Source organism: Jaculus jaculus, chromosome 11, assembly GCF_020740685.1.
Source record: "Jaculus jaculus isolate mJacJac1 chromosome 11, mJacJac1.mat.Y.cur, whole genome shotgun sequence".
Classification (NCBI taxonomy): Eukaryota; Metazoa; Chordata; class Mammalia; order Rodentia; family Dipodidae; genus Jaculus; species Jaculus jaculus.
In genome coordinates this window covers 1430303-1502077 of record NC_059112.1, presented here as the reverse complement: position 1 = coordinate 1502077, position 71775 = coordinate 1430303, and the positions used below count along the sequence as shown (strand labels likewise).

At 41.1% G+C, this 71775-nt stretch overlaps 3 protein-coding genes across 7 annotated transcripts; 2 read left to right on the top strand and 1 right to left on the bottom strand.

The window, feature by feature from the left end:
- Positions 1 to 26172: 26172 nt before the first annotated feature.
- On the bottom strand, positions 26173 to 44227 carry Rchy1 (ring finger and CHY zinc finger domain containing 1). 2 transcript variants are annotated; one of them, XM_004664873.2, is made up of 9 exons: positions 44131 to 44227; positions 36170 to 36289; positions 35654 to 35769; positions 32098 to 32176; positions 30459 to 30503; positions 30288 to 30346; positions 30115 to 30141; positions 28881 to 29001; positions 26173 to 26806 (listed from the first exon to the last, which is right to left on the bottom strand). In XM_004664873.2, exons 1-9 carry the CDS (start codon positions 44218 to 44220, stop codon positions 26678 to 26680), a joined length of 786 nt encoding a protein of 261 aa, XP_004664930.1. In that variant the 5' UTR covers positions 44221 to 44227; the 3' UTR covers positions 26173 to 26677. The 2 variants fall into 2 exon arrangements, with proteins under 2 accessions (XP_004664930.1, XP_044986244.1); XM_045130309.1 differs by lacking the exons at positions 35654 to 35769; positions 44131 to 44227.
- Positions 44228 to 44532: 305 nt separating this feature from the next.
- Positions 44533 to 55248, top strand: Thap6 (THAP domain containing 6). 4 transcript variants are annotated; one of them, XR_006632739.1, is made up of 6 exons: positions 44533 to 44615; positions 45027 to 45129; positions 47448 to 47655; positions 51594 to 51716; positions 52653 to 53299; positions 53674 to 55248. XR_006632739.1 is itself a non-coding variant. In XM_045130412.1 (5 exons), exons 2-5 carry the CDS (start codon positions 45050 to 45052, stop codon positions 52890 to 52892), a joined length of 651 nt encoding a protein of 216 aa, XP_044986347.1. In that variant the 5' UTR covers positions 44533 to 44615; positions 45027 to 45049; the 3' UTR covers positions 52893 to 55248. The 4 variants fall into 4 exon arrangements, 3 of the variants coding, with proteins under 3 accessions (XP_044986347.1, XP_044986349.1, XP_044986348.1); XM_045130412.1 differs by having other exon boundaries at positions 52653 to 55248; XM_045130414.1 differs by lacking the exon at positions 51594 to 51716 and having other exon boundaries at positions 52653 to 55248.
- A 13254-nt stretch (positions 55249 to 68502) lies between these two features.
- On the top strand, positions 68503 to 71114 carry Odaph (odontogenesis associated phosphoprotein). Its single transcript, XM_004664806.1, has 3 exons — positions 68503 to 68572; positions 70759 to 70917; positions 71047 to 71114. The coding sequence occupies exons 1-3, from the start codon at positions 68503 to 68505 to the stop codon at positions 71112 to 71114; spliced, it is 297 nt and encodes a 98-aa protein (XP_004664863.1).
- The last annotated feature ends 661 nt before the right edge of the window (positions 71115 to 71775 follow it).

Genomic DNA, 71775 nt, shown 5'->3' with positions numbered 1-71775 from the left:
ACATAGATCAGCACTTAAGGTGCTTGTCTGCAAAACCTAGCAGCCCGAGTTCGATTCCCCAGTGCCCACATAAAGCCAGATGCACAAAGTGGCACATGCATCTGAAGCTCGTTTGCAGTGGCTGGAGGCCCTGGCATGCCTATTCTCTTTCTCTTGTCTAGTTCTCTCTGCTTGCAAATGAATAAATAAAAATATTTTTTGAAAAATGAAAATAAAAGGGCTGGAAATGTAGCTTAGTGAAAGTGTGTTGGTCTGTATTCAGTCCCCAAGACATACATTGGCCAAGTCCAAGACAGCTTTTTCCCTGAATAACTAAATCTAGATTATCCTTAAGTAAATATATATATATATATATATATATATATATATATATATATATATATAAAATATTGTGTTATTAGGTTAAAGATTGGCATGATTACAGGGTTGTAAATGAATTTTAATAACTATTTTGAGAGGCAATAATAGTAGAGCCAAGTATTTACATATAAGAGGAAGAAAATTAGAAGCAGTGATATCTACTGCAGTCATTTTCTTTAAGTTTTATATATTTTCAAATGTGTGTATATACACACACATACACACACACACACACCAGGGTCTCTTGTGCTGCAAACAAATGCCCATCTAGCTTTGAGTGGGTAACTAGGAAATTGAACCTGAGTCATTAGACTTTATAAGTAAGCACCTTTAACCACTGAGCAATATTCCCAAGTCCATATTTTAATTTACATAAACAAATTTATTAGTTGTTTCAGACGAGAATTTTACCAAAATCCTGCATCTCAAATTCTACTGCCAAGAATCTTTGAATGGAAACCAGCAACTGCAGCTAGCCAAGGGTTCGCTCTACAGGACCATTTCCTACTACATGCTTGAAGCCTGATAAGCAGCCAGCCCAGAGAGAGAAGCCGGGTTGCTAGACTAGGCAGCCTCGGGGAATGGGAAAGACTGACCACCTTTGCTGTGAGCAGGTTTCAGAGACCCGGTCCAGTCCTATCTGAAGTAGAAAAAAGCCTAGTACCATCCAACATCTTTTCCCTTTTGGCTTAAGTCTGGGTGGATGGTTTGTAACTAACAATTCCTAGCTATAACACATCCCTCCAATAAGACAGACTTGCGATTCATCCCCAAATGCCACTGAAATACACATCTGCTGTATACTTTCAGAGTCCCCATCCCCTAGCACATGTCACCCCCAACTCAGTCACTCTCCTCAGTAATGTTTTCTGTCATCTCTATTGCCAACATGACTCAGTAACACTGGGATGAGCTTACAGGAAGAGATCAAATGTGAAAATGAGGTTTTTTTTATTTAAGGTGGGAATTAGGAGTAAGAAAGCCTCATTTTTAAGACTCAATGCCTAATTTGCATCTCCAAGGGCGGATCCTCGTACACATTTAAGGAAACCAACCATTCAATCCGACCTTAACTTGAGAACTAATTTACATCCTATGGGTAAGAGAACCCCTGGTCCAAGTCACCAAGTGGCCACCCACTCAGTACCCTTCCTAGCTTGAAAGTGTTCTGCTTTACTTCCTAAAATAAAACCGTGATCAGTTTGACTACTGCTGTGTTTGCACCCACTAATTCTTTGTGGGTTGCAAGACAATGAACTCAATAGCCTGTAGCTTGGGGAGTTTTAGTAACCAGTACTTTAACACTAAGCTAAACCCATCCAGAGCTGAGAAAGGTCCTGTTGCTCTCAAAAACCTGCAAGGAGAGCATCTTCCCAGGTACACAGTTTGTGAAAAGCCCTTGAAACTCACTATGTATTTTATTCTCACCACATCATAAATCATACTAGTCACATTTCCAGTGCATAGCTATGGCATCTGGCGGGAAGCTACTGAGTTGGCCAATCTAGCCGTGGAGTTTGGATCTGTTGTGTCATACTATATACATGACTCAATTTCTCTTTGCCTCATATCATTGTCTTAAGTATTCCATGGCATATTACCTGCAAATCCTTCAACATAGTACCTAGAACCTAGAAATCCCTCAGTAAATATCAGGCACTGCTTGTATCACAAAACACAAGAGGTGAACAGAAGAAAGTCAGGGAGTGGGTGGTACTCAATGAAGCATACCTAGATTAAAGCAACAGAGGAATAAAAATCGTACTGTGGCTATTAGAATGTCTATGTTTTGTAGCATTTAAGAGCAAGTGTTTTTGCTCTTGAACTGGCTAATGGATCTGCTCTGTGAAACGGAACCTATAGGTAGAACTGGGAAACAAGTCAGAACCATATCCAAAAAACAAGTCCACTCTCCAATATCAAGCTCCCACCAATCTTGGGCTACAAGAGGACCTACACCTATTAAATCATCTCTAAATAATAACTGTTATCCCTTATTCACTCTCCATTGGAGAATCTGCTTCTCTTTTTCAAATAGACACAACTTGAGGAGAGAATCAGCCCATCGCACCTCACCAGGGCCCCAGCTGAAACCATAGAGTAATTGGGGAAATGAGAAAGAGTGCTGCTTTCTTGGTGAACCTGATACCAGCATAAGGATGAAGGAGATAGACACAGAGAACACTCAACACCTAACAAACCAGAGATCCAGAGACACAGAGGTTCCCAAGACCTCATCAAGTAGACCTAAACACTGCTCAAAGAAATTCGCGGAAGAGAAGGCAGAAAGATTGTTAGAGCCACAAGTTGGAACATTATGCAAAGAGATATTACCTCTTTCTCATGACTGATGGTTACCCCCACAATGCACAGTCCACATTCCCTAATGAGGAGGGTCCCTTCAGAGTGGGGAGGACAGGGAGGAGGCTAACGATGGTACCAACATGGCTGTTTACATGCCGAATATGTACATAACTAATAAAGAAAAAAATAAACAATCTTGAATTGAATAAAAATTGAAATGCAAAGCAGAAAGAAATATACTGAGGCACAGCCACCACCAAAGACTGACAGAGACTTTATTTACCCCATAGTGAATACCAATAACCCTCCTGAGGAGAGCCTTCAGGGAAAGTGGGACCAGGGGATATGACTACAACCTTTGTAAAAATAAATAAATAAATAAATAAATAAATTTTTAAAAATAAAAGAACTGGAGAGATGGCTTAGTGGTTTAGGTGCTTGTGGCAAAGCCAAAGGACCCAGGTTCAATTCCCCAGTACCCACATGTGGTGGTTTGATTCCCCCCATAAACTTAGGTGTTCTGAATGCTAGGTTCCCAGCTGATGGAGATTTGGGAATTAACACCTCCTGGAGGGGGCAGGCTTATGTGTGCTATCACCAGTTTCCCCTTGCCAGTGTTTGGCACTCTCCTGTTGCTCTGGTCCACCTTATATTGGCCAGGGGGTGATGTCCCCTCTCTGCTCATGCCATTGTTTTCCTCTGCCATTGTGGAGCTTCCCCTCGAGCCTGGAAGCCAAAATAAATCTCTTTTTCCCAGAAGCTGCTCTTGGTTGGGTGATTTCTACCAGCAATGTGAACCAGACGGCAACATTACATAAAGCCAGATGACAAGGTGGTGCACACATCTGGAGTTTGTTTGAAGAGGCTAGAGGCCCTGGTGCACTGGTTAAGAGCTAGTTTGGGACTTACATCTGAGATCTACTACTTACTAACTTTATAAAATTGGGAACTGTACTTAACCATTTGCTACCTCAGTACCTTCATTGGCAAAGTAGAAATCATAGTGCTGTTTATCACATGTAATTGGGATGAGGATCAAATGAATTTGTAAATTTAAAGCACTTAGGACAGGGAGCAACAGTAAGGATGAATGATAGCTATCATTATCTTTGTCATCAACATTATTACAATTGTCATTGTTCCCCTACCATTCAGATAGTTAATGGCACTATAATCACTGGGTCTTGGCTTCTCAGCCTTCACCAAATACATGCTGACTTTTAATTGACCCCAAATCAAATAATCTATTGTGCATATAACCATGAATTTCTTTATTCAATATATAAAGTCATTCAAAAGCAAAATCATGGGCTGAAGAGATGGCTTAGCAGTTAAGCACTTGCCTATGAAGCCTAAGGATCCCAATTCAAGGCTCAATTCCCCAGGACCCACGTTAGCCAGATGCACAAGAGTGCACACGTGTCTGGAGTTCGTTTGCAGTGGCTGGAAACCCTGACACACCCATATTCTCTCCCTCTCTCTCTCTCTCTCTCTCTCTCTCTCTCTCTTTCTCCCTCTGCCTCTTTCTCTGTCTGTCACTCTCAAATAAATAAAGAAAAAAAATTTTAAAACAGCAAAATCATAATTACAACAGACTAGTTGTAAACTGCAATTCACAAATGTCACAATCCAGTTCACAGTTTTAACTACTGAGAAGTAGTAGTAGGTTCCTGATGACTGCACATTTTAAAAAAAGGAACAATCAGAGGCCCTCCATCCTCTTCCATCCTTTTGCATTCTTCTTTACATCTCAAGGGCCATAAGTCTGGGAATTAAATGTCATGTACTCAATGGCCAACATAAGACTGAGTTTGGTTTAGTTTTATTTATTTATTTATTTATTTGGTTTTTCGAGGTAGGGTCTCACTCTGTTCCTGGCTGACATGAAATTCACTATGTAGTCTCAGGGTGGCCTTGAACTCACGGTGATCCTCCTACCTCTGCCTCCTGAGTGCTGGGATTAAAGGTGTGTGCCACCATGCCCAGCTGGTTTAGTTTTTAGAAGGCAGAAAGGGTTGAATGACTCTTCTTTCTCCGTGTATCTGACAGACACATGGGCTTCACAAATGGAGAGTACAAATAAGAGCTTCCATGTTTCTTGAAGTATATGCCTTTGATACCTAATCTCTGGTTATCAACTAAACAGAATTTAGAGTCACCATGAAAACTCAGGTCATGTCTGTGAGAGACTTTCTAGATTATATCAGTTGAGACAGAAAGACCCACCCTAACTGGCTGACACCATCTCATGGACTGTTTCTGGACTGCACAGAAGTTCCTGGTGTGAGGATGTAATGCCAGCCCTATCTCACTTTCTCAACCACAAAAGATATCAGAGGAGAGAGATAGGATGATCATTCACATTTCTGGGGCTAGAGGCCAATGCTGAAGCAATCTATAGGTTCAAAACAAGGTTGAGTTTAAAGCGCATCTATTTTCTCCTAGACTGAAATTAATATGGAGTAAGAGTGATTCCCAGTGGTGGTTTTGAAAACTATGTATCACAGGGGGAAAAAAATGTTTCCATCTAACTTAGCAAACTTTCCTTTAAAATTTCTCAAGTTCCCCACTCACTCAGAAAAACGTCCAGGGTTGGGGCCTTTCTCTAAAGAGCTGGGTTAGTTGGACATAGATACTGCAAAAGCCTCCTGTCTCACTGGACTCCTTTTGCTAATGAGACACAAAGCAGATGGAGAAAGCAGCTGAGATTAGAAGGGAGTGTTCTTTGAGGCTTTGGGCTCTGTGTTTCCACAGCAACATCATACCTGGATAGAAGCAGCCTTGTAGTGAAGCCTAGCATGTCTGTCTCCATAACAACAAGCTCATGACAAGTTGGCTGAGATTCCTCCCCATCTTCCTCACTGGCAGTGACCACAGTAACAATGCTGTACACCTTCACGTTCCAAATAGACAAATATCCACCTCTGAACTCTTTAGACAGATGTCTTAGGTCAAGTTCCTCAGTTCTGGACCCTGACATTACAGTTCGTGTGCAGGTGACTTATTCAGGAAGGGCTCCCAAGGGAAACCAGAGAGGAAGAAGCGGGACAAGAAAGGAGAGAGTGTCATCATCCCTCAGAAGGCTTCCACCTCGCCTAATGATGGAAATCATACATCAAAGTCTCCCCAATTCATCTGCCAAGGTCCATCCCAAGGCTTCAATTCCCACCTACGTTTAGTTTTTCCCCTTTTTGGAAAATTAGGCTTGAAGAACCAGAGAATTTTACAGAAAGGTTACAGATTCTGATTTAGAAAGCACGGTAGAACAGTGGTACACAAAAACGGTGAAGTGGTATGCAAGCACAATCATATCCACCACGCTGGGGAAGACTGGAGAACTACACAGAAGCTTGTCAAAGAAAAGGGAAGTCGGCACTTTCTTCTTTCTACCACAGCTGAGACAGTTTTTGTGGGGTTTTTTTGTTTGTTGGTTTTTTTGGTTTTTGGTGTCTTGTTGTTGTTGTTTTTGGTTTTCGAGGTAGGATCTCACTCTAATCCAGGCTGACCTAGAACTCACTATGTAGTCTCCGGGTGGCCTCGAATTTATGGTGATCCACCTCACCTACCTTTGCCTCCCAAGTGCTAGGATTAAAGGTGTGCACCACCACACCTGGCTTTTTCTTTTTCTTTTTTTGTTCTTTTTCTTTTTCTCAGACAGTTTTTGTCAAACTGGGTATAAAATAGCAATATCAGCTGACAGCTAAATTGCCTTGGGGTAATTCCCAACCTGCAGTACGAGTTGGGGCATTTGGAGGCTTAGCTGAGTCTGATTTGGTTTATAACGATGTCATCCTCATCATGGGACTGGTACCCTAATAAGGAAAAGTAGACAGCAGAGTTCTGCACCCATCACATGAGGCAAAAAGAAGACAGCTGTCTGCAAACCAGGAACCACACTGTCTGGCACTTTGATCTTGGACTTCCAAGACTGCAGAACTGTGGGAAGTAAATGCTTTTCACATAAACCACTTCGTATTTTACTGTAGCAAACAAACCTGACAGACAGGCTTGTATGCTAAAATCCACACAAAGGAAGGATAAATGAAATGGAAGACATCAACACTAAAAAGATGTCAATTCTTCCCAAATAAAATATACAAGTTTAATATCAAAATCCTGGCAAGACCTTTTGTAGGTATGGATGAGATTGTTGTGAAATTTATATGGAAAGACAAAGGAACTGGAGCTGCTAAGACAAATTTTGACACAAATAAGAAAGTGGGATGAGCTCAAATTCCAGACTTACTATCTAGCTATGGTAACAAGACCATGGGGGCAGTGGTGGAGGAATAGATAGCAAGATCGATGAAAGAGAATAAAGAACAGAGCAAATGTGTGGGACACTTCTCACAATAGTGCATAGACAATTCAATGGAGGAAAGACAGTCTTTGTAACAAACAGAGCAATGAACCCTCATAACCAAAAAGTAAACATTAGCTAAGCCTCACCTTTATTTTTTCTCTTTTTGCATGTTATGTGTGTATAATGTGTGGTGTGGTATGTATGTGTGCAGGGTGTGTGGTGTTTGCCCATGTGTAGGCAGATGCACATGTGCCATATTTGTGCTTCTGGATGTCAGAAGAGCACATTGAGTATCCTTCTCTACTGCTCATCTGCATGTTTTCTTGAAACAGAGTATCTCACTGATCCTGGGGCTGCTGTTTTTGAGTAGACTGAAGGACCAGTGAGTCCCAGTGATTCTTTGGTCTCTGATCCTCGCAGGACAGAGGTCACAGGTGCACATGGCTGTGTGTGGATGTTTACATGGGTGCTGTGGAATGACTCTTGGGGTTAATCATGCCCTTTCAGGCTCTCATGTTTGCTTAGCAAGTGCTCTTACCTGCTGAACCATCTCTCCCTAGCCCTAGCATTTCTCAGTTTTTGCATGTGCATATCAGAAGTCAACATCAAACATCTTACTTAGTCCTTCTCCACCTTAGTGGTTAAATTTATTTGTTTGTACTTTTATGTGTACGTGTAGGAGCATGCCAGAGTCTCTTGCCACTGCAAATGAATGGCTGTTCAGTCTCATGTGGGCGGGGGGGGGGGGGAAATTGAGCCAGGCAGGTAGTCCTGTAAGCAAGCAACTGGAACTTCTGAGCTGTCTCCCCAGTTCCTCCTCTTACTTTTTTGACATTGTCTCACACTGAATCTACAGCTCATCATTCAGCTAGACCAGTTAGCCAGTGAGCCCCAGGATTCTCTTATCTCTACCTCTCTAGCATCAGAATTATAGGCACATGCGATCTTGCCTAACTTCTTTGTATAGTTGCTGGAAACCCACCCAAAGACAGCAAGCACTTTACTCACCAAGCCATCACCCCAGCCCCCATGAGTCTCAAGTTTCTACAAAAATAAGCCATGGACCTAAATGTAAGACACAAAACTGCCAATTTAAAAAAAAATAGGAGAAAATCCTTAAAAATATAAAACTAGGACTGGAGAGATGGCTTAGCAGTTAAGCGCTTGCCTGTGAAGCCTAAAGACCCCAGTTCAAGGCTCGATTCCCCAGGACCCACGTTAGCCAGATGCACAAAGGGGTGCACGTGTCTGGAGTTTGTTTGCAGTGGCTGGAGGCCCTGGCACACCATTCTCCCTCTCTCTCTCTCTGCCTTTCTCAAAGAGATAAATAAAAAATGAACAAAATATATTTTTACATATATAAAATATATTTTTTTATTTTCTAGTTATATATATATATAACTAGATAAAAAGTTTATACTTTCAACACCAAAAAATTATAAAAGGAAAAACATAGGCTGGAAAGATGGCTGTTTGATTAAAAGTGCTCACAAAGAATGATGGTCCAAATTCAATTCCCAGTACCCATGTGAAGCCAGATGCACAAAGTAGCACATGATTCTGAAATTCATTTGCAGTGACAGGAGGTCTTGGTGTGCCCATTCTCTCTCTCAATAAATAAATAGATAATATTTTTTTAACAAGAAAGCCCTGAAAAAGGAAAATGTAGATTGTATTTCATCAAAATTTAAACCTTTTGCTTTTGGATACACTTAGGAAAATAAAATGAAAGATAACAAATTGGGAGAAATATTTGCAAACCAACACATTTGACAAAGAACTAGACTAGAATCTAGGGTACATAAAGAACACCTAAAGCTAAAAAGAACAATCATAAACAAACAATCCAGTTACAAATGGACAAAAGCTATAAATAGACATTCAAACAAATAATGCATAATTTTATTATTTGCAAATAATAGTTGTAATAAATTATAATATCATTAGCCATTAGGAAGATACAAAGGTCTAATTACCTATGAGAATGGATAAAATTAAAAATGATGCAAACATGAAATGTTAATAATGAATTCTAAATAATAATAATTACATTTTTAATTTAGTTGATAAAAAGAAAAACAGAAAAAAGAAAGAAGAAAAGACAAGGGTTTTTGCTGAGCATGGTGGCACACGCCTTTAATCCCAGCACTCAAGAAGCAGAGGTAGGAGGATCGCCATGAGTTTGAAGCCAGCCTAAGACTACATAGTGAGTTCTAAGTCAGCCTGGGCTAGAGTGAGACCATACCTTGGGGAAAAAAAAAAAGAAGAAGAAGAAGAAGAAAAACAGTCCAACAATGGGCTGTTTAGAAGAACCATACTTGAAATAAAATCATACAGAAAGGCTGTATAAAGTTGTTACTAAGCTTTGCTAACTAACAATACTTCCGACATAAAATATGTGAGGTAGCTGGGCGTGATGGTACATGCCTTTAATCCCAGCACTCGGGAGGCAGAGGTAGGAGGATCACCATGAGTTCAAGGCCACCCTGAGACTACATAGTGAATTCCAGGTCAGCCTCAGCCTGAGCTAGAGTAAGACCCTATCTCAAAAAACAAACAAACAACAACAACAACAATATACATATATATATATTGTTGTTGTTTGTTTGTATTATATATATATTAAAATACTTCATATATGTAACCAATATATATATATGTACAACCAATTCTCTGATACTGTAGAGATAATAACTAAGGATTCTACGACTCCATTTTTTTGGCATGTGCGTGTGCGTGTGAGATGTGTATTCATGTGTGCATTCGTGTTCTGTGTGTGTAGGCACATGTGTGTAAACATACATGAAGGCCAGAGGTGAATACTGGGTGTCAATCACTCTCAAATTTATTTTCTTAATATTTTGTTTGTTTGTTTGTTTGTTTGTTTAAGAGAGAGAAGCAGATAGAGAGTGGGTGGGCATGCAAGGGCCTCTAGCCACTGCCAATGAACTCCAGTTGCATGAGCCACCTTGTAAATCTGGTTTTATGTGATTACTGGGAACTGAACCTGGGTCCTTTGGCTTTGTAGACAAGCACCTTAGCCACTAATCAATCTCTCCATCCTTCAAATTTATTTTTTGAGACCGGGTCTCTCACTGAATCTAGAGCTCACCAGTTTGACGTAACTAGCTAAACAAATAGCCATAGGGAACCATCTTGTTTCTCCCTGCCCAGTGCTGAGATCACAGACATACACCAGCACATCCGACATTTACACGGATGCTGGGGATCCAAGCTTTGTCCTCATACTTGAATGGCAATCACTTCACTAAATTATCTGGCATGACTATGAATCCAATGCTCAGCCCTTTTCTCATCACAATTAGACATGATCTTTTGTGTACAGCAAAGATAAGTAGGTGAAGATACAGATTAATGATAGATGCTATATCACACACAGCATACACACACAAAAACATGCTTATTCTGCAGAGCACTAAGGAAGCCTATACATAGATATATGTATAGATAGTCAGAAATTATAAATACCATATAGTATCATAATGATTACACACTGATGGTAGTCAGTGTAACGTAATGTCAGAAACTAAAAATCATGCTACTAAACATAGAGGCAAATGTTATAAAACCCATCCCAAACTGTAAGTTTGAGTCTTTCTTGGAGCTACCTTTTCCTTTTCATACATTTTACATTTTGCCTGTCAGCCTGGAAAATTAGAGGCACCTGTTAAGTCTGGGGAAAAAGAGACTTTGTGCAATAAGATGCAAATATCCCTACTCCTGCTTGAAGGAGTGAACAAATGCAGGATACTCTGTGGGACAAATAGGCCTGATTAATAAGCATTAATCTAACAAAATCTGTAAGACACCTACACTTGAGAGACTGTTGCTGCATGCCGTGGAAATAGCTCCTCATCTCCAAGACGCTGACCATGCTGACTGACTGTCTTTCTGTGTTGCTCTGGGGATATTTAAATTCATCTTAAAGATATAAATACTTGTTGGCTTTCTTTGTTACACCAGGAAAAGATCATTGACACTTCATATGACTAGCAAAATCAACTAAAATCACCTTAGATTGGAAATCTTGGCTTATGTAAAGAAATGAACAACACCTTGGTTAAGTGAATAATCATGAGAAAAATTAAAGGTTTCTTAGAAATGAATGGCAATGAAAGCACTAGGTATTAAAATGTGTGAGTTCACTAAAATAGTACTTATAGGGAATTTCTATCTTTGAATATATTAAAGGATGACTGAAAATAAACTAATTCTCTTCTTCTTCATTCTTTCATTCTCTTTCCCTCCATTGCTTCCTAAACAATTCAGCCCTAAATTTATTAGATGAACTTAGAAGGAAGGGGCTGGGAAGGTAAGTCATGGATAAACCGTTTGCCATTCCAACATGAGTATCTAAGTTCAGATCCCCAGACCCCCATGTGAAGCCAGATGTCCTAACACAAGTATCTATAATCCCAGTATGCCTAGGATCAACATCTGAGGTTCTCCATTGACCTCCACATGCATGTCATTAACTTTTTTTGAAATATTGACTTGACTTCATATAAGGAAACACCAGCTTTTCGTTGCCAGACACTACCCATCTCTCTCCCTCTTTCTCCCTGACAAGGCTTGAAGTCATCTATTCATGCATTTGTTCAGTAAGCATCTATTGATTTCCCACCAAATGAACAATGCAATCATCAAGGTTTGAGGATTCCACAAAATTGAAAATGAACTCACAAAAATGGAGAAAGGAAAGGAAGGTGTGCAACTGTATTGAGCATACATTAACATGCACACACATATCACACACACACACAAACACTAAAAGAAAAAAAGTTTAAAACTGAAGAAGGAATGGAAAGAGATGAGCTATGGTGATCCATAGCAAAGGTGGAGTCCAAAGAAAGCAAGAAGGCAGCCACACTCAGAAAGTCATTTTATTTCTCCAACTAGTTTCCCCTAAAGACATCAATTTCATTCTCCCATTCTTTGCACTGGAAAGAGTGTGCCAGGGCCAGGATCAGAACAATCCATCAGGATGTGCTCCAGAAGCAGACTGAAAAAAAGTAAGTCTGCAGATATAAGACCCACAAATGTACAGAGAGCAGCCTGCTTTCAATGTAGAGGTTCTTTCCAAGCACCAGAGCAGGAAACACTTCATGCAGTGACCAGGTAAGACATACCCTCTCTTCCATGTACAGAGGCCTGGCTACGAAAGTCAGCTGTAAAGGTGAGATGAGATTGAAGAGCCAACAGAGGGAATCTGCCTAGTTTAACAGATTCCCAGGGCATCTGCTAAATGATGCTGGGGCCCTGGACAGGTTGCTCAGGAAAGGATGCCTAGCAGCTCCAGCTCTGCCCCCATGTCTGAGAAGTACTTTCTTTGGGAAGGTGTCTCCCTGTAGGTAGGCAACAAGGTACTGATGTTTACAAAGCACAGGCAGGTTCCCAATTTAAAAGCAAGTGTGACAAAATGTAAATACTCTTCAAAAATAGTGAAGTGAGCCTGGTGACACACTCCTCTGATCCAACCACTTAGGAGGCATAAGCAGGAGGCTTAGGAATTCAAGGCCAGTCTCCATGTACATAGGAAGGTTGGGGCCAACCTGGGCTACATGAGACTCTATCTCAAAAAGTTAACAAATTAATGGGTAAAAATTAATAACAAATAAAACAAAAAAATCACTCTTCCCTCCTCCCACTTCCTCCATTCTTTCCTTCTTTCCCAATTGAGAAGTTCCAATGCTTTGTGTTGATGAACTCTCTAATTTGTACAGCATTGCCTCCATTGTATGAATGACTAAGCCAGCCAGGCATAAAGAGATTCACTGCCACTCAGGGTTACACAGGAAAACCAGGATTCAAAATGTAAAGATTGCCACCAAACAGCAGACTGTTAACCAGTACTATTCCATTTCGCATGGTTATAGCCTGCTGGTAACTTCCCTAGAGCCAGTCTTTAAGTAAAAGTATTAGAACATTTATTGTGGAAAATATCAGATATATAGAAAAATAGACAAAACAGTAGAACAGACCCATCTGTACACAAATCTCAGCTTCCACAATTACCATATCACCACAAATCTTGTTTCACCAAGAACCCTAGCCCTCAATAATGGAATGACACAAGTCCTAACATCATGCCATTCCCTCTGGAACTATAGAATAGCAGATATTCATGTCTGTGTGGTGTGTGTGTGCACACATGCAAGCATGCACACACATGCACAAGTGCTGTAGCACAGCTGTGGAGGTCAGAGAACAACTTTCAAGTCAGTCCTCTCCTTTCCACCTCATGAGAGGCAAGGTTTTTCAGAATCTTACACTATCATTATTCTATGCTGCACTTACTATACCTTCTGGGAAATTTTGTCTCTGCCTCCCATCTCTCCATCAGCATGCTGGAATTACAGAAGCCCACCAGAGCTTTCAACTCTTCTAGATGGGGTCTGGAGAGGGTCAGACCTGGGTACCCAGGCTTGAGTATCGACTGAGGCATCTCCCCAGCCACAGCAGAGATTTCTTTCTAGTATCAAACAGCTTTAATGAGCAATAACCAACATATCATAAAATAACCCACTTTAAATTCAATGTGGGTTATTTACATTTAGTCACATAGTTATCACACTCAATTTTAGAATATTTTTCTCACTTAAAAAGAAACTCCATAGTAATACCTACTCTCCTCACTCTCCATCTCTTCCCTACTGCCCCCTCACTATATCTTAGAACAACCAGTTCACTTTTGTTTCTAGGGTTTGCTTATTCTGAACACCACATATAAATGGAATCACATGATGTCATACAGCCTTTTATTACTGCCTTCTTTCATCCATTATATTTTCAAGATTTTTCCACATTATAGCGTGTATACATATTCCTTTTATGTCTGAGTAATATTCCATTTTAAAACTATACCTTATTCCAAAAGCCAGCCTGGGCTACATAATAAGTTCCAAGCCAGCCTAGACTACATAGCAAGACCCTATCTCAAAAATCCAAAATAAACATATAAATATTAATTTAATGTTACATTTTCTTCATACAACTTATCACTGCCTCTAAAATGATCTTATCAACTGATCTGCCTTTCCATACACACTGTGAAATATAATTCCATGAGAGGAGAAACCTGTGTGCTTGCTGACCACTGAGCTAGCTGGCTAGCTGCTAGAAGGGTTGGGCAGGAGCTTAATTAAACCACCTGGTGACTGACTAGGTCTCGAATCGTAGACTTCTCTTTTTTTTTTAAAAAAAAAAAAGTGTATTTCCTAAGAATAGAATGTGAAATACAGGCCCTGCACTGTGCATGTCACTCTTCTCCCTAATCATAAAGTATCAGAGAAACTCTGATTGCTCAGCCTCTACACATGGGAACTGTGTGCAAAACAGTTAGGTCCTGTTTACAAAGAGACTGTAACACTACAGAGATCTGTTTGCTCTATTACATGAAAATAAGCAAGATTTAAATATCACAAACTTGATTTTAAATGCTTAAGAAAACTGTGAGGAAAAAACTCAAATGCTCACAGGGTTGTCCTGGGTTGTCCAATTGAGAGACAGTTTTCTTTCTTCTTTCTACTTCTTCTACATATTCTCATTTTCCATAATGAACATGTGTAACTCTTAGTATAAATAACAAACATGTCATTATTTTTAGAAAGGATGGACATTACCCTGTAGGGGTGGAGAAAGCTTTACCCAAAAGCCATAGGCTACTGTTGATAAATCCCATTGCCAGAATTGGGCTACCCACCCTACCCTCAACAATGAGCTGTTAGTCAGAAAGGCTCATGAGGCCCCCAAAATAACACAAGCCATTGCCAGAGCACTTGGTTACCCACAAAAACAAGACAGTAAGACCTATGGCTGAAGACACCACAGGCTGTGGTTGTAGGACATGGAGAGCTCAAGCTGGAACTGAGATGGAAGCCACCACCTTGCTGGCTACCTGCCTAGTGCTGGAAAGCACTGTGCCAGCTTCTGGGGATAAAAGTTACCAACAATGTGAACAAGCTGCAGATCCTGCAAGCCACAAAATCAACTAGCCAGGCAAGATGTACCCACCCATGCAATGGTGGCACAAAAGTTATGGGGGTAATCAACTGCTCCATGATTGGATAAGAAGTCCATTCAGTGGAAAGGAATTCATAGTTGGTACTTAGAACCAATTCAGAAGCCTATGGCTTGGAAGGTCATAGACCACAAAGGGAAGATTCTACTGTTCTTTGGCTAAAAAGAGAGGTTATGTCTGACAAAAAGTCTTCTAAATGTCTGTGTGTGCTCCTCTGATCCATGCAGTTCTCACTCTTGGTTAGATACCTGCTTTTTACAGATGACAATAAGTACCAGGAAGATACAAGACTATCTATATGATGAGAAAATAAATTCAACTGCCCAGCACCATACAAGTCATCTCTGTCATACCCACCATGGCCCAGAAGACATTACAAAGGAAGCAGCAGATTATTGAATATAAGTGCTGTTTTCACTGCTAGCCTGCGAATCTTCTCCAGGGAGATGGCAATAGATGCTGAGGAGACTCAAATCCCATCAAAACAGGGATGGAGAGATGGCTTAGCAGTTAAAGTGCTTGTCTTCAAAGCCTAAGAACTCAGATTCAATTTCCCAGTACCCATATAAACCAGATGCACAAGATGGTGCATGTGTCTGGAGTTCATTTGCAATGGCTAGAGGCCCTGAGATACCCATTCTCTCTCTTTCTCTCTATCTTTCTTTCTCAAATAAATAAATAAATAAGTCATAATTATTCAAAATAAAACACAAGAGGCATTCTGGCAGTCCCTTCAAAAACAAAGCCTCATCAAAACAGAAAATTAAGCCAGGTATGGTGGCACACACCTTTAATCCCAGCACTTGGGAGGCAGAGGTAGGTGGATCGCCATGAGTTTGAGGCCACCCTGAGAGTACATAGTGAGATCCAGGTCAGCCTGGACTAGAGTAAGACCCTACCTTGAAAAAAAAAAAAAAAAAAAAAAAAAAAAAAAAAAAACAGAAAATTAGAGGCTACTGAGAGCATAACACTAAACATGAGATCTCTATCATGCCTTCCATAGCTCAGAGGATACTGTAGAAGAGGGGGCAGATAGAATGTAAGAGCCACAGGCTGGGAAGAAGTCCTCTGTGGCATTGTCCTCCTCACAGGGACTAGCTGGTATATTCATAACCCCACAGTGAATACTGGCAATGTGCCTCAGTTGAATGGAGGCATAGGAGAAGGGATATAAGAGTACAACCTGATGGAAACATGATCAGTTTGCAGTATGTTCGTATATTAAAGTTCTTGATAATTTTTTTTTTTTTTTTGAGACAGAGGGAGGGAGAGAGAGTGAGTGAGAATGGGCACGCCAGGATCTCTAGCCACTGCAAACGAACTCCATGTGCATGCACCACCATGTGCATCTGGCTTACATGGGACCTGGAGAATTGAACCTGGGTCCTTAGGCTTCGCAGCCATGTGCCTTAACCACTAAGCCATCTCTCCAGCCCACTCAATAATTGTTTTTAATCCTCCCCAAAAGGACTGTCCATGTTACCTGCCTGTGTCACACAGATCTTGTTGTAGTCATGCTGGAACACTCAAGCTGCCATATTTTGGATCCCCTTTGGAAGACACACTGGATTTTCTGACTCTGACTAGTTTATAATTATCAGCAACCCAAACAGTAATTCTTCTGCTTAAATGCATCACCTGTAGCACTGCTCAACTTGAGACTTCTCACAGAACCAAAATTCACATCCATTCAGCACCACTCTTCCTCCATCCTCCCTCATCCATTTCAAAATGTAAGAATATTTTCTCATTTTTTGTTTTCTGGGTTTTTTTTTTGCTTGTGTTTGTTTGTTTGTTGTTTGTTCTTGTTTTGAGTCAGTGTCTCACTGTGTAGCCTAGGCTGGCTTCAAACACAAACCTACTTCCCAAGTCTGGTATTACAGGTATGCACCACACCTGTCTCATTCACAAAAACACCTTTACACACCTGACTCAAGAACTACAAGAAAGTATGAGATACAGTGGGAATAGACATGCTTAATTAAAACTTAAAACTAGTAGCAGGGCATGGTGGTGCAGCACTTGGGAGGCAAGAGGTAGGAGGATCACTGTGAGTTCAATGCCACCCTGAGACTCATAGTGAATTCTAAGTCAGCCTGAGCTAGAATGAAACCCTACCTCAAAAAAGAAAAAACAAGGGGCTGGAGACATGGCTCAGAGGTTAAGCACTTGCCTGTAAAGCCTAAGGACTCCGTACGAGGCTCAATTCCCCAGGATCCACATTAACCAGATGCACAAGGGGGCACACGAATCTGGAGTTCGTTTACAGTGACTGGAGGCCTTGGCGCGCCCATTCTCTCTCTCTCTCTCCATCTGCCTCTTTCTCTCTCTGTCTGTTGCTCTCAACTAAATAAATAAAATTAAAAACAAACAACAACAAAAACTTTAAGACTATTCTATGAATGTGCATTCTTGATGTTGGTTTATGACACTATTATATAATGGACAATAAAGTCCTCATTGTCTCCTGGAGAGAGACTGAGAGAAAGAGGCAGAGAGAGAGAGAGAGAATTGGGCACACCAGGACCTCCAGCCACTGCAAATGAACTCCAGATACATACACCACCTGTGCATCTGACTTATATGGGTACTGGGGAATCAATCCTTGAACCGGAGTCCTTAGGCTTCATAGGCAAGTGCTTAACTGCTAAGCTATCTCTCCAGCCCCAAAGCTCTTCATTTTAAATACCAGCTACAAAGCACAATCATTCTGCATAGGTTTCTGCCACCAGAAGCATCCTGGCACCCTCTACTGTTAGGAAAGAAAGCTTAAGGCACTGTGGGTTCACTTTTTCCTACAGGTTTCTCCATCATCCTTGTACTATAAGTGCATATCCAGGTATAGAAGCACAACTGAGAGAGGAGAAAGGCAAGATACTACAGGTAAAAGTAAAACTGAAACCCAGTCAGTACATGAAGCCAAGTACTGATGGGTAATGAGAAGGAGCTGTGCAGAAAGAAACACAAGTTAGCAAGTGCCACAACACCAGAGTGCAGTCATTCTTGTCTAAGACTTCGCGTAAGTAAAACTAATCATGACAAGCAGCCCGTGCTGTGCAGAAAGAAACTCTTGAGTTAGCAAGTGCTACAACATCAAAGTATAGCCACTCTTGTCTAAGCCTTCGCATAAGTAAAACTAATCATGACAAGCAACCCATGCCACAGAGAAAGATTAAATATGCTGCCTGAGGTCACAGAGCAAACCTAGAACTGCCCCTAAAGCCTGTGTTTTCAGCCACTTGATCCACTGTCTAATGAATAGCTGTGACTACTGAATGGGTGGGGGGTACACAAGTCTCCTTAAATATAGTGAGATTTATTATTATTGCTCTTATCGAAAAGAAAAATCCCTTGCCATCCTAAGCAGGGAAATTAAGAAATAATTCAGTTCTCTTGTCCATGATCGAGCCAGTCTGAGGCTAAAAAACTCTTTTCCCTTCTAAATTAAAAGACATAGGCTGAAGAGATTGCTTAGTGGTTCAGCACTTGCGTGTGAAGCATAAGGACCCTGGTTCAAGGCTCAATTCCCCAGAACCCACATTAGCCAGGTGCACAAGGGGGCGCATGTGTCTGGAGTTCATTTGCAGTGGCTGGAAGCCCTGACGCACCCATTCTCTCCCTCTCTCTCTCTCTCTCTCTCTCTCTCTCTGCCTCCTTCTCTCTGTCTGTCGCTCTCAAATAAATAAATAAAAATAAACAATATAGAGATAGAGATAGAGATAGAGATAAAAGACAAATTTGTTCTTTTGTGGAAATCAATACAGTAACTCCAGAAACAATGCCATTCATCATAACCTCACTAAAATCAGCCAACTTCTTTTACAGAGAATGAGTTCCTCCACCAATAGGCTCCGGGCATAGACAGCCTGATTGATTCATCTTCCAGCCAACCAGCCAGTCACCTGGGCTCAGGCTCACAGGGCTTCTCTTCCTAAGACAACAGGTGCCAAATGGCCCCTGTAACATTAAGAATGAGTAGGGAATTCCTCATGTGGAAGAGAGCAGCCAGTTCCCCTGCCCTTAGTGAAAAGGTCTGGGTCAGGGAGAAAGGGGGATGGAGAACTCTTGGGTTACAGGCTACATGGAGCAGGGCAAAAATCCTGGTGTGGTGCTAGAAGCTCTTGTTCTTTGAGTTTCTCTAGGCAGAGCTAGGAGCAAGGCCAATCCACTTAAGGCTACTTGCCCTGGGCAGATGCCCAGGTTCTCCTTGTTAGACTCCAGATGGTAACAGTAGCAGCTCAACTCTATTCCAGCTCAACACTTGCAGAAATTGCTACAGTTCACTAGGAACACCTGCTGGAAATGTCCTAGATGCCACAGAGAGAAGGTGGGGCATAGACTTTAATACCTACTGAAGCACCCACCAGTACTCACCAGGCATGGTCCCTAGTGCTTCAGACTGAACCCTACTTAAGCCTCATCACCCAAACCCCATGACTCTCAGTCCTGCTTCACAAAGAGTAGTGTGTAGGAAATTAAGAACTGGCCACAGGTTACACACAGGAAGTTAGATGGACAGCATTCAAACCCCTGATTCTGCCTCTGAAATTCAAGTCATCTTTCAAGACAGCTGCCCAGGCAACAAATGCCTCATGTCAAGAACGACTCTTGCAAGTTATTTCTGGGCTCCTTCTTTGAAATGTTAGACCAGCCTAAAGTCAGATGTCCCACAACCAAGAGCAAGGCACTGTGACACTGGGAAGTACAGCCTGCAAGGATACTTCTATTTACTCCCACGTTTTCTACTCTTCCTACTGTTTCCCTCCAAAATCCCAGATCCTCTCTCGTGATCTGCAAGTCTTGGGGTAGGTGTTTTACAAAAACCAGAACCCTGGGCTGGAGAGATAGCTCAGTAGTTCAGGTGCTTGCATACAAAGTTTAACAATTGGGGTTCAATTCCCCGGTACCCACGTAAAGCCAGATGCACAAAGTGGCAAATGTGTCTGGGGTTCATCTGTAATTGCTAGAGACCCTGGAACATGCTTTCATATTCTCTCTTACAAATAAATAAAAATATATTAAGCAAACATAACCCTATTATTACAAGCTCCAAGGTATTCATATACAGAAATTTAAAGGGAATGATGCAAAAACACTCATGTTTCATAGGTTAAGTAAACTGTAACTTGCTGGGCTTAAATCTAGTCAAGTAAAATTAGAGTTGGTTGGACTATATAGTCTGTTATTCCTTCCAGCTCTGAAGGCTACAATTCCAGTTAAACTAGTTTTAACTTTTTAAACTTTTTTAGAAAAGCCATTAATACAATGAAATCAATCTCAAGGAAAAAGATTAAAAGATTTATTTTGGGCTGGAGAGATGGTTTAGTAGTCAAGGCACTTGCCTGCAAAGCCTAAGGACCCAGGTTTGATTCTCCAGGTCCCACATAAACCAGATGCACATGGTGGCGCATGCATCTGGAGTTCGTTTGCAGTGGCTAGAGGCCCTGGCATGCCAATTCTCTCCCTCTCTCTTTCTCTCTCTCTCTCTCTCTCGTAGATGAAAATAAACAAATCAGAAAAAAAAGAAAAATCAAGATTTTGAAAAATACTGCTGTGTGCCTTAGACATGAGTGGCTTAACTTTTTTGTTTGCTTGTTTTATTTATTTTGGCTTTTCAAGGAAGGGTCTCACTCTAACTCAGGCTGACCTGGAATTCACTATGTGGTCTCAGGCTGGCCTTGAACTCATGGTGATCCTCCTATGTCTGCCTCCCAAGTGCTGGGATTAAAGGCGTGCGCCATCATTCCCAGCAAGTGGCTTAATTTTTAAGTGCCCAGATTTATAGTAGTCATCATTACTTCATTCTTGAGTGTTGAAGGAAACCTTGGCTGGTGCCTTATCCCTGGATGTCAGGTCAATTTTAATCCATTCCATGAGTTTATTCATCTTAACCTCTACGCTTTATCTTCAGCCCATGGGGTCTGAGCACCTTCCCACATTGCCAGGTCAAAAGTGGGGCTGCATCAGCTCTGTAGAGGTAGGCCAACAGTCAGTGACTGCCTGGGTAAGTTCAATTTATAGCAAGGAAATGAACACTAAATTTGCCATTAGTTCCAAGCCACAACCTCTGTTCCAGCTTTAACATTAGTGTCTACCACCTGTAGCTTCTTGTTAGATTGATTCAGAACTCTAGAGGAACATGACCCTTCAAACCTGCTAGAGAAAGCATGGGTCAGATTAAGTTCAGTATCAGGCACTAGGAGTTCTTTATTTAAAAAATATTTTTTATTTATTTGAGAGAAAGAAAGAGGCAAAGAGTGAGTATGGGTGCACCAGGGCCTCCTGCCATTGTAAACTAACTCCAGACACATGTGCCACTTTGTGCATCTGCCTTTACATGGGTACTGGAGAATCGAATCCATGTCATCTAGCTTTCAGGGTTGGCAACCAAGCCAGCAAGGGCCTTTAACCATGGAGCAGTCTCTCCAGGCCATAACAGTAGGAGTCCTAATATTTAGAACTCAACAAGGGAGAAAATGTGCAAGATAAAACATAATGCCAAAGAGAGATTCAAGTAAGTGCTGTTGTGATGCAAACTGGAATGTGGGGAGATGGGTGAACAATAGGCCCAGATAATGAGGAATGGGGGTCCAAGAGATTTTCTTTGAAATCTTTATGTGCCTGTATGATGTATGAATATATGTATGCGTGTGTTCATGTGTGCACATGTGGACATCAGCAGACAAGTTTGGATGTCATCCCTCACCTTCTACCTTGAGGCAGGGCGTCTTGTTCGCCACTGTGTACACCAGGTTAGCTGGCCCATGCGTTTCCAAGGATTCTCATCTCCGCCTTCCATCTTGCTACAGGAGCACTAGGATTGCACATACATCCCCTTACCATATCTGGCTTTACGTAGGCAAGCACTTTACCCACTGACCCATCTCCTCAGACCCCAAGAGATCTTCTGATGCATGTCGAGGACCTAAAAGAGTCAAAAATGTCCCTTTCCAAGGTTCTCTGAGCTCATCTTCTCAGAACCCCGCAATCACACATACTTAAGAAGATATGAAACCACAGCCAAGCCTACCCTAAGCCCACTCAACTGGCAAAGGGTAGAATAACAGTAGCTCCAGACAGGCTACACAGCATTTGCTATTCTTAAGCATTTGAAATTCTGATTCTAGGAAAACAAAACATGAAAGGCGAGGAAGGGACACAGAATGAAAATGGGACAGATTAAGGATTATAGGAAGCTTGGCTGCAAGCTGTCTCAGGAGGAGTAAGAGGGTAAGCCACCTGACACATTGTTGCTGATCAGAGTCTAAGTCCAAATATTGGCATGCCTTCTGGGGCAAACTGTGGGCAAATCCACATTAAAGAATGGTAAGCTCTAGTCCAGGGACCCTGGGTATCACACAGGTCTCTTTATTAATTAGAATCTATAGGAATTCCACTGTGCTACAGCCTCTCAGAGCACAAAGGACACAGGCCTGCAACCCAAGGCCTCTACCTCTCTGGTCCCTGTCCTGATAATACTGTTTTCAGGACCCTACCACCTGACTCACTGAGCATGCATGTTAAAGGCCAGCACAAGCACTCTGCAGCACTGTCTACAGGTCACAAGTCTACCCTCCCTATCCAGGAATGTGATGTCATCCACTGTGTCTAATTCATTTTGTTATAACCTCACTTAACATGCATGTTCAAAGCCAGCTTGAGCCCTCTGCAGCACTTCTACCAGTCACACATCTGCCCACCTTACCTGGGAATATGCGGTCAGCCACTGTGTGTAATTCATTATAACCTGACTCCAAATTCTATCTGGCATGTAAATGGTATAAAATAAATTTTGTGAAATTAATTGAATACAGGACTCTATTAACCAGATCCCAACAGGACTTACTTAAGTCCTGTGTCATGTACTTTGACAAAAATGTGATTACATCAGAGTTCAATCACTATTTCTAGAAATAGACGTTTCTGGAGAAATTTTCAAAAAGATTTTGTCAGAAGAGATGACTTAGCAGTTAAGTGCTTGTCTGTGAAGCCAAGGACCCCAGTTTGAGGCTCTATTCCCCAGGACCCACGTTAGCTGGATGCACAAGGGGGCGCACGCGTCTGGAGTTCATTTGCAGTGGCTGGAGGCCCTGGCGTACCCATTCTCTCTCTGTCGCTCTCAAATAAATAAATAAACAAAAATAAATTTTAAAAAAAGATTTTGTCTGTGTCCACACACACACACTAACCACATTCTTCCATACAGTGAAAACTTGAGAACTATTCTTATAACTCACTAGAAAGTCTAGATTCTCACACATATTCATAAAAGGTATTAAAAGGGATGAAAATGTCCATCACTGTCCACAGAAAAGCAGTAGGTCTCCTTCTCCCTGAGCCCTCACCCTTGAGTTGGGTCCTTTCAAGCCTGTCCTCGCTCGCCTCCATCTCTTAGCTCTAATCAGTTTCTAATCAGTGATAATCTTCCCAAGCCATGAGCAGTGGGTATACATCCTTAAGGGTTGTATCTCCAATCCCATCATAGCTCTACCTTGGTTTTATATATATTGTTGAAATGAGGGTAAAAACAAAAATTGAACCATAATTAACAGAAAAAAAAAACAGTAAAATCTTTTATGACTGATACAGTATGCTAAGTTTAAATGGTCACAAAAGAAACTGAATAAACTAACACTCATGGATAATGGCAACCTTGAGCTGAACCACAAGGACAGGCCAGCTTGTATTTATAAAGAATGGTTGTTCCCTTAAATTTGGCCAGCCAAGCCAAATGAGCCAAAGGGTGCAATAGTGGCATGTCTGTTATGGGGGAAAACAACTGCTCTCTAATTGGAATGGAGAACCACTCCAAGGGAGGGAATTCATGCCTGATACTTAAAACCTATGATTGGGGAAGCCATGAGCCCTAGACATCTGCAGGTGTCTGGCTGAGTGTATATACTATGCTCACCAAACTGCCCAGTAAGCACTTCTCTTAATGTTCATACCCACATATTAATGTTCTCACTTTTGGTTAAAACTTCCATTTTCAGATGGTGGTGACCTTTGGATAAGTCACAAGGCACCCTAGTGCTGAGAAGAAGTGACATAGGCATGCTCAGTACTGAAACCTCTATCTCACCTTCCAAGGCTCAGGATCCATTAGGGAAGAGGTAGTGGAAAGAAAGTAAGAGCCAAAGAAAGGGTAGGACTCTTATGACATACTCATCCAGACACAAAATGTCCTGGATATCCATGACCTCACAGTACCTGACATGAGACCATTGTAATAGGAGGAAAAGATCATGACATCAAAATAAAGAGAGACTGATAGAAGGGGAAGGGATATAATGGAGTGGAGTTGCAAAGGGAAAGTGGGGGTAGAGAGGGAATTACCATTGATTATTGTCTATAATTATGGAAGTTGCTAATAAAAAAATAATGGTTGTTCCATGGGGTATTAACATGTGGAAAATTAGTCTTTTCTTATCTACATAGTGACTGAATGGCAACATATCCCATACCTTCCCCCAAAATAGTATTGCTACTCTGTGCAGACCAATGGTTATCCTGACCCTGAGAAATGTAACATGGTAGGATAAGCAGAGAAAATGAAACCAGGTATGAGCAGGAAGGTAACAGACTACTTTAAGGATGAACAAAGTAACAAATGAAAGAAGACCTGCCAATGGGTTAACTGGACAAACAAAAAAATCCACATAAAGAAGACAGTGAGAAACAAGTTTGTTCAGTAACAAATAAACAGAGGTGAATATAATAAAATGTCTGAGCTCAAGCGAAGATGACTAAACTAGTGGTACAGGTTCATGTTGATGCCTTGTCTTAAGGAGACCCAACTCCACCAAATCTTACTTCAGGAACTATACTGTACATAAGATCAAACAAAGTGTTTAACAACTTTGTAAATTTTTCGAGTCTCTATGAAGAGAGAAAGAAAACTACTAATCAGTTATCTCTGGAAGATGGAATTGAGTTTGTTTTAATCTCTTGCTCCTGTCCTAAAGGTATTTTTTCATTTGGAAAAAAAGTAAAAAAGGAAATTAAGGTCAAGATGATCTATCTTAGAACGACATGCAGATGATAAAGGACTTACATTTCATTCTGTGACTGTGAACTGCTGAAGGCCTAAACATTATATGGACACATCACAGGCAGATCTGTGAGGCAACTCTGGGTCTACTGTAAACACTGAGGGCACTGAAAACTGCTCCAAGGACATGATCAGATATCACAAACAGGCTGGTTATTTTGCATTACTTTGAACAAATCTGGATTCTTAATTAAAGATAAAAAATTCTATTCTGAAATAAGACATTTCTAATTACTACTCATCTAAAAATAGACTGAACGAATCATGAGCTTCTGTCTGGATGACTTTGGCAGAATGGAAGTCTGTGTCAGCAATGAGGCATAGTGGATTTGGAGTCATAGACTTGAGTCTGATTCTCAACTCCAACATTTAGTAGTTGACATTTGTTCAAATACATTGTTAGGCCTGTTTCTCATATCTATGAAGAGTCTGACTAGCCACCAAAATTATTGCAATCATTAATGCTAACACATGACCTTGACATATAACAGATGCTGAAAACAGAACAATTTTATTATCACAGACGTTTTCCTATCTGAGATCTAATGGTTCTATGAATAACAGCAACAGCATGAATTAGTTTAAGTAAAAAGAATTATATATGGAAAACCAGTCTTGCCTTATCCACATACTAAGTGAATGACAACATGCCCCATACCTTCCCCCAAACAGGAATGCAACTCTGTACATACCAAGGAAACAAAAGAACAAAAGACTACAACACTCAAGATAAGAAAATAGTTGTTAACATGGAATGTGAGTCTGCCAAAGGCCTATGCATTAAAGGCTTGGGCACATCTGTGGTGACACTGGGAGATGCTGGAACCTTCAAGAAGTGGATGTAGTTGGAATAAACTAGGTCACTGGCATGTCCTCTTGAGATTGGTGCCCTGTGCCATGGTCCCTTCCTCTCGGCCTCCCAGTACCATGAGGTGAGTTCCACCGTGTGCTCCTCACCTTGACGCTGCTTTGACCTGGGCCCACAAACAACTGTGTAAAGTAACCATGGCTGAGACCTCTGAAACCAGGATTTCTTCTGTTTACAAAACAAGTATTACCCTAGTTGAGCCAAAAATACACCACACTGGGAAAAAAAAAGTCTGTAAAACCGTGTTTCAGTATAATCTTTTATTATTTTATTACATTAAAATTTACTTCTAGAATCCAAAGACTGTCTTAGACAATTTGAAAACACATGTACGTAGACTTTAACAAATACGGTGGACTTGATTATATTCCAGGCCTTTGAAATTAAGTGCAGTTCTATCATGAACTTGGAATGTACTCTGTGTGCAGTGTCACTTCAACAAAGTTCTACAGAAATATAAAAATTTCTATAAATTTGACCACCTCAGAGCCAAGCACCATTGGCTTCAAAACAACTGATACTCAAGAAATTTCCCAGCAACATAAGCACAGACTTTCCTCCAATGCAGCACCATGGTCATTCTGGCCAGGCCTTGAAGACATAAGAACTCATCTATGATTTTATGCTGCACCACCAGTATAAAACCCAACTCTAATGCATATGTCATGACACATAGTAACAACAGGGTACTTTTACACAGAGGTTTATCTACATGGCAAATGTGGAATCTCCAGTGAAGGGCAGCCTTGGTCACTGCTGATCCAGTGACACTCTCTGCTTTCCAGCTTGAGTAGTATTATACGATTCACAGATAGTACACTTCATGCCTAAAATATGAAACTGGACTGTGGATCGGCCATTACAGTCATTGCAGAGAATCTGAAAATTGAATTGAGAAATTCAAGATAAAGATTTTGCACTTCAGAGGTACAAGTTGCATAGTCTACCTCAGACAATCCCCTGACAATCATAGCAAAGATGTGAAAATACACATAATATCTAAGCACTTCCATAAGTAGAAATGTCTGTTTTCCTCACTGAAAAATTTAAAAGGTTAAGATAACACTGAATTTAGAAAACGAAAATGCAAATTTGAGCAAAGAAGGCCTATTTCAAAATAGTACCCAAGTCAGGAGCAGTGGTTCACGCCCACTATCCCAGCACTCGGAAAGCTGGAGGAGGAGGATTGCTGTGACTTCCAGGCCAGCCAGGGCTATAGAGTGAGCTCTAGTTTAGTCTGGGCTTGAATTCGAGCCTTCCTCTCATAAGCTGCTTCTGATTAGGTGTTTTGTCCCAGCACTGAGAAAGTAACTTCTGCACTTAATTAATAAAGCTGAAACCTTTACATATTTGTAATGTTTTTGTTTAATTTTTAGGTTTAATATACTATATTCTTAGTCTTTTATGCCTTGGGAATAAATTCAAGAACAAAACAATGTCTTACACTGAATGGAGCGGTGCTCTTATATACCCCTAAAATGATTATAAGATGCCTTTAGGAATTAATCTCCTCTAATACTAAGAACTTGAAAATGAAAAAGGTATTAATCTGAAAATACATCAATATTTAACTATGCAATAGACCCCTTTACTTTAGAACAGCTACACTCAGCAGAAAAATTTCAAATTTCTTAGAAGTTTTATCTATACGTAGAAAGATGAGTGGATCTCTAGGTCTTGAGGACTGGACAGTAACTACCAGTACAGGGTACAGGATTTCTTTATGGATGACAAAAATGTTCTGAAATTGTGACATCTGTTCAAATCCTGAAATGTAAAAAAGCACTAAAGTATACAGTGTAAAGGAATGAGATCCAATGTACAGGAAGCATATCTTCAATGAACAATGTGAACTTTGGCCTCCAGTAAATACCACAATTATTATTGTCCTTAGCAATAATTCAGATATCCACATGAATTATGGAACTCTGCAGTACATATATAATAAAAATACTTTGTTTTTCAGTGCTAGGGATTAAATCAGGGTCTTATACATGCAAGCAAGCACCTATCACTCCAGCCCAAAAGTAATCTTTACTTGACTTTCTTTTACACTTCAGTCCAGAAGTATTGAAGACACTAGGAAAATATCTATGTCTGAAAGCTGTCCAGGCATCAGAAAGCTCCTTTGTCATTCTGACTTGCAAGTCAGTAAGTGCTGTGCCGAGAATTTAATAGGGCCGCACATGTCAGATCCCTCTTTGTAAGGCTAACTGAGACCAAATAAAGTAAGCCTAAGAATAAAAGAGTTAATAAACATTAAAACACAAAAACTAGGGCTGGGGAGACGGCTTACTGGTTAAGCGCTTGCCTGTGAAGCCTAAGGACCCCGGTTCGAGGCTTGATTCCCCAGGACCCACATTAGCCAGATGCAAAAGGGGGCGCACGCATCTGGAGTTCATTTGCAGCGGCTGGAGGCCCTGGCATGCCCATTCCCCCCTTCTTTCCCCTCTTTCTTTCTGTCTGTTGCTCCCAAATAAATAAATAAAAATAAGCAAACTATTTAAAAAAACCAAAAACTAAATCTCAAAAATGAAAAAATACAATCTCTTCAAATAAAATTTAAAGCAATTATAAATGAAACATCAGTCCCCCTCTAGCTAGTTACATTAGATTCTGGCAAGGAATTTGCAACATTTCAGAATAAAATTTCTGCCTGCCATCTAGTGTTGAGAAAAACTGCACAAAAGCATTCTTGGGACTTTTCTCCCCCTGTAGTGAGCTCAGCTTTATTAAAGTTGGAAGATCCTTTTGCCCGCCCCTTTAATAGGTCACAACAGCACTATGTCAAAGCAGTTCTGTTCAGAGAAACTGAAGTCCAGGGCAAAATTATAAAAGAATATCAACAAAAAAATCTAAAAAGACTATGCAGGTATTAAGTGTGGCCCTCCTTGCTATTGAAGTTCATTGTCAGAAAAAAAAGCAAAAAGAAAAAAGCACAGATTGCACTCACATCCACAGTCATGTTCTGATACTCTGATGGCATAGGTGTCTGCGCCACTTCCTCGTCCAGATGCTTCCAGTACCTTCTCATATCCACAGCAGAGTGCATACACAGTGGACACCTGTAGCCTCTGGCACAGACAGAAAGGTCATGTCTAAGCATTAAGTGGGAAGTGTAATAACAAGTACATAAGAAGCTGCACACTCACTGACACAGACCCTCGAGAGGGCATTATTCTATGTTTCAAGATAATCTGAGAGGGGCTAGAGAGATGGCTCAGTAATTAAGGCACTGCCTGCAAAGCCTAATGATCCTAGCTCGATTCCCCAGTACTTATGTAAAGCCAGAGGCACAATGTGACACATAAATCTGGAATTCATTTGCAGTGGCTAAAGACCCTGGAGCACCCATTCATTCTCTCTCTCTCACCTTCTGCTTGCAAATAAATAAGTAAAATTCTTTTTTAAAGGATAATCTCGTAATTTACATACTATAAAAGATTTATATTAAATTCTGTATTTTATATTTTTAAGCTCTAAGTCTTTCTCCTCCATTCTCTAAAATGGAAGTGAACTAGACATTATTATTTGCAGAACATACTTCATATACCTAAGAATACCAACTAAGCTGTCCCTTAACTAAGCAACCTCAATTTCTTAATGCAAAGATATATTCAGATCATATAGAAAACAATTCCACTCTATAAAGTTATTAACAGTTCTACTCACTAACTTGGTTCTAGCATGTCTCCTTTTTCCTACTTGTCTCCTCTTCCTAGCTTGTCTCTTCTTTCCTAAGTACATGTTTCCTCTACCCTAACTACTTGCCACCTCATTTTAGTTCCAGTTTTAAAGAAAGCTCACCAACTTTCTTTGCAGTTCATCAATGAACCAATACACCAATCTAATCAAATATTGGGCACCATTTCTCAGTGTTTCCACAACCCCATCATGGCCTCGGGTGATGACTGTGTTCCCTAGTAAATATAGCTAGAAAACAAGAGGGTTTTGCCTCAAACTACGAGAAGAGATAGACAAAACAACACGGGAACAAAGCATAGTTCTCCTATGTCCTCAAGATGTTTTGGCCTTTCAGCACTAGTCATCTACGTGACTTGTCTCAACACAGCATCTACCATGCCCAATGCAGTGCACATAGCAGTTACATCTGCTCACTTCCCTACCACCACCCACATGCAAAACAAGACATCATAAAATCGAAATTTTTAAATCCCATCACTCACTCTTTCAACATTTCTTCATAACACGTTCTGAAAGAAAATTAACATTATTTCAGTAAAACAAAAACTATAGAGCCCTTTTCTGTGACTACCATCAAAGTTCACTTAACCCGGACAAAAAAAGAAAACTACATCCACTATTTTAAACATTTTTGAGGAGAAACAAGTTATTTTACCTATGTAAAAGATGTCCACATGGTAAGACATGAGCAACGACACGGGATGTATGAATGTCCTAAAACAGAAAGGGAAAAGAAATCAGTGCTTACACAAAGGCAATATAAATATCTAAGCACTTTAAATTCCAGAGGGAGCTTTCCAAATTGACAAGTTATTTTGATGCTTACCTCCAAACATATTGGACAGTTCTGCCGAGAAACATTTTCAATACACTGTTTGAAGGAGAATCACACATTAACAAAAGCATAAACAGATAAAAATATCAAGTTTAATGTGGAGAAAATGCTCTCAAAAAGTAAATATAAAAATGTGGATTATAATATCAGTTCTGTCACTTATGAATCCTTAAGATTTTAGACAAGATACCACTTCTTTAGTCTGATTTTCCTTGTTTATAAAATAAAGCTAATACATATGCCATTTGGTTCTTAAGTGTACTTCATACACAAACACGCAATCTTTAACATCTGTGAAATTAGGATGTTTCTGACAACCAATGCCATCACTGAGTTAATAAAGTACAAATAATAACATGAAGATGTAATGAGTTGGTTGTGTTGCACGTACACGTGCATGCCTGCACATACACCTCTACATATGCACTGGAAACCAAAATAAGCACCAGAGAAACATGATCTCTACAAGGTTATTGACTCTTGGCACTCTCTCCTAGCTTATCTATTTAAGAACTGTTTCATTCAATTTGCTTGATTTTTTTTGAGACAAGATTTTGCTTATACCTCAGTCTAACCTTAAACTGCGGATCCTCTGCTTCAGCTTGCCAAGTGTACTAGAATTGCAGGCATGTACCACCACACTCAACTACTTTATAGATCATCTCCAACCTAAGTTAGTAAGGCCAGGTTTAATCTTTAACCCCTCACAAGTTCACAATCTGCTCATCGAGTTCCTTCGAGACAAGACTGATCTTTCTTAAGCTTCATTCATTTTTATGAACTCTCTGTTAACAAATCCTGTGTGTCCGCTGTTCATCTTACCTGTCCTCAGCACTGTCCAATGTTAAGCCAGGTCCTATCTATTTGCATTTTCCCAAGAACCTCCTGTCCTTATCTTCTACTGAATGTAATATATGCCAGTAAATTATTTCAGATATTTTTCCAATCAATGTCTGTCTGCTAGCCTCTCCTCTCCTCTCTCCTGTGTGTGTAAGGCGGGGGGGGGGGGAGTGGGGGGGGGCAGGTATCTCAACACTCAAGACACGATATTGCCGCAATTCTCCTTACCTAGAATTTTATAAAATCTTATTTATACTTCACTCTTTGCCAATCCCCTATCCTTTAAATTCTTATAGTAGATACAAGTAGTACTGTAAATATAATCCTTTATTAGATATTCTGAAATAGTGAGAGGGCCCAGGATTGTGACAAAATTCCTACATCCTAGTTATAAACAGCTGTGTCTTACTTATGTAAGGAAATATTAAAGCATCTTGTGAATATTCTTGGAATGCTGTGAAAACAGGTTATGCTGCCTAATACTTCTTCCTTTCCAATCTTGAAAGTAGTACCACTGGTAAGAATCCACAAATCAAACGAGAAGCTGCCAACGTCATGCTAGTAACTGACAACAGCATTCTTCCATTGCAGAAAGAAACTGCAGATCAGATGATCTGAGGCATATGTTTTAGACTATCTACTTATTGTTTTACAAAAAAACTTACTGCATTTAATGTGTGAAATTAGCACATTTTCAAAATATTTTAGAATTTAAGCTGGTTTTCAAAAACCATAATACTTTAATATTTTTAAATTATGCAACTTGAATTATGAATTTTGAATTACATACCTTGTGTTTTCCTTGCAGACTCACAGCTAGGCATAAGTTGCATTTCAAACAGTGGAAGAAATCTTCCTTTGGACCAATCCTAACAAAACAGATGAAAGCCAAAAGATTATATTTTGTTTCGTTTTAACGTTTTATTTATTTATTTAAGAGAAGAAACAAGGAAGAGCAAGAGAAGAGAATGGGCACGCCAGGACCTCCAGCCACTGCAAATGAACTCTGGATGCATGCGCCCCCTTGTGCTTACATAGGTCCTCAGGAACTGCATCAAGATCTTTTGGCTTTGCAGGCAAGCGCCTTAACTGCTAAGCCTTCTCTCCAGCCCACCAAAAATTTTTTAGTATAGTGATATTTTGTTCAATATATAATACCTAAATTTAATATCACCATAAAAAATTGAAACCACACTGAATATAGAATAAACTCCCATCTCTCCAATCTCCCTCTCCAAATGTAAACACTGTAAGCTGAAAGATAACCACCCTTGTAAGGTTTCTCTCCTACAAAGTTGCATATAAATGTATGTGTGTTATGACTATATGTGTATATCCATGTATACAAATATAAAGAGAAAAAACAATACACACATTATTGGAGCTTTATTTCTTACAGATAGATTTCCATATGCTCTTTTGTAAATCTATTTTCCACTTAATAATACATCTTGAGGATTATACCTATGTATACATAATTACTTCATTTTTTTGTAACAGCCACACACTATTAACATGGTATAAATGTATCAAATTTTTCAAAAGTAGGGCTGGGGAGATTGCTCCATGATTAAAGGCACTGGCTTTCAAAGCCCGCTGGCCTGAGTTCAATTCCTCAATACCCACATAAAGCCAGATGCAAAGGTGGTTCATGTATCTGTGATCCCAGTGCACCTATAACAATGTAGGCAGAGCAAGGAGAATCCAAAGCTTGCAGATCAGCTAGCCTAATGTTCATTTGCAGTTTTTGCAGTAACAAAAGACCCTGTGTCAAAGACACCTGAAGGCTGTCCTCCAACCACATACATGCCATGGCACACATGACCATATACACACATACCTACACAAGTATTTTTAATTTTTCTTCAAAAATATTCTGATAAAATTTATAATCTTTAGTTGCCACAATGACATAATTAAAAAAAAACACTATCCAGCCAACATTTAACCTGTATTTAGGTTATTTTTTGCAAGCTTCCTGTAACTGTTGACTTAGGGGTACTGAAGAGCAGCTGTGCTCGCCACTGTAACACCAGCACTCATGGGTCAGAAGGCACGGGCTCACTGAGTGACACAATGGCAAACTTACCTCCAGAAAGTTGCCAGTCCCAAGTTGCCAATTTATCTTCCCCCCAGTAGTGCATGGCAGTACCCATGATCTTCACAACTTAGTCAACGCTGGTTACATTTATGATAGAAATAAAATACGCTATGTTCATTTGTATTTCTCAAATTATAAGAGAATATGCTTTAATGCTTATGAGTCATTTAGATTGTTTCTTCTGTTGATATGCTCTGCCCATTTTTATACTTGAATATTTGTCCCTCACCAATTTAAAGGAAATCTTTATAGATTGGATACTCATCTGTTTTTTAATATATGCATATTTACTTTTCTAATCTATCTCTGTTTATATAGAATCGCTGTTAATTTTTATGTATTAAAAAGCCATTAGAAAGCTGGGCATGGTAGTGCACACCTTTAATCCCAGCACTCAGGAGGCAGAGGTAGGAGGATTGCCATGAGTTAGAAGCCACCCTGAGACTCCATAGTGAATTCCAGGTCAGCCTGGGCTACAGTGAGACCCTACCACAAAAAAAAACAAAACAAACAAACAAAAAAAAACATTAAAAGCCTGACGTGGTGGCACATGCCTTTAATCCCAGTACTCGGGAGGCAGAGGTAGAAGGATTGTCATAAGTTTGAGGTCAGCCTGGGCTAGAGTGAGACCCTATCTCAAAAAAACAAAAAATAAAAATAAAAATCCATTAGAATTTTCCCTTATAATAGCTTATGCTTTCTGCCTATTGTTTAGGAAAGTTTCTGTAAACTATGGACCAAAATAACATTCTCCTTTGTATACTGCTAATACTTAAAACGTGCCTATGGTTTCACAAGAATAAACAAAAACATTATTTCCCAAAGTCATAATTTTAAATAGGTACATAGCAGTTGATGGGCAAATTAAATCATTATTACAAAAGGCCCGAAAATAAACTTCAGTATAGTATAAATACACAAAGAGATGGCAAGCCTCGTTTCTCTGGACCGTCGAAAACATTTTGCCAGATATAAATTACATCTCAAAGTTAACTTTAGGGCTGGAGCGATGGCTTAGTGATTAAGGCACTTGCCTGCAAAGCCAAAGGACCAAGGTCTGATTCCTCAGGACCCACATAAGCCAGGTGCACAAGGTGGTGCATGCATCTGGAATTCGTTTACACTTGCAGGTGACCCTAGCGTGCCCATTCATATTCTCTCTCTCTCTCTCTCGTCCCAAATAAATTTTAAAAAAATTTTTTTTAAGTTAACTTTAGTGCTGAGTACAGTTGTGTATACCTGTAATACCAGCACTTGGGAGGTAGAGGCAGGAGGATCTCAAGTTTAAGGCAAGGCTGTCTACCTAGTGAGTTCTAAACCAGCATGACCTACATGCTAAGAAGTGCGACACTATTTCCAGGCTACAATGAACATTGACTTTAAAACCTTTTATTGTCAGGCATGGTGATGCACACCTTTAATCCCAGCATTTGGAAGGCAGAAGTACTGCTGTGAGTCTCAGGCTAGCCTGGGACTACAGAATGAGTTCCAGGTCAGCCAGAGCTCCATGAGACATTACCTTGAAAAAAAACTTTTTAAAAAATACTTATTATGGGCTGAGGAGATGACTCAACAGTCAAAGGTGCTTGCTACCCACATAAAGCTGGGTACAAAAAAAAAATTGCACATGCATTTGGCATTCCATTTGCAGTAGCAACTGATTTTGGTACATACATAATATATACACAAAAATGATTTTTTAAAAAATTATTGCCCAGACACATTAGAAATAATTTTAAAAGAACATTTTAAAGCCGGGTGTGGTGGCACACGCCTTTAATCCCAGCACTCGGGAGGCAGAGGTAGGAGGATCGCCATGAGTTGAAAGCCACCCTGAGACTACAGAGTAAATTGCAGGTCAGCCTGGACCAGAGTGAAACCCTATCTCGAAAAACCAAAAAAAAAAAAAAACATTTTAGGGGTAAGGGAGATGGCTCAGTGAATAGAGTGCTTGATAAGCAAGCGTGATGACTTGAGTTTGGATCCCTGGAACCCACTTAAAGGGAGACATAGTAGAAAGCATCTGTACGCTCAGCCCTCCTACGGAGAGATGGGAAACACAGACAAGAGAATCCGAAAAGCCTTGGCATTGACAGCAATGACCAACAGAGCCTGGCACACAGAAAGCAGACTGCGAGGACTAACACTAAGGCTTGTCCTCTGACCTGCAGACACGTGTCCAAACATGTGCACCTACTCACCGGTGTACACACAGATAATCTTAAGAGCATTTTACATACAGTACCTACAAATTCCACAGTTTTCACAATGATACTGCTTCTTATCTTTGTCAAACAGATGACATATACTGCAGTAATACTCTCCAAATAATGTGCTACATTCTTCACAAGTCTGCTGGGCCTAAAAACACACATGTAATTAAAAATTGGAATAACTTAACCAAAACATTTTGATTTACTATTTAAATATCCATAGCTTATATTAAAATAAATTTAGCTTTTTTATAACATCTAAATCAAACATATTATTTAAAGAATTCAAGTCTCATTTCCAATACTTTTTGCTTGTTTGTTTTTCAAGGGAGGGTTTCTCTCTAGCCCAGGCTGACCTGGAATTCACTATATAGTTTAAGGGTGGCCTCGAAATCACAGTGATCCTCCTACCTCTGCCTCCCAAATGCTAAGATTAAAGGCATGAGCCACCAATTTTTGATTAAATTTTCCAATTTTTGATTAAATTGTTTCAACCCACCTAAATAAAACTTTTTTAAAAAGCAAGCAAGTATGTCATAAACTCTTACATGCTGTATTTTTTCACAGTTTATGCACTGCACTTCCTTTACCGTGAAGCGATCTAGCTGGTGATCTTCATTGCTATCATGACACAATCGGCAGGTATACAGCTTGTCACAACAAGGTGCCTAACACCCAGGGGAGAAAAAGAAAACAAGTCAACTATGCAAAAGAGAGAACTTCTACTTCCTTCTTCTAGGACAAGGTCAAGCACTGGTCAGTTTCTAACATTCCAGTTCTTGGCATAGTTCATGCTAATTACTATTTGTATGACACTAAACATAATCTTAAACATATTAAGTTATGAAGGATAGAAATCCCTAAACAGAAAAAATAATCCCATGCCACCCTAATCTCATCCTCACCCCTCATCAGTAGACAGGTAACTCCTTCATTTACATACCTCAACCCCTAAGCATACTGTTCTTATTCCATTAATATTTATCAATCATGAACTAAGTAACTCATATTGCATAGAATGTAACAAATGTAAGAGAAAAGATAATTATGGTTTGTGAAAATTGCCAGATACCCATCAAAATCTATTCTCTCCTTTTTGGGCAGATTGCTCAACTATTCCACAGTTGGATCCCACATATGTTAAATAGTTCAAAATAATAAAATAGGGGGAAAAAATCCCTAAAATGACCAGTTGGAACCAAGATTCCATCACCAGTAAGTATCACTCATCTTGGGACTGTAAAATGAGAAAAAAAAAATACATGTTATTCTGTTTTAATATGCTTTTTATTTATTTGCAAGCAAGAGAGAGAGAGAATATGAATAGATGCACCACGTCCTCTAGCTGCTGCAAACAAACCCCAAATCCATGTACCACTTTGTGCATCTGGCTTTACATGGGTACTGGGGAATTGAACCTGGGTCATTAGGCTTTGCAGGCAAGCATCTTAACCACTGGGCCATTTCTTCAGCCCACGTGCTATTCTTTAAATCACATTCATTTGAGCAACTTAAACTTTACCTTAACAGGTATGTCAAATTTTCAAGTAATACTCAATACACTACACTATCAATTTTCAGATCTACTCATTTCTAACAGTTTCCTAGGCAAGAAGTGAGCCATGACATAGTTCATTTTTTTAATATTTTAACACTACTGGCTTCCTTTCTTCCAACACTTCTCTTATCTGAAATCTTTAGTGATGACTATATTGACAACATCATTTCAACAGCGGGACCTTTCTCACTTTAAAAAATATCTGCTTAACTGGGCATGGTGCTGTGGGCCATTAGTCCCAGCACTTAAGAGGCAGAGGTAGGAGGATCACCATGAGCTCAAGGCCAGCCTGAGACTACATACTAAATTCCAGGTCAGCCTGGGCTGGAATGGGATCCTACCTTGCAAAAACAAAAACCACCACCAAAAACAAACAAACAAACAAAAAAGACTTTATTTATTGAGAGAGAAAGAGGTGAATGAGAGAGAGGAAGCAAGAGAGAGATGGGCACACCAGGACCTCCTGCCTCTGTAAACAAACTCTGGAAGCATGTGCCACTTGGTGCATCTGGCTTTATGTGGGTACTGAGGAATTCAGTACCTGTCATACTTTGCAAGCAAGCACCTTTAACAGCTAAACTATCTCTCAGACTTAATGGCATTATCATCCTACCCTACTCAGCCATATATCTCATAATCATACTATATAATCATAATTCACAAACATTTTGGTTTCAAGACTTCTTTATATCAACATTACTAATACTAAAGAGCTTATGCTTACATAGATTATGTCTACTAATCTGCCATATCATAAACCCGTTCACACTCCAAAATTATTAAGGATACCAAAAGATTTTGTATCCATAGACATATGTTAATATACCATATCACAAATTTTTAAATGTTTTTTAAAGTAACAAATCCATTACCTGTAATGCAACATAAGTATTTTAATGAAAAAAGAGATGCATTTTCCCCTCAAATAGCTAGGTTCTCATATCAGTTCCTGCATTCAGTCAGTAGTAGTTGAAGCACATGAAGAAACTCTGGCCTCACACAAATATGCCACTGGAAAAGGGAAGAGTATTTTAATAGCCTTTCAGAGAATTATAAGCACCCTCTCTGAATACATAAAACTCAACAACTCTCAAACATTAGCTGCAGCACAGAGTCTGAAATTGTACCAATGAAAATCCCTTCTTCAGTTCCATGTAAATTGATCTATGTTGCACTTGAACTGGGTATTTACCCATATGTTCACTGAGTTATATACTTTCTGAATGTTAACACATTTGACATGCAATTTAGGAAAATCACAATTGTTCAAAGTCTTTGGATATTGGGAAGTAAGCTTCCAAGCCCAGAGATGTTTTCCAAAATTAGGTTTTGCATGAAAGCTTCAGGTTAATCACTAAGTACAAATGTTGTCAACTGTTTGGCTCCTTTTTGAGAAAATGTATGCCAAATAACCAAGGCTAAATGATCATAGATTTTTAAGTAAAAACTGCTGTTCCATGAAAAAAACTAATTCATTTCAAAATCTGATTGCAAAAGAATTTTGCTGCAATAAAGCTAAAGTGCTTGCTGAAAATTTCCCTTTTTGTTAAACAGATTAAAAAAGGAGACCAAAAAAAAAAAAAAAAACAGAATGCCAGGCATGGTGGTGCACACCTTTAATCCCAGCACTTGAGAGGCAGAGGTAGGAGGATCACTGTGAGTTTGAGGCCAGCCTTGGACTATATAGTAAATTCCAGGTCAACCTGAGCTAGAGTGAGACCCTACATCGGGAAACCAAAAAAAAAAAAAAAAAAAGGTGGGGGGAATGTATGCAAAGGTTGAGATTAGTAAGTCCTAATAATTGTAGGCTTCATCAATGATATTTTTAAGTGAAACTAGCTTTAACTATAGGTATAGTACAGTGCACTTGGTTAACAGTATACAGACTCAGGTGATTCATTATTGATTCATATACAGATGCTAGCAACCTTAATCACTATGTTCCACCATGAGTGCAAATATCAACACACTGGATAAATATTATCTAATAGACTTAGAAAATAATTTTGGCCTCAGCTTCAGGTGTCCATTCATAGCATGTAGAAACACTACTTCGAAACAAGGACTATGTACCATCTTTGTATCTCAATTCCAAAGCTAAGATTCTCTAACCACTAACTGTCCTGTTTTCAACAAATTCATCCCTCTCTTGCATATACATATACCCTAGTTTCTTCCTCCCCTCCTCTATATACTCAACTACCACCACCAAAATATCAACACTGGTTAAACCCATCTCTCTTCTACTCAACCTGTATCAGAAGCTTTACTAAAGCTAGGGAAAAGAAAATACACCATATTGGCTAGTCTCATTTTTGAGTCATAAGTAGTAGTTAAAAGTGGATCATTTCACATTATCTCCTTGGTGGAAAAAACAACCTACCTACTTCTTCCTCACCACTGGTGACATTCAGGTAACCTTGCTGCTTATTTCTCTATTAAAATAGAAGTAATCAAAAGAAAACATTTTACAATTTTTTAAAGCTTATCAGAATTGGGATTTTTTAATTATATATATATATTGATTTAGCACTTTTAAAAGCTAAATAAGATGTCCACCCAATCTATAAGTCAGTTTTTGAAATTAATTCAGCTATATCTAACATACCCAAAGAATAGAAGAACTGGACTAAACTGCCATGATCTAATGAAAAAAGGAGACAAGTCTCATACAAAAGAGAGGGAATGGGCATGCCAGGGCCACTTGCCACTGCAAACAATTTCTAAATGGATGCTCCACTGTGTGCATCTGACTTTGTAAACAAGCACCTTTAGCTGCTGAGCCAAAAAGAAATATTTTTAATCTCCTTCAAGTCAATTTTATAGAACTATATTGAATTCCAAACATACACAAAAATTTATGACACAATCTGTAACTATATGAACCTTAACCAACTCTGTAATTCTGTCTGTGGTACTTTGGTAAACTTGTTCAGTAATGACGTAAGTTAAAATTTAAAGTATTAAGACTGACTGTGGGAAGGATTGAGGAATTACATCTTAAATTACAATATAACTTTGTTTAGAATTTTTCTTTAACCCTTAACCATGAATTAAACCATTAAATAGTTTTCAAGTGTGTGGCAGATAAATGGGGTTTAATGTTTCCAAATGTGGTCTATTTACCTTATGAAATAGGAAAAAAGAGTAAATAATTCTGTGAGAAATTTTTTGAAGTAGTTTTAGATATAATAACCATATGAGAGAAGTAAATATTAATGAGTCAATTTTAACCTTAAGATTTAGTTAAAAGGTTGGCAAATTCAGTCTTTCTTAACTGTTACCATGAAAGTTAGCAACCTGCGACCAGCCAGGACCATACTTTGTTATTCTGATGTAAGCCCTAGGTTAACAGTCCATTTTATATCTCAAGAAGTCTGTAACCTGATCAAGTACTTTGTCTTTAACCTTCTGTTCAGGCTTACTCACACCTTCATCTACATACTTTACCTATATCTTCGAGTATATACTTTTACTCTACAATCTATGTAACCACTCTGTAATAATCTTTTTCATCAAACATTTAACATCCAACATTTAAAGTGTTCCCTCCAGTTTATTTTTTTTAGTCAGTTTATCTTGTAACTACCAACAAAAACTTTCATTGTCCTTACCATAAGACTTTTTTAAATTTATTTACTTATTTACTTCACAGAGAGAGAGAATGGGCACACCAGGGCCTCCAGCCACTGCAGACAAACTCCAGATGCATGCATCCCCTTGTGCATCTAGCTAACGTGGGTCCTGGGGAATTGAACCTGGGTCCTTTGGCTTTGCAAATGCCTTACCCACTAAGCCATCCCTCCAGTCCCAACTTTTAATAAAAGGCCTTTTGAAATAACTTTCCTATAAAAGAGTAGATCAGAGTTAAGTGATACTATTTATCCAAAGTAAACATAGATTTTATCATTTATTGATTTTGGAACTTTGTTTCTTTTCTGAAACACATTTTTTTAAAAAATATGAAAGCAGATTTGAACATTATTAGAAATTTAAAAGTATTTTTTTACAAATTCAGTATTGAGTACTTCTGAAGTTAAGCATAAATTTTGAGGCTATTGTTTGTAAGTAGTTTCATAGAAGCATAGAAAGATAAAGTAAATGTGAATTACAAATTCCTTATAAGCAGCCCCCATCTATTCAGTGACTTGGCATTCACCCATCATCATGCTGGGGCCAGGATCCTGAGATTCCCTGTGCTTGCAGCCCCTTGGCTCTACAAGACAGGGAAGCTAAGAATGAGCCATTTTTTTGTTTGTTTGTTTGTGTCCTAAGAGAATTTTGAACTTCCCTAAGGGATATAAGGCAGCTTTCTGATCCTGCCATTTTACAACTCCTTAAGAGTAAGAGAATCTTGCTTTTTTTTTTTTCTTTTTGGCCTATCACCTTAATTACTTTTAGTGTTCCTTCTGGGGCCACTCAACAGTAAAAATTGGCTGACCTTTAGAACAGTGGACTTGATGAAGAACATCCCCCACAATGTAATGGCACTGCTCAGAACAGAAATCATTCTGCAGCCTTAAGGCTGTGAGCCCCATACAAACTCATACATACACATTCATTTCAAGTACACTTTTCATATAGACTCTAGACAACCATTTCCCCTTCACACATTCATTCACTCATTAATTTCTTCAGAAGCTATGCACCCCCATTTTAAATTTCTATTCTATTTACAACTCCAGAGATTAATAGCAAACCTTGTTACCAGGCTCAGGTTCAGGAGAGGCTGAGGGAGCCAGAGGAACTGTTGGGGCGAAGTCATCGACCGTGTCCAGGTCAAAAGCAGAGGGTGAGGACAAGAATAGGGGAGGGACTGGATGAGAGCGCATTCCTGAGACCTTGGCTAGAGGGACCTGGTGAGAAAAGCAGGTAGAGCAGAGAGAAGGCCATGCATACAGAGTGAAAAATGTTTGAATATAAGGTATTTCAGACCACTTGCCCATACACTGGCAGAAGTTTTTTTAAATAAGTGAGAATTTGGAAATCAAAAGTACCATTCTCAGGCCATTTGGACCCATTGTCCAGTTTATGTTGTGGCTAGGCAGAGTTGCAGAGAGAGATAAGATGTCGTCCAAGAGTAGTAGAGGCTTAAGTTCTTTTAAGGAGACAGGGAAAGAGCAAAACAAGGGTGAGAGAAAGGAACCAGGGCTTAAGCTGGGTTTACACAAAATAACATGACCCCCTGGCCTGTTAAGGTGAAGGGGGCCTGCACCTGCAACGTGGGCACAGGTCATACAGTTTGTAACTGTGGCTTTTTAGCCTGTTAGTGGGCAAGGAGGGGGACTGTGCTCCCCATGGCGAAAGCGGCAAGCAGTGGATGAAGAGACCTCAGGAGAGAGAGGGAGAGGTGGTCGGGGAAGACTGTCCCGAGATGGTGCAATTGAAGCAAAAGGCGCCCCTTAGGGTACAATAGTTGCCCCCAAGGTGTCGAGAGTGCATCTTTCTCGAGACTTTGGGGCTGGGGCCGAAGAGGCCGAGGGGGATAGCCTGGCATGACACCACAGCTTCCAAGAGGAGGGATTAAACCTGAGAGCAGGCCAACCCAAAAGGGACACTTACCGAGAAGTAGGAAAAAGATGGAGAAGGGAAGAGGAGCGAGGCCAAATTGTGGTAGGTGTGAAAACCGGTACCAGACAGAGATGGTCCAAATCCTTCAGAGGTCAGTGGCAGCTCAGTGGTCTAGTCGCAGGAAAGGAGGCCTGGCCAGCCAAGAGGGCAACTGGAAAGCCTCCTATCTGAGTCACAGCACCAGATGTAAGGTTTGGGAGTGACCAAGCCATGCAAACCACAAAGGCAAAGATGAAAGCTTTTATTTGCGAAAAACACAAGCTGCCAGGGCTGGCTCACAAGAGAGGAGCACAGCCAACCTGAGTTTCGAGATAGTGGCCTTATAGTTTCTTCAGTTGGGGGAAGTTGGGAAGGGGCAAAGCTGAATAAGAAAGGCTTCTTTAAGGGAGATCTAAGAAAGCCAAGGTGTGACACCAGAACAGTGACCAGGCAAGGAAGTGATAATGGCTGAAGAATGTGGGTAAACTACTTCCTTATGTCTCTATCACTCTTCTGCTGTCCTTAGTGACTTCATTTTGGGAGCCCAACCAGAGCTAACACCAAGTAGCTGGGATTGCAATCAGGCTCAGGGTATGAAGAGTGGAATCTCTTACAATCTATTTTTTTTTCTTTTTTTTTGCATATGGGACACTAAAAGAGAAGCTTGCTCAAAATCCAAGCAATTAAAGGTAGTACTAGGATGGGAATAAGACTAAAGGACTCCAACACTCAAGCTTTCTTCCTTTTGAGAAGGGGTGTGCTGGAGATGAACTCAGAACCTCCTTTTTTTAACTGCAAACTTTACTACCTCAGCTCAAAGCTTAGATTCTCTCAACAAAATTTTGGCACTGCTTGAGAGAAAAATGAGTAACCTAGATGTGTGCAGATTAAGAACAAAGCCACCACCATCACACACACACACACACACACACACACACAAAAAAAAAACCCTCTAGGCTAAGGTTTCTCAAAGTGGACAGTAAAAGTGAGCTATACCAGGCAGCACTACACCTAACGTGTCCCTCGCGTCATACACTCTTTCTTGACAGTCTGTGTGTGCAAAGACGATAAAGGGAAGCTGGCGTGCTGCAACACTGGGTGCAGAAGCGGACATGACACTCTCATTTTATTGCTGATTATCCCCGTCCTTTCACCACATCTCCCGCCGCCCGGCACCGCGGCCTCAGTCCGCCTCCAGCAGCAAGGGCGAGTGAATAAACAAACGCACCGGGGGCCCGGAGCCCGGCCCGGGGCGAGGCGAGGCCGGCCCAGGCCCAGCGCGGGGCGCAGCGTGGGCGGCAGGGGTCCGGGCCGCACGCACGCGGCTCAGCCTCCCGCCCGACGCCGCGCCGCGCTCGCCGGCCCGCCCCCGCCTCCCTCGGCCGCGGAAGAAGTCGTCACCTTCAGCAGACATCCTCTGTCATAGTGCTCGCAGCCGCGCGGGCCTCGCCCCAGGCCCGGGCCGCCATCTTCGCGCGCCCGCGCCGCCATGTCCCGCAGCGGCTCTCGCCCCGCGCCCGGCTCGGAGGCTTCGCCGCCGCTCGCCAAGATGGCGGCCGTCACGTGACGCCGGGCCGCCGTACTTCCGGCTCCCGGCCGCGGGGCGGAAGCGAGGCCGTGTTGACCGCTCCCCGGAACAGCGGTGGTGCGGGCGCTTGGTCCCGCGTCGCCGCACGTGGGGACGCTGGGGCGCGGCTCGCGGGTGCCGGCGGAAGGGCGGCGGGCGAGGAGACGCCGCGGCCCCGTGCGGAAGGAAGGGGCGGAGCTCGGCTCCCCCGCGCAGATGTCACAACATGCGGCACGTGACCGCGCCCGACCCCGGGGGACTGCGACCACCGAGCCTGAGCCGCCGCGCTGCCTGCGGACGGACTGGCGAGCGCTGCCGTGTAGGTGTCAGGGCGCCCGGAAGGAGACTGAGCTGCGAGAGGAGCGGCCCTTAGTAGGCCTGGAGCACCGAGTGTGCACAGATGTGCAGTCTGCTGTCTAAGGACGGCCCGCGGGATTGGAACCCGCCTCCTCTAGGGTGCATAGCCAAACGACTAGCCTTGTAAACCACCATGATCTTGGAAAGTATTGCCAGCAAAATGTCAGATGCTCACACGGGGGAGGGGGGGCGGCGCGCGGCTTGGGTTGGTTTGTTTCTTTCTTTTTGAGGCAAGGTCTCATCTAGCACAGACTGGCCTTGAACTCACTACGGTCCTACCCCAGCCTCTCTAGTGCTGGAATTACAGGTAACCGCCAGGCCCGGCTTGGGATTCATCTCTAAGTTACTAACTATTACCATTTTTCTCTTTCAGTTCTGTGATGATTTGCTAAAATCATGGTGAAATGTTGCTCAGCCATTGGATGTGCCTCTCGCTGCTTGCCCAATTCCAAGTTAAAAGGACTGACGTTCCATGTGTAAGACTCTTGTAGTTAAGCCAAATGCTTTATCTGTTACCAAAAAAAATGGGATAGTTGTACTTCAGTCTTCAATTTTGCACTTTAGTTCCCAAGTCCTTTTTAAATATTCTTCTTGAATTGAAGTAACAGTAATACCTTTACACATAACGTGTTGGTTTTTTTTTTTTTTTTTTTTTTTTTTTGAGGTAGGGTCTCACTCTAGCTCAGGCTGACCTGGAATTCACTATGTAGTCTCAGGGTGGCCTTGAACTCATGGCGATCCTCCTACCTCTGCCTCCCGAGTGCTGGGATTAAAGGTGTGCACCACCATACCCAGCACACATAACTTTTTTATTTTTTAAACATTTTATTGACAACTTCCATAATTATAACATTCCCCCCACACACTTTCTCCTTCACAAATCCACCCTCTACCATATCCCCTCCCCTCAATTAGTCTCTTTTATTTTGATGTCATCATCTTTTCCTCCTATTATGCGGGTCTTGTGTAGGTAGTGTCAGGCACTGTAAGGTGGATAGCTAGGCCATTTTGTGACTGGAAGATTGCTTTGTAAGCAGTCCTACTCTTCTTTTGGCTTTGGCATTCTTTCTTTCGCCTCCTCTGCCACGGACCCTGAGCCTTGGAAGGTGCCATAGAGATGTCTCAGTGCTGAGCACTCTTCTCTCACTTCTCAGCACTGTGGCGCCCTTTGAGTCCCAGTGGTCATGCCATCTGAAAAGAGAAGTAAGAGTGGCGTTGATATACGAGTATGAATGGTGGCGCACGCCTTTGATCCCAGCACTTGAGAGGCAGAAGTAGGAGGATTGCTGTGATTTGGAGAATCACAGAGAATACAGAGTGAATTCCAGGTCAGCCTGGGCTAGAATGAGACCCTACCTCAAAAAAACAAAAAAAAAAAAAAAGAAGAAGCAGCTTACAGGGCAATTTGATGAGCATAATATATGCACTTAGCCAGATACCAGTGGGTGTTACACCTCTAGGGCTCATGACCTACCCCCCATTATTCGCTTTGACTAGGTTTTAAGTACCAGGCATGTATTCCCTCCCAGGGAGTAGGCCTCCAGTCCAATTAGAGAGCAGTTGGTTTTCCCTCTAACAGACATGCCACTATTACACCTGTTGGGTCATTTGGCTTGGCGGGCCAAACTTAAGGCTTGCAATGTCCACTGTTCTTTATCACCACTGATGACTTCTCTCTCCCATAAGATTGTATGCAATATAGCTTTTTTCAGCTTTCTGTGAGCTGGTCCACAGGGAGGAAGTTTTCAGCTCAGCTCCAGTTTGAGTTCTTAGTGACCTTGCAGCCCAATCAGACACATTTATAATTTTATGTAAAAGGGCCAAGGAATCAGAGACTAGTTAACAAAGATTATCAAAATCATCTCTCCCTCTAGGGGGAATATATATATATATATAATATATATATATAATCACTTTGTTAATGTTTCTTTAGAGAAGTTTATGCCATTTACATGTAGCTTACAATCCAAATAAAAACACTTTGTTCAGATATATGTCCCTTATGTTTAGAAATAGCTCAGGCATAAGGTATAAAATAGAATTCAAACCAAAGGTTTTTTGACTGCTGCAGATGTATCAAGATGATCCTAATTTAGTATTTTAGCCATTCCCCTATAAGCCATAGAAAAGGAAACCTACTTCTATGTCAGTCTCTATGGTATGTGCTAGAGAAAGTTCTGCTCCTTCATATCAACTTTTATATGAAAAGCAAAACTTAGTAAAACCAGCCTTATTCCAACATAGATTCGAGCTACCTTGGAAAACTCTGAGATGAGTGTTGGATCCCATGCCTCTCAAAACATATCTTCAGAACTCCAGGCTCTGTAGCTGGATCTCTGATAATCCTTGATAGTCCTGCCGTTTATTAGCAGCTGTGGTAAGCAATTTTCCAGTGCTGACAGAAGAATGAAAGTGTGCCAGGACATTCAATGGGAGTAAATTCTGGATATCCCTTGATAGGAAAAGGCCAAGGGTGTTGCCATCTAAAGATAGATAGATTAAAAAAAAAAAAAAAACCCTTGTTGCTATAAGGTATAAATGTTCATTGAAACTTCCATGCAATTTGAGAAAACTTGAAGTGAAATCCATGTATCTGAAGAATGACTGGAGGAAATATCTGGATCTTAAGAAAATACAAAATTGAATCATGGTTTCCTGAATATTGCAAATCCTAAATGTAGTAACAGACTAATTACTAATTAAGGAATCAGTTCAGCCACAGTCATAAAAGACAGCTTTTTAAGTTTATACCAGTAGTATTTGGTTTTAAAGTATTTCTTACATTTTTTTATAGATTCCCCACAGATGAAAACATCAAAAAAAAGTGGGTCTTAGCAATGAAAAGACTTGATGTGAATGCTGCAGGTATTTGGGAGCCTAAAAAAGGAGATGTGTTGTGTTCAAGGCACTTTAAAAAGACAGATTTTGATAGAAGTACTCCAAACATTAAACTGAAACCAGGAGTCATCCCTTCCATCTTCGAGTCCCCCTATCAATTCCAGGTTTGTAGATGAGAACTGCTCACTGTCAGTGCTCACCCTTTATCATGTTTCTGAAGAGTCTTCACCTCTCTTGACTACATCTGTGTTGTCCTCATTTGAAGTGCATGCTTTGACTTTCAGCTTTTATAATGTAACACAGGCATATTTTGCCAGTGAATGGTGACACATTACTAAGGTTTAGTGTAGCAGACCACTGTTAGAAATTGGTATAGCTCATAATTAATTAGTTCCTAAAAGATGGAGGCTCACATAAAATTGAAATTCCACATTGGTAATTCTCAAGAAGTCAGCAGCAAAACAGCTAACGGGGCCAACGGAGGATTCTGTGGGCAGCCACATACATCCAGTCTTAGAGCTTAGGTAAGATCAAAAGACAGAAAACCAAAGGAAAAGGGAAGAGCAGGAGGAGAGAAGCAATGAGAAGGAAGAGTAGGTTGAATGAGTAAACTTAATGCAATTCTGTTTTCCTAGTGGTAGGTAGGCCTGCTTTAGCCTTTCTACCTCTCTTGAGCTATCTGAGAATGTGTTTGCTTCCAAGAAGTATGGGCTGATTGGTTCCAGTGTGGAAAATTCACAGAGTCTCTGTGGAAAGGCATCTCCTTTCTAAGAGCTACAAACAAAGGAAGCAGTCCAGAGTGCACCTTCCCCACAAAATCTCAGTTACTTTTTGCAGCTGGTCACAGTGCAATGCCTAAGGGATTGAGTAGAGAGGCTGTCTGCCTTTCTTCCATGTTCATAAATGGACAGTATCTTATAACTTTAAAGGTTTTCACCATACCATCAGAGTATCCTCCAGCTGTAACAGAGAGGACTTTGGGAAATGTGGTCATAATAAGTCAAACAAACTAAGTTGCTAACTTTCAAAAAGTATTTCCTTATCACAAATTTCTCACCATATTGGATATTAGATGATAGAAACAAAAATAAAATAAAAATGGTAATTAGATAATTAAGAGAGAATACTTTCCAGTGATTTGTGTTTTATATAAATTTGTCTATATAATCTTGCAGAAGTAGAGTTAATCTCTATGCCCTCCCCTTTATTTGCTTTGCTTTGTTTGCATTTATCCAGTGCTTGCTATGTTTCAGGCACTATTTTTAGCACTTAACACTTACATTAACTCATTTAGTCTTTGAAACAACATTATGGGGTGTGTATTCTTACTATTACCATTTTATCACTTGAGAAACTGAGACCCAAAAAATTGAAAAGCTTTCCCCAGAGTCACAGGGCTATCAAACAGTAGAAGCTAAATTGGAGCTAAGAGATTTTGGCTCCTTAGGGTCCATTCTTTTGTTGTTCATTTGGGTTTTTTTAAAGGTTTTATTTTAATTTATTTATTAGAGACAGTGAGAGGGAGAGAGAATGGGCATTCCAGGGCCTCTAGCCACTGCAAACAAACTCCAGAGACATGTGCCACCATGTGCATCTGGCTTATGTGGGACCTGGAGAATTGAACCTGGGTCCTTAGGCTTCACAGGCATGCGCCTTAACCGCTAAGCCATCTCTTTAGCCCTGTTTGGGTTTTTTGTTGTTGTTCTTTTTGTTTTTCAAGGTAGAGTCTCATTCTAGTCCAGGCTGACCTGGAATTCACTCTGCAGTCTCAGCGTAGCCTAAAACTCACTGAGATCCTCCTACCTCTCTCTCCCAAGTGCTGAGATTAAAGGCGTGCACCACCTCGCCTGGCTTTAGAGTTTATTCTTAACTAGTACTCTCTGAAACATTACATATTTTACACCTCTTCCCACAACAGTGGCTTTCAAACTTTAGTCTATGTAGGAATTATCTGGGAAGTTTGTTGAAAATGCAGAATCCAAAGCTTGCAGGACAGCTAGTCTGCTTTCATTTGCAACTGCAAGATCCTGTCTCAGGGAAGGTGGAGAAGAGTTCAGACACCTTGAGGTTTTCCCCTGACCTCCACAAAAGCCATGACTCACACACACACACACACACACACACACACACACACCATTTTCAAATAAAATAATTTTTAAAGCTTCGCTTTTGATATAGATCACCTAATAACTCACTAGAAAGCTTGCACTCACCTATCCCTCCCCTAATTATGCATGAGTGTCTCTGTCCATACTAATCCCTGACAGAAGTTGGGGTTTTTTGGTTGTTTTTTGTTTTTTTGGGTTTTTTTTTTGGTTTTTTTTTTTGGTTTTTTGAGGTAGGGTCTCACTCTAGCCCAGGCTGACCTGGAATTCACTGAAGTCTCAGGGTGATCTCAAATTCATGGCAATCCTCCTACCTCTGCCTCCCCAGTACTGGGATTAAAGGTGTGCGCCACCACACCTGGCAGAAGTTGTGTTTTTAATCTTTGCTGAAGTAGGGTAAAAAAAAAAAAATAGCACCTTATTCTTTTAATTCATCTTTGAATAGTAGTGAGTTGACATGTTCTCATGTTTTTATTGAATATTAGTATTTCCTATAAGTTTATTCAGTTCTTCTCTGTTACCTTTTTCTAACCTGTTCTGTAAAAACATTGTCAGTATGAATCACTTAAGTGCTATCTAGGGTGAAGTTACCTTTTCCTGTTTATATTTAGTTCTGATTATGGGGTTGGCTTACTTTGTTTTGTTTTCTCCAACTCAGACATTTTTTTTTCTTGTGCTGTATGATTCCTTTCTTTAAGATTATATTATATAGCTGGATGTGGTGGTGCACACCTTTAATCCCAGCACTCGGAGACAGAGGTAGGAAGATCACTAAGAGTTCGAGGCCAGCCTGAGACTCCATAGTGAATTCCAGGTCAGCCTGAACTAGAGTGACACTCTACCTTGGTGGGGTGGGGGGGGGGGGAATTATATAAATAGGACTAGGGAAATGGTTCAGCATTTAAAGGTACTTGCTTGTAAAGCCTCACATAAAGCCAGATGCAGAAAGTGACATCTGCATCTGGTGTGCGTTGGCAGTGACAAGAGAACCTGATGCACCCACACATACACATACAAATTAAAAAATTTTTGAAAGAGCTGGGCGTGGTGGTGCATGTCTTTAATCCCAGTACTGGGGAGGCAGAGGTAGGAGGATCACCATGAGTTTGAGGCCACCCTGACACTACATAGTGAATTCCAGGTCAACCTGAGCTAGAGTGACACCCTACCTCAAAAAATATATATAATTTTTTGAAAGATAATATAAATATTTCCTATATTTTTCTAGTTCCTTATGGTTTTCATTTTTATATAAGTTTTAGTGCATAGAATTGTGTTATGGTTCATTATGCATGAAGGGTTATTATCTACTCAGCTTCTTTGCAGTTGTTTTTGTTAGTATATATTCATGATACAGAAAAATGGACTTAATTATTCTGTTGTCACACATGTATATTTGGATTTGGTTTTTGTTTCGCTCTAGCCCAGGCTGGCCTGGAATTCATGTAATCTCAAGGGTAGCCTTGAACTCACAGCTATCCTCCTACATCTGCCTCCCAAGTGCTAGAATTAAAGGCATACTTACCATACTCAGCTCACACATGTATATTATGTGCTTTGATCTTATTCACACACACACCAACCTGTCCTTGATTGATATTACAGCATGATTTATACACATTCTCCACTTACTTAGAATGCCATTTTTGTAAAGCAGGTATTTATCTTCTTGGCCTATCTCTAGATTTTTGTTAGTCCTAAATAAGTTGCATACTATTTTAGCTATTATTGTGTACTATGTCTTTAATACCTGGCAGAGAATATCTGAATCTCTTTCCTCATTTCCATTCTTCTTTTTTAAGGAAAATTTGTATTTCCAGATAAACTCCAGAGTGTTTGGAGGAAGCTTTTTTAAAGTAAACATTGTAATTTAATGTCTCCTAAAAGCAATTTCCATGAAGAGTAGTGTGGTATTAACTTTACCACAAAAAGCTAAGGAGTCAAAATTTAAGAAGAAAAAGGTTATCTCAATGCTTACTATTAACTACTCTTAACAGGAGAAAAGAAGAAAGCTTCATTGTAGAAAAAATTTCACCCTCAAAGCCCTTCCAGTCACAAAACAAAATCACCAGCTTGTTGGTGCTTCCTGTATTGAAGAATTCCAATCCCAGTTCATTTTTGTAAGTAAATTTACTTACTAAGCTAATGTTAGTACTTTTATGATAAATATGTCCTCTCCACTAGGATCAAACTTGTCAGATGCATGGTATACATGTATGAGAGTGTCAATAAAATAAATAAATAAATAAGCAACTTGGGGGATGGAGAGATTGTTTAGTGGTTAAGCACTTGACTGTGAAGCCTAAGGACCCCAGTTCAAGGCTCAACCCATGTAAGCCAGATGCACAAGGTGGCACGTGCATCTGGAGTTCATTTGCAGTGGCAGAGGCCCTGGCGTGCCTATCATGTGTCCCTCTCTGTCTTGTCTGTCTCTCTCTCTCTCTCTTTCTCTCTCTCTCTCTGCCTCTTTCTCTCTCTGTCTGTGGCTCTCAAATAAATAAATAAAAATAAACAAAAAAATAGCAACTTGGGCCTGGAGAAATGGCTCAACAGCTAAGGGCATTTGCAGGCAAAGCCCAATGGCCCAGGTTTGATTCCCCAGTACTCATGAAAAGCCAGACGCACAAAGTATTGCATGTGTCTGGAGTTCATTTGCAGTGCCAGGAGGCCTTAGTGCACCCGTTCATTCTCTGTCTGCTTCTTTCTCTCTCTCAAATAACTAAGTAAAATAAGTAGCAACTTAGGTTGTTTCATTGATTAAAAACACACTTAAGGAGAGAAAGGTATACAGCTTTTGCAGGTGTCTTAGCACATGTACTTGCAGGGCTCATAGCAGGTGTGGCCCCCCTCATGAGCAGTGCTTCCTGCTCTCCTCGCATGTACCTCACTTTAGAGAAGAAAGGCCTGGCATGCTAAATGTTGATTCCATACCCACCTCTTCCTACACACTTTCACCCTCGAATGATCACCAAATTAGAGATCTTCTCTCACCATCAATGTAGAAATGGCTGAAATAACTTATTTTTCTGGTGATAACCTGGTGTTTGTGTTTTTAGGAACATAGCTACAGTGTAATGGATAGTCCAAAGAAACTTAAGCATAAATTAGATCATGTGATCAGCGAGCTAGAGGATACCAAGGAGAGTCTGCAGAATGTTTTAGACCGAGAAAAACACTTCCAGAAATCACTGAGGAAGACAATTAGGGAACTGAAGGAAGAATGTCTGATCAGCGAAGATACAGCAAGAAGATTGGATGTTTTCTGTTGGGAGTGTTGTCAGGAGAGCACAGAATAAGGCTGTTTCTTGAAATAATTTCATGTTCTGTTCCACCTACAATTGATGTGGATGCTGCCTTTTCTGAAACTAGTTCTCATGTGCCATGACTAAAGCACAGCCATCGCAGAAAGCTCTTCGTCATCCTGCCAGTGTTTACATAACAGTTGTCATCCAAAGACGTTTTGGAAGAGATGCAGAAATGTGCTCTCATTATCATGCTTTTGTAGGACTTGGGACAACTATGTTTTTATAGCTACGCTACTGCCAAGTCGCTATTTTCAAGTGGTTAAAAACCTCAAGAAAATTCTGTAGTAATAAGGAAATGATGTCACGTTGGCCCTGTTATGTTGTAGTAGGTAGGAATTAGACCTTTCAGCTACATGAGAATTTTAACTTCAAATACTGTCACTTGCACGTGCTTTTTGGTAAGTGGTAAACTTTATTTTCAATGTGTTTTACTATAAAGCAGGAATCATTTGCAACATGCATCTTTCTTGAGTCCAACCAAAGCTGCTTTAGTTACTAAATAGTTAACTAAAAAGTCTTTTTATAAGGCATCCCGTAGCAGTGACCCTGAGAATATTACATGATAAAGATGTCCACTTTTAAATGTGCTCAGAGCCACTTAGAGAAGACCTTGCCTCCCAAGGTCTCCATTTTTTGGTACAGCACAGAATTCCTCCTGACAGGGATACTTTAACATATCCATTTTAGTCTTAAAAACAAGAACATAAGCTTGTGGGTTGGCTCTTCAACAGTTGCTTCAGTAGTTCTGACCTTTCTTCATGACTGTTCTCAGGAAGGGGCTCCCACTCTGCACCGGAGCTGATGGCACAGCGGTCACACAGCCTGGACGTTGCTGGCTATCTTTAAAAGTGCACTGTAGGAGAAATCTTGATGTTTCGTATATGGACCTCATGGAAACAAGGAGTAGGAGAACAGTATTGTCTCAAAGCTGTGCTTTTGGGAAGTAAATACGTTCCATGGCAGTTCTGGAATAACTTCTTAACAGGTACAGATGAATAAGGCTTAAAACAACTGGAATTAGGAGTAATGAATACTGTAAATTAAAACAAAAACTGTGGGCCAAAGTCTCACTGTGTAGAAGTTGTGTCCATAGATGAACCTTACTCAGAGCCTAGACTGTAGCAGCCTGCATTTGAATAGCAGTTGCTCTTGTGTCAATGAGAAATCACTTCCATCCTTTGCTAGTTTGTTCATTCTAAGTATATGTGTCAATATCCGTTCCTTGAAATGTTTGTACTAAGGAATTTTTCACATGACCACCCTCTGAATGAGATTTACCCACATTTGAAAGATCAGCATTCTACTACTAAGAGGGAATTTTTGAGGGTGTGTCCCTTATTACCTTAAAATGTTTTTTTTTTCCCCATTATCTATTATTTATTTCAGTTGTTTCATTTTGAGTTCATAACATGTAACCTAATAAGAAGTTTGGGGTATAGCCTAAGAGTTTATGGAGATACTCTGATAGAGACAGACTTTTTGGCCCTATTTGTGAGTATATGAACTAAAAGTGAGTACACTGGCAATGGCAAAAAATGAAAGTACCAAAATAATGGTGAGTCTGCACTTTCCTGGCTGCCTAGGATAAATCAGTCTTGGGAGACATTTCCAAGAGTAAAGTTCCTGTTTTTGCCCTATTACAGCTGCCACTTTCCTTCTCACAGGGCTGCTGGGAAGAACTTCCACTGCTTGTGTCCATGGCAAGCCCAGCCCTTGTCTTTTGTTCAGGTGTAGTGTCCTTGAGGAGTTGGTAACTATTGCAAAATGCCTGCATTAGAAAGGACCCAGACTGCTCTTGTACTCATTACTGTCACAGAGAAATGATTACCAATGAAAATCTGGTATTAAAGATAGAATCCAAAATATCAATATATAAGTACGAAATATCAAAAAAACAATATGATTTCCTGCCACTTAAAACAACTACCTAAACCCAGCACATACCTAAGTCCTGTGTTCCAGACTTCCCAAGAAAGAGCTGTTCTTTAAAGTAAAGTGGAGTATTCCCTCACCCAGAAGTTCCTCTGAAGGCAAGACTGGCCTTAGGGTGCTCATTTCTTTAAAGCTTCATGTGGTGTCCAGCCCTGGAGCATGTAGTCCAGCAAGAGTGCCAAGACAGGCATGAAGGACTTGATAAGGTACTTTTCTGTATGCCAAATGGAGATGTCTGAAGCCAGACCTTGGCTGCTAAAGATCGGTACAATTCTACCAGGCTTTAATTTGAGAAAAGATTAAATGCATTAAATATGTATATTTAGTTTTCATAAAAAGGTAAACTTCTTACAGAGATAAATCAATAATGAAAAATATGTTATTTATCTGAAAAATAAAATATTTTCTCTAATAATGTGTTGTGGTTTTTATACATTGATTCAGCAAAATGGCTTTGGAGAATGAAGAATGCATACAGAGGTGTTGCTTTCAAAGGATGCTCTAGTGGCACAACTGGTTAGCGCATGGTGTCTGTACCACACAGGTGCTGCGTCTGTCTGTATCTTTACTCCACCAGCGCTGATGGTCGGGGAGGTGAGGAGTGCACACACACGTTTCTTATGCATCTTTTCTCCATCAGTTGCATGAACAACTGGCTCTTCTGCTCCTGGGTGTCTCAAACCTGGCAGACTTTCATGTCCCAGTGTAGGGAAAAGCAATGCTCCTGGTGTGCCAGAACCCAGAGGCCAAGCAGTCATTGTACTTCCTTCTCCACAGCAGGCCATGCAAGTTATAATTCTGTGTCTTTTACTTTGGAGGATGTTCTGGCATGCCCCACATCACTGTATGTACTTCCCCAAACTGTTAACAAACCTGAGCTTGGTTTTTATTCTCACCATTTAGAGCACATGTGCTTTAATGGTAATTTATTTTTTAAAAATTTATTTATTTATTTATTTGCAAACACAGATAGACAGAATGGGCACACCATGGTGTCTGGCCACAAACTCCAGATGCATGCACCACTTTGTGGATCTCATTTTACATGAGTAGGTACTGGGTAATCACACTTTAGATATCAGGCTTTGCAAGCAAATGCTTTTAACCACTAACCAGTCTCCCCAGCCTCAGATGCATGAGTCCCAGTCTCAAAAAAATAAGAAAATCACAAATCCAAATACCTCACTTAAAAGGCAGAGATTTGCTAGGCATGGTGGTGAATACCTTTGATCCCAGTACTTGGGAGGCAGAGGTAGGATCGCCATGAGTTCGAGACCACCATAAGACTACATAGTGAATTCCAGGTCAGCCTGGGCTAGAGTGAAAACCTACTTTGAAAAACAAAAAATAAAATTTAAAAAGGCAGAGATTGTCACAGTCAAAAAACCCAGCCAGGCATGGTGGTGGCACATGGCTTTATTCACAGCACTTGGGAGCAGAGTTAGGAGAATCACCATAAATTGGAGGCCACCCTGAGACCACATAGTGAATTCCATGTCAGCCTGGGCTAGAGTGAGAACCTACCTTGGGGGAAAAAAAAAAAAAGACAGATACATTAACACTACCAAAGAAAGTTGGAGTGTTATAATATTAAGAAAGGGCAAAGTAGCTGGATGTGGTGGCGGACGTCTTTAATACCAGCACTGGGAGGAAGACCATGAGTTCAAGGCCAGCCTGAGACTACATAGTGAATTCCAGGTTAGCCTGGGCTAGAGTGAGACCCTACCTTGAAAGAAAAAGGAAAGGCAAAGTAGATTCTGGAATAAAGAATATAAATAGGAAAAATAAGATTCATAATGAGTAAGTTGATTAAGGGGCCATAACAGTTCTAACATTTATGTACCTAATAACAAAAAATTCATGAAGCAAAAACTGCAAGACCTTCAAGGAGAAAGAGACAGATCCATACATGAGTTGTCAAAACTATGAGTATAGGGGCTGGAGAGATGGCTTAGTAGTTAAGGTGTTTTCTTGTGAAGCCTAAGGACTTGGGTTCAATTCCCCAGTACCCACGTAAGCCAGATGCACAAGGTGGTGCATGCGTCTGGAGTTCGTTTGCAGTGACTATAGGCCCTGCCTGGTATGCCCATTCTCTCTCTGCTTGCAAATAAATAAGTTAACTTAAAAATAAGAATAAATAAATAAAAGTATGAGTATGAGCAGAGTTGAGCCCAGCCCTGGGACAAGAGAGGGTCATGGTCTCATAAACTCAGGGGTTCACCAAAATCAGTGGGGGAGACAGCACCCCCTCCCACAGAGATGTCTCCAATCCTAATCCAGAGGACTTGTGACTATCATGTGTCCTTTTCATGGAAAAAGGGAACTTATATACCTTGCAGTGTTTTGGTATGAGGAGATCATCCTGAATTCTCCAACTGAGTCCTTAAGAAAGAGAGACAGAGTGTCATTGTCATCAGAGGACTTGTGACAGGGGAAGCCACAGAATGAGCTAAGGAAGTGGACAGCTTGATAAGGAAGTGTTTTCAATGCCAGGGCCTCCAGAATGAATCCAGCCCTTCTGTCTCCTACATTTCTAACCTCAAGAACAACTAATGTTTATGTTTTTAGAGAATTGTTTCACATTTTATTTTTATGTATTGTTATGTGTAGTGGGAGGGAACATGTCAAGGTCTCTTTCCACTGCCAATGAATGTTTGCCCTTCTTTACATGGGTGGCTTGGGAATTGAGTCTGGGCTGGCAGCCTTTGCAAGCAAGTGTGTTTAACTGCTGGCCATCTTCCAATGAGATTGTGAGGATTTATTACAATAGCAGCTAGCTGTGCCAGGACAGTATCAGAACCAAGGTGAGGCACTCCAAACAAGTCAAGTTTAACAGGAGGCAAAGGGAATCAGAAGGAAAGATGGGGTCCACTGTAATGCAAACTGACCCTAGGCATGGACTGCCACAGTTAAGAACATAGGGAATGTTTTCATAGTCCTCCAGGAGGGACTTGGCATGCATATATAATACCCTCACAGAGGAAATTATGCACATAACCCGGATTCTAGGAGTCAGGGGTCTCCGGAGCAGATAAATGTGAGCTAAAATAGGGAGCTCTGTCTTAAGCTTCATCTTGAAGAAAACAGGAACCTAAGAATATGTGGTTGGAATAGGCCAAAGAAGCCTGGCTTGTGCCCACAGGGTCTCCACTGCAAACATCCAGCACTTGCACTTTACAGAAAGCCTGACCCAGGTAAGTCTTCCAAGCCTGAGAACCTGATAGGATCCCTAAACCACATTTTAGGAAAAAGAAAAAAACATGGTGGTGTGTGATCATAATCCCAGCATTAGGGAGGTGGAAGCAGGTAGATCCCTTGGGCTCTCTGGCCAGCTAATGTAGCTAATGAATGAGAGAGACTATCTCAAAAAGGTGGATGAGCCGGGCGTGGTGGCGCACGCCTTTAATCCCAGCACTCGGGAGGCAGAGGTAGGAGGATCGCCATGAGTTCAAGGCCACCTTGAGATGACAGAGTTAATTCCAGGTCAGCCTGGACCAGAGTGAGACCCTACCTCGAAAAACCAAAAAAAAAAAAAAGGTGGATGGAGCCAGGCAGAGTGATGCATGCCTTTAATCCCAGCACTTGGGAGGATGAAGTAGGAGGATCGCCATGAGTTTGAGGCCACCCTGAGACATAGTGAATTCCAGGTCAGCTTGGGCTAGAGTGAAACCCTACCTTGAAAAAAAAAAAAAAAACAAGGGCATTGGGTGAGGTGGTGCACACCTTTAATCCCAATACTTGGGAGACAGAGGTAGGAGGATCACTGTGAGTTTCAGACCACCCTGAGACTACATAGTGAATTCCAGGTCAGCCTGAGCTAGAGACCTTACCTCAAAAAAACAAAATACAAAAGTGGATGATACCTAAGCAATGATATCCAAAGATGGCCTCTGGCTTCCATACACATGCACCTACAAGTCCATCTTGGGTGTACTTCATTGACTCATTCACTGTTTTATAAAACATTATAAACAATATGACTCAAAAGGCTAAGGAGCTTGCACCAAAATGCAGATGAGCTACATCAAGAAGCCATTCAACTCAGTCAGCGCTGGACTTTCTCCTAAAGGGAGAGTGTGCTGACTGACATTCTGGAACAAGTGCAGAACCCCGGGTGGGACCAGCCAGAAAGAGCTCACAGAATAGCTACCTAGGGCACTTTGTCTCAGAGGATGACATCACTGACTAAACAAGCAAACTCTGACCCAGCCAGAGCTGTTCCCGACAGATCTGTGTCAGGTAATGAACCTCAGATCCTTGTGGCAGACCATCTGCATGTAAAGAGTAGCATCACATCTGACTTAGCAAATCTGGGCCTTATGCTTTGTTAAAGAGAAGTGATTTTATTAAATAAAAAGGTGTGTAGAATGTTAGCCACAAATGTTGTGATGAGGACCTCTTGGTGGCATGCATTCAGTTACAGACTAGCAGTGAAGTTTACTCGACAGTGCAATCTAAATGAAGAATACTTGTACTTATTATAAAAGTCAATTTTATAAGAACACAAAATGTTGCTAGGCTGAAAGAAATTACCTCTAATATCCTGAGGATTTAAATTTTTCCTGGTATCCACTCTTACTTTGATGCATGTAAGTGGGTCTTAGGAGAGAGTGTCTTGATTTGTAAGATACACATTTCATTTCTATGGCCACCATTATCTGGTTATAAAAATATAGAAAACAGGGAGTGGAGTGATGGTTCAGAGGTTAAATTTTACTTGATTGCAAAGCCTGACCACCCAGGTCAATTCCTCAGTACCCACATAAAACTAGATGCACAAAGATAGGAAAATGGTTTTAACCAGAAATAAATTTGGCTGTCCAGGAATCAAAGTCACTAGGGCACTAGACTGGAGTGATTGGTAAATGTTACAATATTACTACTAAATGCAAATGTATTCTATAAATTAAAAACCGCTTTAGCCAGTTTTTTTTGGTTTTGGTTTTGGTTTTCAAGGCAGGGTCTCACTCTGGTCCAGGCTGACCTGTAATTAACTATATAGTCTAGTCTCAGGGTGGCCTCGAATTCATAGCAATCATCCTACCTCTGCCCCCCTAGTGCTGGGATTAAAGGTGTGCACCACCACGCCTAGCAAGCCAGTTTTTTTTTTAACTTTTTTAAATTTTTATTTATTTATTTATTTATTTATTTGAGAGTGACAGAGAGAGAAAGAGGCAGAGAGAGAGAGAGAGAGGAGAGTGGACACGCCAGGGCTTCTAGCCACTGCAAACGAGCTCCAGATGCATGCACCCCCTTGTGCATCTGGCTAACGTGGGTCCTGGGTGAATTGAGCCTTGAACCGGGTCCTTAGGCTTCATAGGTAAGTGCTTAACCGCTAAGCCATTTCTCCAGCCCAAACCAGTTACTTTTAATGGACTTAATGACAAAAAGATTTGGCACACAAAGCGACCTAGGAATAGATTGTAAAATCAAAATATGGGGGCTATGAAGATGACTCAGTGGTTAAAGGCTCTTGCTTGCAGATCCTGCTGGCCCAGGTTCATTCCCTAATGCCCACATAAAGCCAGATGCAAAGGGTGGCACATGCATCTAGAGTTTGCTTGCACCTGATGCAGTGTATAAGTGCAGACACATGCAAATAAATGTCCATCAAAAGATAAATGAGTAAATATATATATATGTGAAGGGCTGGAGGGATAGCTCAGCAGTCAAGGCAATTGCCTGCAAAGCCTGAGGACCTGGATTCAATTCCCTCGCACCCATGTAAAGCTAGATGCACAAGGTGGCCCATATGTCTGGAGTTTGTAGTGGCTAGAGGTCCTGGCATGCTTATACTCATTTTCTCTCTCTCTCTCTCTCTCTCTCAAGTATTTTAAAAGACTATGAAGCCCAAAGAACTGATAAGTAATCATTTAAAAGAAAGAGTGTGAGTCACATATATTACCATGTAAAAAAAATGGCATTCCAAATGGAAAATACACAATAGGCAACTCTAAATAGGACTTCATATAAACTTAAAGCCAGTTACAAAATAATTTCCAAGTATGTGTGTGCATACACACAGTTGTAGTTTATGTATATGTATAGGAAAAAAAAGAATGAAGGAAACTTTGCCAAGCTGTTACAATTGGTTATTTCTTGGAGATGGGAGTATGCTTCCTGAGAGGCAAAATGAGAAAGAAGTGGGGTAGAGGGACACAAAGGAGAAAGTAAAATGGTTAGCAGGGTGGCAGGAAGGGACAGAAAATTATATCAGCATTACTTACTTTGGTTTGTTGGCACCAGAATTCATGCTGAGGTTAGTCCCATTGCAGCACTGGTGAAGGTAGAGCCTAGCAGGAGGTGTGGATCATGGGAGCAAAACCCTCAAGAAGGGATTCAGATAGTCAGGTACCTTAATAATGGATTATTATAAAGCAGTAGCCCTTGTCCTCGGCTCTCTTCCCCTATTTCCATTATGTCACAATATACTACAAGGTCCTCCCCACCTGCAGCCACCAAATCCTGAACTCCCAGCCTCCAGATCTATGAGCTAAATAAACCTTTTGTTTTTTACAAAATGTCCACCCAGCTCCAGATACTCGGGCACGGTAATAGAAAGACTAAGATAAGCAGTCTACAAATTAAAACCAAAACTGTTTCACCTCAGAACAACTAGGGGTCATTGGTTATCATCACCTCCATCATACCCCTGGGCCACTGACAGAGCTGAGTCCAAGTCTTCAGTCACTATTTCCTATCACACCTGGAAATTTCAAGAAAACCCCTCAAACCCCAATAGAGAATTTTAAAACCACTGTCTGGGTAGGTGTTATCATAAGCTTCTACTTAGCTTGGCTGTGACTAGTCACCTAACAGCCCAGCCTTGATGACAACATTCTGATATATCGTGCCAACCTACTATGTCCAGAAAACTGCAAAATGTGACTTAGAAGTCCTGAGAGTTGAGGAGTGTTATGTTCTCTCATAAAGCTAATCACTTCAATTCATAAATTTTTATACTTCTGCCCTTTGGTTTGTTTCAGATATCCTAATTCAAGAAGAAATGGTTGGGGCTGGGGATATGGCTTAGCAGTTAAGGCACTTGCCTTCAAAGTCAAAGGACCAAAGTTCAATTCCCCAGTACCCAAATTCACAAGATGGCACATATGTCTAGAGTTCATTTGCAGTGGTTGGAGGCCATAGTGTGCCTATTCTTTCTATATATTTATTTATCAGCATTTCTCTCTCTATCAAATAAATAAATAAAAATATTTTTTAAAAAGAAGATGAAATGTTTGAGGAAGAAGTTTTAATTTTCAGACATAATGACAGTTAATGTTTTATTATTATTTATTTTCAAGCAGAGAGAGGAGAGAGAGAATGGGCACACCAGACCGTCCAGCCACTGCAAACGAATTCCTGTTGCATGCACTCCTTTGTGCATCTGGCTTTATGTGGGTGCTAAGGAATCAAACCTGGGTTGTCAAGGTTTACAGGCAAGTACCTTAACCACTGAGCCATCTCTCCAGCCCCAACATTTAATGTTTCACACAATACTCATCTCTTTTCCAAGGTTTTTAGCTCACAACAACCCTCTGAGGTAGGTATTAGGCTCGTTCTGATTTTACAAATGAGAACATTTAACAGAGAAAAATTAGATAGCATGCTGCAGGCCTCTCCACCAGAAGGATAGGAACAGTGAGTGGAGCCAGTTCTGATCTACAGGCCGGGCTTGGTTCAATTCAAAAGCTCCCATTGGGCACTGGAGGAAGATGTGTGAGCTCATTGTGTCTGGAGCTGAGGAAAGTTCAGGGTCACAGTGACTCACCACCACAATCTTGGTCTGTCTGCCGCTACCACCAGACACTCACTGGCTGAGCACCTCACCACACTGAAGTCTCCTCACCACACGACAGGCAGGACACTCAAGGATGCATGGTCTCTCCAACACAGGAGTCTGTCTAGAACTCTGGTTTCTCTCAGCTCTCAGAAAGATGCATGAAAGGATAAAAAAATTGGTCCTGATCTCTGCTAATGCTTTACTCAGCCACTAAAACCAGACTCAACTTTTCACTCTCTGTCTAGTTCCATCATCTATAAAATACAGAATCATAAGCCTTCAGCACTCTTTTTGGGCTATTTATGTATTTATTTGAGAGAAAGAGAGAAGCAGACAGAAAGAATGGGTATGCCAGGGCCTCTAGCCACCGTATGCATCTGGCTTTTTATGTGGGTACTGGGGACTTGAACCAGGGTCCTTAGGCCTTGCAGGCAAGCACCTTAACCACTGAGCAATCTCTCCAGTCCTCTCTTGGCTTTTGAACACTGGACTTATAGTTTTCATCCTCTATGATTTGATGCCATGGACCACCTGGGTGACATTTCCGTCAGTTACAGCAAACCACATGCAGTGCATTATGTACAGCTTCAGGTACAGCTGGGTCCAGGATGTTACCAGGATCTAGAATCTCTATTTGTTCATCAAGCAGCCACTCCCTTCATATGGGTATGCCTCCTCACAACTTCAAGTCCAGTGGCAAAATGTGTACATTCTTTCCAGTCACCCACAAGTCTCAAGATTGTTTGTTCTTTTTTATGATACTCAGGATTGAATGCCGAGTCTTAAGCATTGTAGGTAAAGCTCAACCACTAAGCTACATCTCCCACCTTTTTGTATTTTTGATTTTGAGACAGGATATCTCTAATTTTCCTAAGCCAGCATTGAACTTACTATGTAGTCTATACTGGTCCTAAACTTGCAGTCCTCCTGCCTCAGCTTCCTGAGTAGCTTATTACATGTTTGTGCCACTGGGCCTGGCTCCAGGACTGGTTTTGACCAGGCCTGACTGACTTGGCTTGAGTATAATACCTATGTATAGATCAATTTCAGTGGTCCTGAAAACGTTATGCTATGATTAGTTAGCATAGGTTATCCCACAAGCCTTGAGCCAGAAGCGAGGGGAAATGATGGCTTCACAGAGGGATCTCGGGGTGAGGTAATCACCGATGGTGGGTGCTGGCCTGGGCAAGGGTGAACAGTGGTAGTGAAGTTGAGAGCCAACAGTGGTCTCTGAGAAGTGGGGGAGGAGGGACATGGGTACACAGTGGGCAGCCTTTGTTAGTGAACCTCTTTGTATCCTTTGTCCACCATGATAAGGAGAGTGGTATAAAACACTAAGTACATCATCCTCTTTATCGTTGTGGTTTGCCGGCCTGCTTTTAACTATATAATGGCTCTAGTGGGGAAATACAGAATCATTTTATCATTGTATTTGGCCTAAAAGTTACATGAAGCCGGGTGTGGTGGCACATGCCATTAATCCCAGCACTCGGGAGGCAGAGGTAGGAGAAGCGCCATGAGTTCAAGGGCACCTTGAGTCTATGTAGTGAATTCCAGGTCAGCCTGGGCTAGAGTGAGACCCTACCTTGAAAAAACAAAAAACAGAAAACTAAATAAAATTCCATGAGATTCCTGATCATATGCTCAGGCATTCAATCCAAAGAAACCCACTTAAGTGTCTGCCATGTGTAAGCACTGTGGTTCTCCCCCAAAGAAATTATAGCCTTGGGGGGCTGGAGAGATGGCTTAATGGTTAAGGCATTTGCCTGCAAAGCCAAAGGATCCTGGTTCAATTCTCCAGGACCCACTTTAGCCAGATGCACAAGAGGACACATGCATCTGGAGTTCGTTTGCAGTGGCTAGAGGCCCTGGCATGCCCATTCTCCCTCTCTCTCTGCCTCTTTCTCTCTCAAATAAATGAAATATATTTTTTTAAAAAAGAAAGAAATTACAGCCTTGGGCTGGAAAGATGGCTTAGCAGTTAAGGCACTTCCTGGCGAAGCCTAAGGACCCAGGTTTGATTCTCCAGGTCCCACATTACCCAGACACACATGATGGCATATGCGTCTGGAGTTCACTTGCAATGGCTAGAAGCCCTGGTGTGCCCATTCTCACTCTCTCTCTCTCTCTAATAAATAAATAAAAATAAATAAAATCTTTTTTTAAAAAAAAAGAAAGAAATTACAGCCTTGCATGGTATCTCTCCCAGGCAGTGTCTCACCCATTCTACACCTCTTCCTATTCTTCCAACCAGCCACGTGAGGTAGGGCCATGGTGCTTTTAGACATCTTATTGTTTTTGATTTTGCATTTCTGAGATTTAAAAAAAAAACAAAAAACCTTGTGACTAGTCAGTTGATATCCATCATCCACTCACAAACCTGGAGCCTTCATCTGCTCTCAGAAGGTGTTCAGTAGTGTGCAAGCACCCAGCAGTCACCTTTGGAACCTGTGTGTTCCTAAATCAGTTCCCATCGAGTGGACTTACTACAGGTGTCTTCCACCTACCTGCTGGGCTGGCAACTTTTCCTTTTCCTTTTGGAGAGAGAGAGTGAGTGTGTATGTACTGCTATGTTGGGGAAGAGGACAGCTTCAGGTGTAATCTATGCCATATGCATAATTAATATATAACATGTGTGTGTTATAGTCTTGTACCCCTGTACCCCCAGTCTCCATTCCCCTGAGAGCCCTCCTCAGTAGAGTTCTTGGTATTCACCGGGAGGTAATTAGAGCTTCTGTCAGTCTCTGGGTGGCCCACCTTTTTTTGAGACAGGGCCTCTCAATTAAGCTGCACCTGGCTGGCCAGTGAGCCCCAGAGACCCTCTTCCTGTCTCTGCCTCCCAGTACTGGAATTGCAAGTATATGCCACCAAAACTGGCACTTTTATATGACTTCTGGGAATTGAACTCAGGTCCTCATACTGTGAGGCAAGCACTTTACCAACTGAGCCATCTCTCCCACTCCAGCTTTTCAAATCAAGCTGCTTTTCTTGCTCCAGCACCTTGTCTTTCTGCATAACTGGCTTGTGATGCTGTGAGCAGATGGACTCGGGTCCCATGACAGTCACAGCAACCTTTCAGGGAAATCATCTGGGCCACCTCAGAGCTGCACATTCAGATCCACACAGACCACACAACCCTAATGTCTCCCAAAGGATCATTAGCCCACAGCCCGGGTGGTGCTTCCCTCAACATGACTCAGCACTAACCCACCACTCCCAGGCTCCCAGCTTAGTCGTCCTGATCCATGGTGTGAGCCTGCTCCAGCTTCCTTGGTTAGTCACTGGGGTGCAGTGGGGTGGACACCTCACTCAGCCAGCTAGCTACAACAGTTTCTGCTGAGATGGAAGCTAGCCTGACCAACAGCAGACAGCTGGCCTTTGCTTTCCAAGGTTTTGCTACAAGATGGGCATCTCACAGCAGGATCCTCGGCAGTGGGTCAGCCGGCTAGCACAGGCCAGCCTTCATCCACACTGCTGGCCCCTAGTGTTTCAATCTTTGGGGTTTTTCCTCTCAAAATGCTTCTATTTCAATTCATTCTGTGTTATTTGAGCATCAAAAGTAAAGTACTCAGCTGAGCGTGGTAGCCAGCACTTGAGAGGCAAAGGTAGGAGGATCACCATGTGTTTGAGACCACCCTAAGACTACATAGTGAATTCCAGGTCAGCCTGGGCTAGAGTGAGACCCCACTTGAAAAAACAAATAAATTACTTGCCCAAAACAGTTTTATCCTATTCTAGCCAAGTATCTCCAGAGTTTGAGTTCCCTAAAATTCTAAAAACATTTTTTACATATTTATTTATTTGCAAGCACAGATAGACATACAGAACTGAGAGACAGAATGGGCACACCAGGGCCTCTAACCACTGCAAATTCCAGACAAATGTACTACTTTGTGTATCTGGCTTTACATGGGTACTGGGGAATCAAACCCAGTCCTTAGGCTTTGCAAGTAAGAGCCCAGCTGTCACTATTGGGAGGTGGTGGAACCATCAGGAGACGAGGCTTACTGGAAGGAACTTAGGTTACTGTGTCTTTGGAGGGAATCTGGGACCTTAGTCCCATTCCTCTGCTTCTGGTTTACATGGAATGAGCACCTTTTCTCTGCCACATGCTTCTGCCACTGAGACAACTGACCAAGGACTAGAACCTCTGACACTGAACCAGAACAAACCTTTTTTTAAAAAAATTTTTATTTATTTAATTTAGAGTGATAGACAGAGAAAGAGGCAGATGATAGAGAGAGAGAATGGGGTCGCCAGGGCCTCCAGCCACTGCAAATGAACTCCAGATTCATGCGCCACCTTCTGCATCTGGCTTATGTGGATCGTGGAGAATCGGGGTCCTTAGGCTTCATAGGCAAGCGCTTAACCACTAAGCCATCTCTCCACCTCCCTTTCTTCTTTCGTCTTTTTTTTTTTTTTCCGGTTTTTTGAGGTAGGGTCTCACTCTGTCTCAAGCTTACCTGGAATTGACTACATAGTCTCAGAGTGGCCTCCTACCTCTGCCTCCTGAGTGCTGGGATTAAAGGCGTGCACCACCACGCCCAGCTTCCCTTTCTTCCTTTTAAATGGATCCTCAGCTATTTTGTCTCAGTGACAGGACACTAACTTTACTACAAGCCCCACTTTACAGATCAGGCCCTGGGGTTCACAATAAGAACAAATAATTTTTTTGTGTTTTTTTGATTTTTTTTTTGAGGTAGAGTCTCACACTAACTCAGGCTGACCTGGAATTCACTCTGTAGTCTCAGGTGGCCTCAAACTCACAGCAATCCTCCTGCCTCTGTGAGTGCTGGGATTAAAGGTATGTACCACCACACCCAGCTTGTTTGTTTTTCTGAGATGAGGTCTCACTAAGTTACCCAGGCTTGTCTAGAATTTTCTAGAACAGATACTAATTAACTGACAAGTCAGAAACACAGCAGGGACTGGAAATTTTCGCTAATTCTGAAGCTAGGCTCTTAATCACCTGAGACCACCTTCTTACATTCCTCCAGCAATGGACAGAATCCTTTCAGGACACCAGCCAGGCACAAATGTGTCATATCCATGTCCATCTTAGAGGCAACCTGGTGAATTAGAAGAAACCAGTAGGAAGACTAAGTTATACTCCCCAGATTTCCATGTTTGCTTTAACAGTAGCCATCATGGCCACAAGGAAAGACAATATTCTGACTCTGCAACCCTTCTTTCTTGGACAAAAAGAGAGCAGAGATGAACTCTACACCTTGCTTAGAGACCTGAGAGCAGAGAAGAATACCTAGGTGGGGAAACCTCCACATCTCACATTTTACTTGGTTTTTTTTTTTAATGTTTATTTATTTATGAGAGAAAAAGAGAAAGAGGCAAATAGAGAGAGTGAGAGAGAGAGAATAGGCACACTAGAGCCTCCAGCCACTGCAAACTCCAGATTCATCCACCACTTTGTACATCTATGTACTGGGGAATGGAACCTAGGTCCTTTGGCTTTGCAGGCAAGCACCTTAACCACTAAGCCATCTCTCCAGCTTAGTCTTGTTTTAAATCAAGCCACACAGAAGAGTTGTGCTGAGCACTTCCCAGTCAGTTCCTTCCCCCACAGAGGAAGACCCATGCATGCAGAAGACATGATCATAAAATGGCAATTTCTGGGACAAAAAAGAACAGTGAGGGAGGGTGTGGCTGTCCAAAATAGAAGAATGAATCTCGCTGGCTGGCATTACCAGAAGCTTCTGCTTGGTAAGTACTATCTATTTCCTTTAAGATTTCTTACCTTTACACCACACGCCCAGGTTGCTGTGGTCTGCTATGCAAATACAAACTGCCTGACTCAGGCTGCTGGTGACTCACTCACTCTCCTTTAAAGTTGCATTAGGTCCAGGGCAGGGACTGCTCAGGGCAAAAGCCATGGCTCCTGGACTCCGCTTCTCTTGCTGGTGGTTATTTGTCTGCTGGTTGGTGGCAACTGTGGCAGAAGGTAAGAGTTTTGTTTTGAACCAAATGTGGGTCGTCTGTTTAGTGTCATATGGAAAGACAAATTTGGCTGCCATGATTACATAGTCCCATCCCTTACAAATATTTGCATGTGCCTCCAGGCACCTGTGTGGTTAAAAAGAAAGGCTGGATTTCATCATCTGAATGCCTGGGTCCTAATCTCAGAAACTTTAGACTCACAAACCTTGCTGAGCATCAGAGTCAAGTGATGAGTGATAGTATTAATAGTCACTGTGGGGCTCATGGGGACTGACTGAGCTACCCACTGAAAATACTGCACAACTACTAGTTACTGTTGTCACTACTCTAACCATTCCAGCCTAGAGTCGCAGCCCTGTCCACAGCCTCACATCTCAAGCAGCTGGTCATTCATACATTATGGCTGGGTGGTCTCTGCCTGCTGCTCTAAGTAATCACCAGGGAGCTATGTCTTGGTGCTGCCGAGGTGGACGCAGGCTTCTTTCTGGGGGGTATATGAGGTTGATTTCTCCACTGTTCCTATTCGGTCTCTGTTTCCCTCATGATTGAAATTCCAAACAATTAGTAAAGGAAAAGACAGGGAAGATAGGAGAAAGGGAGGAAGAGGAGAAAGATCCTGGGGACCCTGAAGCTAGTGTTTTTCCACAGTTCACCTTAGTTGCAAAACTAGATGAAAGATTTTAAAGAATAGTCATTTGGGGCTGGAGAGATGGCTTAGCAGTTAAGCACTTGCCTGTGAAGCCTAAGGACCCCAGTTCGAGGCTCAGTTCCCCAGGTCCCACGTTAGCCAGATGCACAAGGGGGCGCACGCGTCTGGAGTTCGTTTGCAGAGGCTGGAAGCCCTGGCGTGCCCATTCTCTCTCTCTCCCTCTATCTGTCTTTCTCTCTGTGTCTGTCGCTCTCAAATAAATAAATTTAAAAAAAGAATAGTCATTTGTTCTGAGTCTACAAAATGAATTAAGTATAGTCATTCTAAGTTAATCACAGGCCTGGTATCTCTTTGTAGTTCACTTCTACAAGGACATACGAGTTTGTCTAAGATTCCCTGCACGATGTAAGGAAGGCATTTCTACCAACATCAAATACAGAGCTTTCTTCTCTAAAATTGGGTAGCTCACTACAAACCAGCTATTGTCTACCCAAATAACCACACAGCACAGGTAATCATAAAACAGATCTTATCATCATTACCCTTTCTTCCAAAAAAAGAAAAAAATGTTAGTTGTTGGCATGCTATGAATTTCATGTCTAGACTATAATAAACCCATTTAAAATTGATGTTCACACTCCAAGCAGGATTTTGGCTTTTTTTTGTCATACTATAATTTTAAATTTAAATTATTTTTGCAAATGTTTTAAGACTGAAATTAAATACTCACCAAGTACCACAAAAAGTCAGACAGAGGGCTGGAGAGATTGTTCCATGGTTAAGGCACTTGCCTGCAAAGCCTAACAATCTGGATTCCTTTCCCCAGTACCCATTTAAAGGCAGTTGCACAAAATGCATGCATCTGGAATTAAATTCCTCTGCTGCAGCTAGAGGCCCTGGTGTGCCTATTCTCTCTCTATCCCTTTCTTTGTCTCTCTCTGCTTGCAAATAAATAAAAAAATGTTAAAAGCCAGGTATAGTGGCATGCCTTTAATTTCAGCACTCGGGTGTTGGGCAGAGGTAGGAGGATCCATATGAGTTCAAGGTCAGCCTAAGACTACCTAGTGAATTCCAGGTCAGCCTGGGCTAGAGCAAGACCCTACCTCGAAAAAACAAACAATTTAAAATATACAGACAGAACACACAATATCTGTGTAGGCATTGATTGAGTCCACCAAACATTCACTAAGCACCACTATAGACCCAGTGGGAACTATTCCCACTGCTGAGAAAACCAGCAGAGTCAAAACCCCCTTGTCTTCATGGAGGTCCTCAGCTTACAACATCTCTATCATCTGGTCCTATCCTCAATGCAGAGGTCATGTGTAAAATGAAGCCAGACAGACTTAAGACATGGGGTTCATATGACTAGAATCTTTCTATAACATCCATAATTAATAGCAGTAGTTAACACTTACTGAATGTGTACTGTACATCAGACAACATTCTTTGACCCCCCTGCTCACTTCAGCCTAAGAACTCCAACTCCCTCTACTTCTGTAACTAGGCCTGTTTCTTAATTTGCATTTTCCTCACCACAGGACAAGAAGTAGTCACCCCTCCTGGAAGCTCACAAAATAATGCAAACCCTACGGACTGCCAGATCTTTACACTCACACCTCCGCCCACCACAAGGAAGCCAGTAACAAGAGTCCAGCATATCACAAGGGCACCCACATATACCTTTCATGTTTTTCCACAAGGAAGGCCCAGAGTCTTCCCTAGGTTTCCGGGCAGTCCTTTCCATCCTCTGAACTGCAACCACCGTTTTCATTTTTGGCCATTTTACTGGCCATATGGCCATCTGACTCCTGGTAGGTACTTGCTTGGAAGACGTCTCCAGGTAGGAAGCTCATCTGAGGAAAGCAGAGAGAAAAGAGAAGTTCGAGCATACTGACAAAAAAGCAGCCAGTGCCTCTGAGGAACAATGAAGAGGTGTGCTTTCTCTCACTCCAGTAAATTCCTGGACTAGAAGGATGAAGAACCCTAAATACCATTGTCTTCAGACTTTTTTTTTCTTGTCAGCACTGAAGACATTTGGATTATCCACTTTTGTTTACGAAATAGTGCAGTAACTGCATTGTTCTTATCCTGTCAGATATTAATACAAATAAAATATCTAAGTGAGCTGTATCAATAATTTCTGCTCATACCAAGATGCCAGCAGTGGTAACCTTCCAAATGAGAGTCAAGAACATCTTAAAGAGCCCACGATGAACTAAATGAAGACACTAATGACTTTTTAAAATATTAATTGAGAAATGTATAGAGCAGGACATTTAAATAATGAACTTTAAGAAATTATGATTAAGGCAAAAGAAACAAGAAATTTGACTATAGGTAATAGTTTATAAACAACTATCTATCTCAAATAATTATATTTTGAAATATTTTTTGTTCATTTTTTATTTATGTATTTGAAAGTGACAGAGAGAGAGGGAAAGAAAGAGACAGATAGAGAGGGAATGGGCACACCAGGGCTCCCAGCCACTGCAAATGAACTCCAGACATGTGTGCCCCCTTGTGCATCTGGCTAACGTGGGTCCTGGGGATATGAG

Coding starts and splice junctions, on each gene's coding strand:
- Rchy1 (XM_004664873.2), bottom strand. CDS start 44,220: ATGGCGGCGCGGGCGCGCGAAGATGGCGGCCCGGGCCTGGGGCGAGGC. Junction 30,504..32,097: donor GTCTGCAAGGAAAACACAAG/GTATGTAATTCA, acceptor TCCTTCAAACAG/TGTATTGAAAATGTTTCTCG. Junction 30,142..30,287: donor TGTGGACATCTTTTACATAG/GTAAAATAACTT, acceptor ATTTTCTTTCAG/AACGTGTTATGAAGAAATGT.
- Thap6 (XM_045130412.1), top strand. CDS start 45,050: ATGGTGAAATGTTGCTCAGCCATTGGATGTGCCTCTCGCTGCTTGCCC. Junction 45,130..47,447: donor AAAGGACTGACGTTCCATGT/GTAAGACTCTTG, acceptor ATTTTTTTATAG/ATTCCCCACAGATGAAAACA. Junction 51,717..52,652: donor TCCAATCCCAGTTCATTTTT/GTAAGTAAATTT, acceptor TTGTGTTTTTAG/GAACATAGCTACAGTGTAAT.
- Odaph (XM_004664806.1), top strand. CDS start 68,503: ATGGCTCCTGGACTCCGCTTCTCTTGCTGGTGGTTATTTGTCTGCTGG. Junction 68,573..70,758: donor GGTGGCAACTGTGGCAGAAG/GTAAGAGTTTTG, acceptor TCCTCACCACAG/GACAAGAAGTAGTCACCCCT. Junction 70,918..71,046: donor TACCTTTCATGTTTTTCCAC/AAGGAAGGCCCA, acceptor GGTACTTGCTTG/GAAGACGTCTCCAGGTAGGA.